The sequence below is a fragment of the Meriones unguiculatus genome, chromosome 6 (genome assembly GCF_030254825.1).
Source record: "Meriones unguiculatus strain TT.TT164.6M chromosome 6, Bangor_MerUng_6.1, whole genome shotgun sequence".
In the NCBI taxonomy this organism is placed as follows: Eukaryota; Metazoa; Chordata; class Mammalia; order Rodentia; family Muridae; genus Meriones; species Meriones unguiculatus.
The window spans coordinates 27,475,090-27,547,178 of NC_083354.1; the positions used below are offsets into that span (position 1 = coordinate 27,475,090).

At 41.1% G+C, this 72,089-nt stretch overlaps 1 pseudogene; it reads right to left on the minus strand.

Moving 5' to 3' along the window:
- Window positions 1–2,189: 2,189 nt before the first annotated feature.
- On the minus strand, window positions 2,190–53,814 carry LOC110543462 (baculoviral IAP repeat-containing protein 1a-like; annotated as a pseudogene).
- Window positions 53,815–72,089: the final 18,275 nt, after the last annotated feature.

Consider the following 72,089-nt stretch of genomic DNA (forward strand, 5'->3'; position numbering starts at 1 on the left):
TAGCTTTGGAGATGTGATATTTCAATGCCTATTGAAGATGTATCTATAGTCTCAGGCTAGAGCTGATGGAGGAGGCGGTGTAGACCTGGAACTCAAAGCCATTGAGCTGGATGAGGTGGCCCAGGAAGTGCACTTAAGAAAGACAAAGTCAGGAGAACTCAGACCCCCACTTCCCCTGCCACACATGTGGTCATAGAGGAGAAACAGCAGTGGGCTGAGCTGCAGCTCTCTGAGGAGGAAACAGGAGTGATGCCTCAGGGAAGGTGGAGCAGGTGCTTCCTGAGGCCAGTGATGGGCCCCACTGGAGTTACCAGTAATGAAGTAAAATAAGGTACAAAAGGCCAATTAGTAATTACAGATTTATTGATTCCTTTAGTGAAAGCACTGCCAGTCCACCTTATTGTCAAGCATAACTACACCTTGCTACCTGGAACAGAGTGACCTGTCATTTCTGTCTACACACTGGATTCTGTTATAACATTTAAACATTTCTGACAATAAAGTATTACATGTCAAATCAGATAATAAACAAGATAATGTCTGATCCTATAGAGACAAGGTGTCTCTGAGTTTGAGAGACAGGTCTCTCAAACTTGGTCTACAGAGTGACTCTAAAAACAGCCATGACTACAAAGAGAAACCTTGTCTCAAAAGAAAGAGAGAGAAAACAGAAAGAGAAATAGAGATAGACTGTCTTGGAACCAAACATGGGTTCTCTGTAAAAGTAACAAGTGTTCTTAACATCTCTCAAAGTCCTGAATCTTTATTTTACACATAAAAAAAAAAAAAAAAAAAAAAAAAAAACACAGAGAACTGTAAGATAAAGAATAATACAGAAAGGGATAGAATGGAAAGTAAGAATACTTTCTGACTCAACTTTACAGATATAAGAAAAGATTTAATAAAATTTTAGAGCTGTTTGGAAATATATTTCCTCCAGATTTATTGAGGTATAAATTGACCAATTAAAAGTATATGTTTATGTTAAGCAAATACAAGTATCAAGGTAAGATTTTTATATACATATGGAATACAAAATGACTGTCAAAGCCAAGTTAATATATCCATGAGTCCTTAATGTTTCTGCAAATATGATTTTAACAATCCTAGCCCTAGGAGGCAGAGGCAGACAAATCTCTGTGAGTTGCAGGTAGGCCTGGTCCACATATTCTGTTCCAGGCTATCAAAGGCTACCTAGTGAAAACCTGTCTCTAAACAACAAAATGGAAAAACAAAAGAAACCTTAAGGGCATTACAGCACATGCAAACTGTTCAAAAGCCTCTGGAACGAAAGCAGTTTTCTCTAAGCCCATTTCCCCCTCACATTGGCAATGAATGAGAGATGACAGCAAGCATGGCCACACCAAGGCTGGCGAACATACAAAAGCCCTGCAAAGACTAAGCATCTCCTGGAAAGCCAGCTGCATCCTGTGGTGAAGTTGACTCTTGCTTCATCATGTGTGGGACTGATGCAATACTAAAACCATCTGTTTCTTACCTCCATCAAATACTCCTTCCATGTTCTGGCTTTTATACACTGATGTTCTTTTCCCCAGCCCATTCCTGTTGACCTTGCAATGGAGTGGTCTCTGCATGAACTTGACAAAAGCTGTAATCTTTAGACAGGAGGACCATACAAGGACTGCCAAGGCACTGTTCATCATTGCTGCTAAGTTTAGTGAGGAACAGGCAGGCTTCTAGAAAAGTATCAGCAGGCTACACCTTTAATAAATATGATTTCATATGATGTTTAGTTATGCCTTTATTTTTTTTAACTTTTATTAATTATACTTTATTCACTTTGTATCCCCCATAAATCCTCTCCCTCCTCCCCTCTAATCCCACCTCCCCCTTTTTCACACATGCCTCTCCCCAAGTCCACTGATAGGGGAGGTCCCACTCTCCTCTCTTCTGATCCTAGTCTATTAAGTCTCATCAGGAGTGGCTACACTATCATCTTCTGTGGCCTGGTAAGGCTGCTCCCCCCTCAGGGGGAGGTGATCAAAGAGCAGGATGATCAGTTAAGACAAGATCTTGCTATATAACACAGACTGGTCTGAACTTCTTGATTCTCCCACTTGAGTCTCCTAAATGCTGAAAGTACAGAGGAATACCACCTTGCTTAGCTACAGTAAAATGTTTTAGGAAATTAGATATTTAAAACTGTTAGTAGCCTTCAGCTGCATCCTTCACTTCTGAATGACAGGAGAGAATGGCAGTACCCATTTCCAGAAGATAGTCAAGCATTTGCACTGAGGGTGTCTTTCCTTCATAGCATTCATCACTTTCATGTCCTCTTCATCCAGGAGCCAGCTGAGCATCCCAAGCCAGATGAGGCTGGGCAGTCTCATCACACACTGGCTCAGAGCCTTGACAGTGGTGGCCTGAACTTGGATGCATGCTGAGAGATGCCTGCAGATGTTCAGCTCTTCCAAGTTAGGCAGGTTGTCAAGAGCTTGAAAGAAATGTCTGTATCCTTCCTCTGTAATTTTGTGATTCACTGAAAGATCTAAGTTCTCAAGTTTCTGGAAGCCTCCACTGGTTGCTACCTTGGCTAGAAAACAAAACATTTAAAAAAGAGAATCATGAGGCTGTCAGTAATGGTGACAAGTTATTGGAACTACTCCCAACCCGGACAATGAAAGTAGGAAATGGTCAACATGATGTTTCAGAGGTCATTCTTTGAAAGCACTAAATGACTGCTTTGCAGATAGGGAACGACCTTGCCAAACTGCAAACGGGAAACAGAAACCAGGAGAAAGTACCTAGACAGGTAAGAAACAAACAAACAAAAACACTGATCTACCTGAAAGATCTTACAACTCTACATTTGCTTTGCACTTAGCTTGAAGTTATAAAAGAAAACTAGAGCCATAAGGAAGGTAGACAAAGTGGTGGAGAGATCAATAGATTGAATGACTGACTGATTGATGGAATGACTGATTGACTTTTGTGGTGCTTGGGCATGACCTCAGGGCTTCACACAATCTAAATGAGCACTGCTGAGTACATCTCCAGTTTCACACCTGGAGATTTAAACACACCCTCTGGAAGTAATTATGGTGTAAATAATGGAATCTATCTCACATGGAATCATGCCCTTAGCTCCTCTTTTAAGGGTTAATCATGTGTGGCAGGTCAGGTACCTGGCTAGGAGACCACCTTTAGGAAGATGGGTTCACTTTAAGATAATCTGTTTTTCTTCTTAGATTTTTTGAGCCCTAGTGCAGTATCCATGAGCCAAGTGGGATCTGTCTGGCTTCTGAGGTACATCTCAGAAAGGTAAACCATTTCTTTTTCCTCTCATGTTTTTCTTTCAGATGCTGGTCAATCTGAAAGATGTTCCTCAACTCCTCAATTACAGTGGTGCAGGATATTTGATTCCATTATGAACCCCATAATTGTGAACTGTAAAACCCTGTTTCTTATCTCATTTGGTTGAGCTGAGAGTAGCAGGCCTGACCCACACCCCCGAAAAGTTACCATTGGGCATAACAAGCCCTATCACACACCTTTAGTCCAAGAATTTTTTATTGTGAACAGGTGATTATGGTGTGGTTCACCCAGCCCTAACACACACCCTTAATTCAAGAGCTTTCTGTACACCAAATTTAATAAAGTTAACCTTAGATCAAAAGGCAGAGCAATAAACAAGCTCATAGTGATTAAAGAATAGGAGCAACTTTGCATTGAGGGGTATTAAAGACAGTGTGGAGACATAGAAAAGAGCTATTACCTCAAGCTCTGGCTTTAGCTTGGGCTTCAGCTCCTCAGCTCCATGACTTTGGGGCTTTGAACTAGCAAACCCTCAGCTGTGGGATTTTTGGCCTTTGCTTCCTGAGCTACCACTTGAGCTAGTAAACCTTTTGGGTTTTTTTCCATCCATACCTGAGCTGAGAAGAAATGTCAGCTGGGTCCTTTCTCTGCCTCTCTGAGCTAGTAGGTTTTCATCCTGGCATCTGGCTCCTGAGTCTTTATTGGTAAAATTTATTGGTAAAAAATTGTTTATAACAACAGTTGTGAGGGACCACATGTGGAAACTCACCAACTTGCCTGTTCCCTTACCTGTGGTAAACATACTGCTTGGCAGCAGCAGAGATGTGCTCACAGAACTGTGGCTTATCACAAAATGTTTCAGTACCCTGGCCGAGAAGAATCTGTAACTTTTCACCCACCCTACTTCCTCATCCTAAACCCTTTATAAAAGCTTATTTTGCTCAGTAAAGTTAGTCCTTGACAATCACCTGTTTGCTTGGACTCGTTCTTTTCTCTCGTCCATTTTTTCATAGGATCATATCCTCTTCTATCCCCTGTATAACAAGCTCCACTGGCCAGGGCAAACAGTAAAGCTTTGGATTTTATTACCCATGAGAATCATCAGAGTACCCAATCTACAAGGGATTGACAATATTTACTAGGGACAGAATGTCAACCAACTTCTGTCGAAGGTAAAAGCTACCACAACACCATGGAGACTTTTGCTCCTGTTTCTTTGTTTGTGATCAGTCTCCTGTGACCCAACCTGGCCTTGAACTTGCTATTTAGACAAGGAACCCTTGAACCTCCTCAAGTGTAGACTTACAAGCATGTACCACATCTAAGCAAAAAACATGGTTTAATCAATATTTGTAAGGTATCTCAGAAATTCCATCCCCAGAAATACCCAAACATGTATATTTTATAAGAATGCTCTTAGAAGCACTTCACAGTAACCAGCTACTAGAAACAACTCAAGTGTCCATTGAATAGACACACAGACGGCACATGTGTTCAAATAATGAGCAGACACGCAGCAGTGAAATCAATGCAGTATGGTCATATGTATTATTCTGAAATAAGGTACAAACACAATTTTTGGTGAAAAAAGACAAAGCATTGCCTATCGTATGGAATTCCCTTATATGAAAAGTCTAGCTGTAAATAAAGCTACGGTGAGAGAGAGCAGTACAGTGGTCATTTGTGTATGGAAGTGGAGGGCGCTATTGGAAAATGGATACAACTTGGGCTTTCAGGCACTGGGGAAGCTCTGTGCCCTAACCTGGTTCATTGCCACACTGACTTAGATGGCAAATGTTTCAGTAACATGTGCAGGAAAATGGATGCAGCTCTATATTTCAACTTTCTACAACTTGTTTACATATTGCCAGTATCCAGTTGACTAAAAGGGGATACAGCCAGGTATCTGAAGCAACAAGTGTGGAGACATAGATTTTACCAGGGTGTGGTACAGTAGTGGAACACTGCTCTGGTGTATGTGAAGTACTGAGTTCAATCCCCAGAACTGGGAAAATAAACCACAGCCTGAATACTTCTCTACCTCCCCTCCCTTACCCCACTACCTTGACCACCTCTAAAGAAAAAAAAAGGAGAGCATTGACCAAGATAAATCTAAATTTTCAAAAGGGCATGAGAAGCAGCAGCATGATAGTGCAAATGAGGAATGCTTTGGAAGCCTTTCTCAGGTCTAGACATTTGCAGCAGGTAGCTCCAGGGACACCACTGCTTACACACGGGGGAAACCTTTTCTCTGAGGGAAGCTCACCAATTTCCATCATACTGGCATCATCCAAGGTGTGGTGAAAGGCAAGAACTCAGAGACGCTGAAGCTGCAGACACTGCTGGAAAATCAGTCTGTCCCCAGTGTGAAGAAGCAGTTCCTCCAGGTTCCTGAGAGAACCCAGAGCCAGTGCTGTGGGAGACACAGCAAGCCATCCTCTGTAGTTGTTCCATTACGAGCAGCTGTGACCTAGTCATTCTGCACTCTAGGAGGCCCCACCTAACAGAGGCCCTCCGCATCACTGCCCTCTCAAAGAAGAAGAGAAAAGGGGTCAGTGTTCCAAGATATTTGATCACACTGTGAACCCTGAGCTTGTGTTGTTTATCAAAATATCCTGTTTCTAGTTGTGGTGGGGCTCATCCTTAGTAAACACCTTTAAGCCAAGAATTTGCCTGAACAGGATTAAATAAAGTCAACAAAAGTTCAAGAGGTGGAGCAAGCAACCAGTTGATAGGGAGTGAATGTTGAAAAAAATAGTAAGAAAAGGCAGAAGGATGGATAAAGAAACACATGGGAAGTAGAAGAGTAAGACACTGAGTTCTGAGGGCTTTTGGAGATGGTATTGGGAAAGAGAGTTTCCCTTTGTCACATAGGTTGAGGAGGAAGGTCAGCTGGATGCTTTCTCTGCCTCTCTCAAACAACAGCCTTTTTAAATTTTTTACCCAAGCATCTTGCTCTTGCATCTTTATTGGTGAAATTGAGTGATTGAAATTTGTGTGTGTGTGTATATATATATATATATATATATATATATATATATATATATATAGTGCTTCAACACATGGCACAACCACATGGACAGGGAAATTATGCCAGTGCAGACAAACTGAGAAGCTATAAGATTTGTTAAGTCACCTCGAAGTTCTCCAAGAAAGAGTTAAGTTGGGAAATACCATAATACAAGGTGCTAGAACCCTGCATAATCCTGCTTTAGATAGCTTTAAAACAGAAGCAGTAAATGAAAAGGTAAATGACTTAACTGAGATTGACATAATTCAGATTATAATTACTACCAGCTAGCAATTAATATTTTATCCTTAATAGCCATAGTAGATTTTTGTACCCTCTCAAAGGAAAAAAAGAAAACTTATAGGGAAAATAAAAATATCAAAAGTGGACTGAAAGGATACAAGCCTTAGAAGAAAAATTAGAAATATTTATAAATAAAAATGAGAACAGCACTCAGACAAAGACAGAGACATTTAGATAAGAACTTACTGTGCCACTGCATGATGAAACTGAAGAGGGGCAGCTTAAGGTTATTAGAAAACCAACCTTAGATTATACAGTAACTATACAAAAGATGATAGACACACCCAATGTTGTGAGGAAGTTAAATGGAATCTTATAGGCACATTGACTTTGAGATTTAAAGAAGTAATCATTTTACTTGGTATGCATTCACCCTATGTGAAGTAAATATTAAAGTTATTGGAAACTTAGAACAGAATTATCCTTTGTCTGGAAAGATTTGGCAACAGCAATATTGGAAGCCAGTTCTCAGTTACAATGGCAAACAGGGTAGAAAGAGGAAGCAAGGACTATAGAACAATGATATAAGACTAGAAGTATTAATATTTCCCAGGATCCATTGCTAGGTAAAGGTCAATATGAAGAGTTACAAAGGTAGTTGGAATATGATAATCACACCATGACACTATGTTGCTTAGCAGATTTAAATGTTTGGTACAAAGTTGAAGAATCAGGAAAGAGGTTGGAGTCATTTACTAAAATCTACAAAGACCAAAATATGCCTATACTGACCCTTTTGCAAAGACTGACTTCAGCTATGAATAAAATAGTATCAGATTCACAAGTCAGACGAATTTTGATTGAATTTTTGGCTTTTGAAATGCTAATTCAGAGACAGGTGGTGTTGGTACATGTCTCTAATCCTAGCAGTCAGGAGGCTGAGGCAGGTGGATCTGTGAGTTTGAAGCCAGCCTGATCTGCAGAATGAGTTCCAGATAGCCATGGCTACACAGAGAAATCCTTTCTCAAAAAAACCACAACAGAAAAAATGCTAATTCAGAATGCAAAAGTGTGAGCAGTCCTTTTAAGCAGGATTGGCACCAATAGATGAATGGACCAGAAACATGGCTGATATTGGATCTCATGTTTATAATGCTGCTCTGATAGCAGAAGTAATTTATAACAGTCTTAAAAACAATCAAAATGTGAGATGTTTTAATTGTGGTAAGCCAGGTCATTTTTAAAGGGATCATAGACAAAGCATTCTTAGAAACTATGGGGGTGTTTTTCCCCTGGAAATTATTGATAAGGAAGGCCTCTCAGCTTTGTGGAGTATGCAAAAGGTGTGGCAAAGGATGGCACCGGACTAATGAATGAAGATCAACAAGTGACAAGCAATGAAGAGGGGGAATGCGAGAGGTGAGACTGAATATCACTATGGTGTCCTCCAAAGGAACATTATGGTTGATGCATGACCCATACTTTGGTGGATCATGCACAGCCACCCAACACAGACTTGAAATAAGTCAATGAATGTAAACAAAAAAGGCCCAGGGAAAGGCCACTCCTCAGGCCTCATAAGACCCAGTCAGGAGGAGGCAAGTGTTCAGATTTCTGTGCTGAGTCTGAGATCTAGTCTCATCAAACAATGAGCATTTATGGGAAACACTCTTAAAAAAAGCAATATAATGCCAATATAGGATAGAGAGCTTTATCTTCACAGTTCTTCTCAGATTCATTGTGCATAAGTGAGAGCCTGAGTTTCTCCTTGATCCCTTTTCTTTCTTTGAGGTAGAGATAACAACTCTCTGTGTGTGAATGTGCGTGCACGTGTGTGTGTTTGTGTGTGTGTGAATGTATGTATGTGTACGCATGTATGTACATGTGTGCTTTCTGGGGAGACTGGATAGATGAGTCATTGTGCTAAAGTATGGGCACATTCCACAACCACAGGCTGAATTTTTAAACATTGTGTCTGTACCAAACACATACAGACTCTTCTCCCTCTTCAATATTCCCAGAAGAACACAGCATAACATTTGTTTGCAGGGTGATAGGTGTTGTAGGCAATGGAGAGATGGGTTACAGTACATGGAGGATATATGGAGTCATGAGCAAACATAATACCATTTTATATCATAGAGGATCTTCTAGTGTTTACAGCAGCAGCAGGCTTTAGACCCAACTGCCATGGGTGTCAAGGAACAACTATACACAACTTGCTTGGTTATGGGTTCACTCTAGGAGGAGGGAGAGGAGAAGAAGATGAAAAAAAATTAAGAAATGTTGTTTTACGAACTTACCAAACTTTCTTGATGTTTCCTTATCTGGAAAGTGTTGGTCGTTAAGATTCAGTATCTTCAGAGAAACAAAATTTGGCAAGACGGTGACTAGGAAAGAAAAAATAAATTTTAGTTAGGTCAGACATGTTTCCTATGAAAAAGAAGAGTACTGTTGAAAGAAAGAGTATTTCAAATGTGATGAAAGGTGATATAATATTCAGGTTGAATTACTATGACTAAGTGGAAGACACTGCTCTGAAAATGAAAGATTTAAATTGTAGACAGATGTACTTCACTTTTGTGAAAGCCTCACTGAAGATCAGGTGTTGTCACAGTTCCCACAACAACAGTTGCATTTTAATCCTAGAGTACTGAATGACTGTGCACAGGAGCATCTGTAGTCAACGTTGTACAGTTCATACCAAATGACGTGGTTTCAAAGCATTGTCCAGAAAACTCAATCTCTCTCAGTTTCTTGCAGCAAGCAAGCACAGCCATGAGAGACTCACAATTCAACAGGAAATTACATTTCAGATGGAAGACATGAAGATTTGGAGAGTTCTGAATCAATTTAACTGCAAAAGATGAAAGAATTTCAGAAATTAGAGAAGGCCACGAATTTCTATCAGAATTGGACCCTCAACATGAGTTCCAGCCACACTGATTTAACAGGCTGTGACTCGGGGGCCCAGTGCCTCTGTGACCCACTGGCACAGTATCTAGAAGTCAGACTACATTCATTGGGGTTATGCTCAGTTTCTGCAACTGACTAGTGAGCAGATGACCCAGGGCAAGTTCTTGACCCTCTGGAAACAGAGAACTGAAAAAGAAAACTATTTCTGTTCACTATATTTCACCCCCAGTGTCAGCATCCTGATGTCTCTATGTTTGCACCCTTTACTGACACAATAGGAATTCTGTGCAAAGTAACATAAAAAAAGAGAACAACTCTGAAAGACAACTTTAAAAACATGTAAACCTATTTATTTTGTCTATGTGTATGTGGTGTGTGGAGATCATCCATGTGCCAAGCACATGTTGGGAGGTCAGGGGAAAACTGGGAGAACTCGATGTTTCCTTTCACCACACAGATCTATGGGACTGAAGCCAACAGGAGTGACTTAAGCACATTTACCTTCAACTTGGAAAATGTTTTGTTTGCTTGCTCTTGTTTCTTTTCAGAAAGGGTCTCATATTATATCTCCAACTAGCATGGAAATAACTACATTTACAGAGAGAGGCTGTCTTTGATGTGATAGGCTTCCTGTCTAACCCTTCCAAATGCTGGGACTATAGGCAGGAGCCTCTATACTCTAGTGACTTTTTGACATGCAAATCTGCCATGTCAGTTCCTAGCTTACATCTCCTTAGTGTTCAGTGCCTTAAAAATTAAGGATCTCCACAGTAGAGGACAATGCAGGCACTTTTGATGTGAACTGATAGACTAAAATCAGAAAGAAGAGATGAACCTTCCCTATCAGTGGACTTGGGGAGTGGCATGCATGCAGAAAGGGGAGGGTGGGTTGGATCGGGAGGGGAGTAGGGAGGGGCTTATGGGGGGATACAAAATGAATAAAGTGTAATTAATTAAAAAAAAGTCAACTGAAAAAAAAATTAAGGATCTGATGTTGCTTTGGTCATTTTGCTAAATGGCACGTTCTAGAAAGATGGCTGCACAGTTTTCTGTCAACAGGAGGCTGGGATGAAAGAAATGGAGAAAAGGTTCTAACTGCTTCTTGGCTATTCAAGCCAACTCAAAAGCCATGTACTCCCTTTGTAAACTTTGTGTACATTGTAAACCTACAAGGCCTCAGGCCTACAAGCAATAAAATTGTCTCAATCCCTGATCTCGTCCCAACAATCAGGCCACAGAATCCCTCCACTCCTAGACCTCCCTGGAAAACTGTCCCTCCAACTGCACACCATGCAACCCTTTATAAACTCTGTGTTCCACCCAGTTCTCTGCTGCTTCTTGCTTGAGAAGAAGCAACCACCCTCCCAGGTTTTCCCTCCCAATAAATCTCTTGTGCGAGGTTTGTTATGTGGTGTGGCTTGGTGGTATTCCTTGGCTCTGGACTGCCAGGATATCTTCTGGAGCACACCGAAACCCTTTTGCCTGAGCAGAACTTTTGCTGGGGAAAACTCCCCCGCAGAAGCAGAGCTATTACACTTTCACTGGGGAAACTCTCCAGGCAGCTGGAGCAGAACTCCTGTAGGGGAAGCCTTTCCCTTCAGAGCTGCAACACCTACACTACTCCCAGTCAGATTCCTTCGCCCTCAGTAGATAGATCTGCACTTGCCACTCAGACAGCAAAAGAAGAGGACTCCAGACATTGCTTTGCAGAGGAAGCTTTAGGAGTGTAAAGCTCAGGCTGTGCAGTCAAACCTTCTGGTTGGAGACACATTTCCTTAGCCCTGAGCCTTCTCTGACCTCATTTCCCAAGCTGACAATCAGCAGTAATCATCATACCTTCTCTCACACAGGGGCTGTGAAGACTGAGACAGCAGTTGTGAAGGGCTGTGAATAGTTCCCCACATGTTAAAGACTCGGGTAACAAATAAATCTCTGCTCTCTTAAGGAGGAAGAGCACTGTTCCCACACCTTCCCATGTGGGAACAATTCACACTGTGAAGCCCAGGGAAGTTTTAACTAATGATGGTTCTACCATTTATTAGCCAAGTAGCTTTTGCAGCTGAGACATGAGCTTGAGATCCAATCACCATCCTTACCTAGTCTGGAGAGGTCAGACTCCATGGAAGTTTGGATGGATAACTTCTTCATGTGGTGGAGGTTTGGATACTCTCCAGGAAGGATTGAAAACACATCTGCTTTGCCGTCTAGTCTCACAGACAGTTCTTTCAGTCCCAGGAACTTGTCCAAGTCAGCAAAGAGTTGATCTGGAAAGCAGCACATAGTTCCCATCACTCAAGGTCCCCAGTGGAAGTTCTAAACTATGCTGTCATCTTTAGCCATTTTCATGCTTTCAGAATGAAATTTCTCAGACTTCCTAACATCTCTGTAGGAAGCACAGCCATGAAGATACTGCCATCTGATGATTATAGACTATAGGAGAAGCCCTGTGCTGGTCTCTAGACTCACAAGTATATATAAAATTTCCCCCAACCAACAAACAGCATGGGAAACAACTGGTTTTGCACATGCAAAAGATTATAGTTTAATTTTTAACTCCAACTTACATAAAAATGTAGCTCAGAACGTCTCCACCAACCTGATACTGTGCATCCTCTTCCAAAGTCTGTCCAGGTAACTCTCCAACCCTCCTCTCTCATCCATCCCCAAACCTCATAGATCTAGCTTGGATCCCACATCCAGTACCTAGGCCTAGTCCAGCCACCTCTGCCTGTGTCACTGCCAAACTGTAGAATTCTTTTACAATCCACCCTGCCTTCCTTTCCATCCCCAACCTTCAGCCACATCCTATACAATCTTCTCCAGGGTCTAGCTAGGTGAGTTTTCCTGATGCTCCCCACCTCCCACCCTCCCCAACCCCCATAAACTTGGACTAAAATGCACATCTTGCATATCAGCTCAGGCTCCAGTGTCCACCTGAGCCATATCCAACTTGTAGGCCCAATCCAACCCTCACAATCATAAAACTGATGGAATGACAAAGAAAATCCAGGATTTGAAAATAAAATTCAGTAAAGATAGAAACACTGAGGAGGACTCAAGATAAATATATATAAAATTGAAAAACCCAATAACTGAACTAAAAAACTCAAAGGACAGACTTACAAGTATAATGAATCAAACGGATGATTCAGTATGAGGACTGACTTGAAGATAAAGTACATAAAATTAGCAAAGAATATGGGGGGAAACACAGCAAAGAAACATACAGGAAATGTGGGACACCAAGAAAAGACCAAACTTTCAAATTTGAGAAATAGATGAGAGAGAAAAAGCCCGGGTCAATGACATAGACCAGCTCTCCAACAACATCATAGAAGAAAATTTGCCCAAATTAAAAAAAGACATACCCATACAGAAGATACGGGAAACAGAGAGCGCCAAATAAAAAAGCCTGAAAAGAAACTCTTCCTGGCATATTTTGTTTTAATTTCAATAATTTAATTACTAACTACACAATAATGCTGATGTCTTTTTTAACCTTTCAACTATTGTTGTTTCTTTTCTTTTTATTTATTAAAATTTATTTAATTTACATCCCAGCTATAGCCCCTCCTTTATCCCCTCCCAATCTAACCATCCCTCCCTCTTCTTCCAAGCCCATCTCCCAGCCCACTGATAGGGGAGGTCCTCCTTCCCTTCCATCTGACCCTAGCCTATCAGGTCTCATCAGGACTGGCTGCATTGTCTTCTTCTGTTGCCTGGCAAGGCTGCACCCTCTCAGGAGAAGGTGATCAGAGAGCCAGCCACTGAGTTCATGTCAGAGACAGGCCCTTTTCTCTTTACTAGGGACCCTACTTGGAGATTGAGCTGCCATAGGCTACATCTGTGCAGAGGTTCTAGATTATCTCCATGAATGGTCCTTGGATGGAGTATCAGTCTCAGAAAAGACCCCTGTGTTCAGAATTTATGGTTCTGTTGCTCTCTTGTGGAGCTCCTGACTTCTCCAGGTCTTCCTCACCCTTCTTTAATAAGATTCCCTGCACTCTGCTTCATGGCATATTTTAATGAAAACATTAAGTATACAAAAAATTTGAAAACATCAGGAGAAGAAACACAAGTCACACTTACAGGAACACCCATCCGAATAACAGCTGATTTCTCATTGGGAACACTGAATGCCAGAAAATACTGTGTCACTGCATATCAAATCCTAAAAAAACCAAAACAGACAATCTAGGTTAATACTGATAGTAAAACTATCTAACATACATGATTGGGGGGAAATTCTATGATATAAATAGCCTATGAAAACTATATCCAAAAAACCAGCCTAAAGAAATTAAGGGAGACATTATTTCAGATTGAAGAGAGGGGTGAACTGAGCTAAGAGGTGAAGGAATTTGAAGGTATGATTACTAAAGTACAAAGTACCACTGAGAGCACAAACAACACCAGAAATCAACAACACATCACTACAACCAACATATGCACTTCAATAATACCTTCAAATATTAATGGTCCCAATTCTCCAATCAAATGATTCAGGCTGGCTGAATGAATCAAGAAGTAAAATCATGTCAGGCAGTAGTAGCACAACCCTTTAATTCCAGCACTGAGGAAGTAGAGGCAGATGGATCTCTGTGAATGAGACCAGCCTGTTCTACAGAGCATGTTCCAAGATAACCAAGGCCAAACAAAGAAATGCTGTCTCTAAAATCATCATCATCATCATCATAATTATAATAATAAATTCATCTATCTATTGTTTATGAGCAACATATCTTAGATTTAAAGATAGGCACTTACTAACTTCCCCTTCTTTCATACGATTCCCTGCACTCTGCCCAAGGTCTTAGCATCTGCTTTGATACACTGCTAGATAAAGTCTTTCAGAGCCCCTCTGTCATAGTTTCCTGTCCTGTTTCTTGTTTTCTCCTACATCCAATGTCCACCCCATTTGTCTTTCTAAGTAAGGATTCATCAACTTACCCTGGTTCCCCTTTTAAGTTTATCTCCTTTAGGTGTATAGATTTCAGTATGTTTATCATATCTTATAGGTCTATATAAGTGAATATATACCATGTGTGTCTTTCTACTTTTGCCATAGCTCACTCAGGATACCTTACTCATTTCTAGGTCCCACTATTTGCCTGCAAATTTCATGATTTCCTCATTTTTACTTGCTGAGTAGTACTCCATTGTGTAAAAGTCCCACAATTTCTCTATCCATTCCTCAACTGAGGGACATCAAGGTTGTTTCTAGGTTCTGGCTGTTACAAATAAAGCTGCTACAAACATGGTTGAGCAAATGTCCTTGTTTTGTACTTGAGCATCTTTTGGATATATGCCTAGGAGTGGTATAGCTGGATCTTGAGGAATCACTATTCCTAATTGTCTGAGAGGACAGGAGCTCCACAAGGACCAAATACATCAGGGGACAGGGGTCTTTTATGAGACTATTTCTCCAGCCAAGAACCATGTATGTAAATAGCCTAGAACCCCTCCTCAGATATAGCCCAAGGTAGCTCAGTATCCAAATGTGTACCCTAGTAAGGGGAAGAGGAACTATTTCTGACATGAACTCAATGGCTGGCTTTTCATCCCCCTGCCCCCCCAAAAGGGAGGAGCAGACTTGCTAGGTCACAGAAAAGAACATTGCAGCCATTCCTGAAGAGACCTAATAAGCTAGGGGCAGATGGAAGGGGAGGAGTTCCTCCCCTATCAGTGCCCTATCAGTGGACTTGGAAAGGGACAGGGAGGAGATGAGGAAGGGATGGCAGGATTAGCAGGGAATGAGGGATGGGGCTACAGCTGGGATACAAAGTAAATAACCTGTGATTAATATAAAAAAATAAAAATTATTATTAAAAAAGAAAAAAGCTTCTATAAATATTAAAAAATAAAGATAGGCACTTATATAGAGTAAAGGATACACAAAATGCTCCAATTAAATGACACTAGGAGTCAAGAAGCATTGTTATGCTAATATCTGACAAAATAAACTTTAAACAAAAATGATGTAGAGGAAATGAGGAAAAATACTTCACTCTAATCAGAAAACAGCTAACCAAAACACATTATTATTGTAAACATATATGCACCAAGTTCTGATGCATCCAATTGTATAAAAAGTATACTACTGGAATTAGAGACACATACTAACACCAACGCATTGGTATTAGCTGATTTCAATAACCTTGTTTCGCCAATAGAATAAAAAATAAGCATAGAAAAATCAACTTTAAATGACATCATCTATGAAATGAACTTAACAGATGCCTATTGAATATTTCACCCAAACGCCAAAGAACATACAGTCTACTAAGCTACGCACAAAAGCTTCTCTAAAATAGATCATATTCTGGGAAACAAAACAAATTTGTACAAATTCTGAAAGATTTAAATAACTCAGTATATCCAGTATGGTCATAATATAATATATAAAACTTAAAATCAACACATCTCTATTAAATACACATAGTATGGAGATTAAACACATTACTGAATGATGAATGGGTCAAAGAGAAAATCAAGACAGAAATGAAAGAGATTAACTATAACTAAATAAATACAACACAACACAAAAACCTGGAGATACATTAAATATAATCCTACATGACAATTTTATAGCTCTAAGTACTACATTAAAAAAAAAAGCAGATAAAGTACAGATCAATGACTTAATGGTACAACTCAAACATTTGGAAAAATGAAAAGAAACCAAACCCAGATCCAGTTAATGGCAAAAAACAATAAAACTCAAAGTGGAAATTAATGAACTAAAATAAAACAACACCAGGAATCAACAAATAAGAATTGTGGCTTTTTTGAGAAGATAAACAAGATTGACAGGCCCTTGGCCCAACTAAACAAGTGAGTCAATCCAAACCTAGAAAGACAACTGTCACCTGAGGTTCCTGGCTCAAAATCTCAGATATGAGTATATAATCTGGAGTAGCAGCATAAAACAGGGGGGAAAGGCCATTGTGAGGAGAGCACTAGAGAAAGAAATAGCAACAGAGGGGAAATCGCAGGGTTCAAGCGATGTAAAACAGTAAATACGAAAAACAGGGCACTTTAAAAACAGAGGAGAGGAAGGAGACAAATAGAGAAGGAGGATGGAGGGACTATTAGCTATCTACTTAAATATACCTATGATACATTTAAGTAATATATAAATCTATACATACATATATAAATACCATACAAATATACATAATTTAAATGAAAATTTCCCATCTGTGCTGACAATGCTCCACCCAAAATCCCTAGGTTATCTAACAAAAATCCTGACACCAGGCATGAGAAGCCCTTTTTTTGTGTTGTCAGTCAGGATTGTCTAAGAAGCTCCCCAAACATTATAGACTATTTCTGATGGCATTGTTTGCCTTCCAGAGGTGGACGATATATCTCTATTGCTGAAGAGACCATGCACTTCAGACACAGGACCTTAAGATGTGAGCTGGAACTGACCTGAGAGCCTCCTCCCTGAGGACTAGCTTTTGTTGTACGAGAAGGCAGCATGCAAGCATCCAAGGGAGGGAAGCAACCAATTCTTCACAGCTATGATATCTATGAACCACAGCAATGACAAGCATGACACAATACCTCTAACGGTGTAATGGTGGCGTTTATACCTTAATGGTAACCAACCATCTCTAATTGGACGTAAGGTCCACTCAACAAGAGGGAAGACATGACTGGTACCGGAAACCTAGCCAAGTTCTCAGGACTTGCAAAGCTTGCATGTTGAAGAACAACCTCCAAATACCACTGTACTAAACCAGCATAATCCTTAACTACATTCTCCATATCTGTCCTTGTGCCCCACAGACTATCCCTACCCTCATCAAAGACACTTCTCTTTGCAACAGAGGAAGACTATTACAGAAAACCGAAACTGATCAAAATTAGGAATTGTGATGTCTAGACCCAACTGACACATCTACAACATGACTGGTTGGCCTAAGGCTCAGAGATCACTGTGGGGAAAAGGATGGGAAAGATTCTAAGAGCCAGAGGAATACCAAGTTTTACTGAGGTTCTGTCTTCTGGAAATGTCAAAGAATCTACACCCATGAAGTCTCACTAAGAAGGTTTCCTAAACATGACCTGAACAAGATTCACACCAATGGACATGCTAACGTGGAGAGGCTGAAGCTCATGAAGCCGCAGACATAAGGAAGAATGTCAGGCAACTAAGGATGCTAAGACAGGGATTAATTCTCTTCCTAGGGAAGAGCACACCAAATGGTTATACAATGACAAATGGTCATCACTCTGTGTGTGTGACATCATATGGACTGATATGGATGCAAATATATATATATATGTGTGTGTGTGTGTGTGTGTGTGTGCAACATTGTATGGACTGAGCATGTTGTATATATGTGTATGTGTGTGTGAGAGTATGTGTGTGTGTGTGTGTGTGTGTATGTATGTGTGTATAAAACTTGTAAAGAAAAAGGTCATAAATTCGATTGAGAGCAAGGGGATTTTATCAAAGAGGTTGAAGCAAAGAAGAGGAATGAAGGAAAATATAATTGTTTTACACACACATATGTGTGTGTATACATATATTCCCAAAAATATAAATACATCTGATTGGTTTCTCCAATGTTACTTGTGTCTTTGTGTGTGTGTGTGTGTGGGGGGGTTCTGCCTTCTGTTCAATAAAAAAGCATTTAGTTACTACCAAAGTATTCATTCCACTACTGTAAACTTAGGGTAATAGTAACCTGATGGTTGTTTTCTTAGTTCAAAAGCATAATTTTTCTTTTGTGTTCTATGTTATAGTTAAGGATCCATTTTCAAATCTAACGTCTAAAAGATTACCTATTATGGTTTCATTCTTGAACTGTCATTGATCTACTTTGAGCTATATTTTTTATCCTATATCTCTTATCTTTAATTTTTAAATTGTTTCGAGATTAAAATAAAATTACATTATTTCTCACTTTCCATTTTCTTTTACACTCCCTTCCATCTATCCCTCCATCTACATTTTTCTCATTTCTCTTATTTTAAGACAGGATCTTAAGTTCCCAATCTGACCTTAAATTTAGTATGTAGCCAATGCTGTCCATGAATTTCTTCTGCCACCACTTAACATGTATTGAGAATACAAACATGAACAACCTTGCTCAGTTTGCACAGTGCTGGGAATTCAACCCAAGATCTTATGAATGTTTATGTTATACAATGCATGTTTATGGCATATCAACATTCTACTAGCTGAGCTACATTCTTACCCTGCTTTGTCTACCTGTTGCATGAGAGTCAACCAGCTCTTCTGGAATCTGTGAGTGGATATTTTTCATCACATTAATTTTTTTTCACGGGTGAGATATGTAGAAGCAGAACTGTCCAGCACACAGTGAGTTTAAATCTAACCTGGGCAAGCAAAGACGCTATCTAAACACCAAAACCAAACAGGAGGCACATTTTTAAAAACCAGGAAAAAGTCGTATTTACTGTTTACCTAAAAATGCACATATAATATATGTAAGTATAGTTGTACAAATAAACATAACTGAAATGAAGTTATGCTGCTGGAGGTGAAAATGCCATGAAAAAATTAAAGTGCAAAGTATAAAAATTTTCTTCACATTGTGGTCAGGAGCCCCCCCCCCCCAATATAACATAGGCTTTTGCTTTTTCCCTTGGTTGCCTCACAGAATTTGATGACAGGATCCTATTACTCAACACACCACATACTTCAAGCTCAAGACGTGAAAGAATGTAGAACTGACCTTGGAAGCCTCTTCCCTAAAGACTAACTCTCTCTTTCTCTCTTTTTTCATTAAACTTGTTTGAATGGGTCTCAAAATTCTGTGACAGATTTTTGGTCAAGTTGTGTCCATTAAAAAGTGCTGATTTTGAAAACTAATAACTTAAAACTGCCACACACAGACACAAAGGTCCAGGAAACATTCTTCTTTTCTTCTGAAGGTTTTACAATGCATTGTTATCATTAACCAGTATTTTACTATTAAACTTAAATGGCCAATTGAGACAAACAGTTCTGAGACCATTCTTTCACCACTGATTAAGACAAAGAAAACAAACAAATAAACAAGATTAACGCTCACAATACCCAAAGGTGCTATGAAAGCTGTCAAGGGAGAAAAGCAATTCACCGTCCTACCCAGCCACAAGGCCTATGAACCATAACAATGACCAGTATGGATGGTATATCCTATGGTATATTAATGGATTTTTGTATCTTGGAGGTAACCAACACCTACCCAATAAAATGTAAAGGCTGCTCATGAATAGGAAATTCATGCCTGCTACCATAAACCTAGCTATCTTCCTGTGGCTGGTAAAGTCATGGCCCCTAGAAGATAGTCTACTCTTGCCATTTGCTAAACAGGTGTAATTTCTACCTGCATTTTGAATACTTGTGCTTATATCCACAGAGAACTTTAGCTGTTGATCTGCATCAAAGAAATCAAAGAAGCTTCTTCTTTCTTTTGCTTTTTCTTTTCCTTTTGTGTGTGTGTGTGTGTGTGTGTGTGTGTGTGTGTGTGTGTGGTTTTTGGAGACAGGGTTTCAATGCATAACCCTGTCTGTCCTGCAACTCACTCTGTGGACCAGACTGTCTCAGATTCACAGAACTCTGTCTACCTCTATCCCCCAAGTGTTGGGATTAAAGGTGTATGCCACCATCACCTGTCAAAGAAGCTTCTTTTTCATAGAAGACAGAGACTATAACAGAAGTCCACAACTGGACAAAATCTAGAGAACAAGCTACCATGTGGAGCCCACCACAATTGATATATATAAGACTGCTCTTATACCCAAGGCTCAGAGAACATGGTAGGAGAGGGGACAGGATGCTTGTAAGAGCCAGAGGATCAAAATATCTGCTATGAGATATTCTTCTATACATATAAGATATTCTTCTATACATATAATATCTTCTATACATAAGACCAGAAAGCTACACCATAAAATCTCAACAATGTGGTTGCCCAAGCAAGGCCTATACAATGACAACACCAGTTAAAAACAATATGGGTAGTTCCACCCCTAGATGAAGAGCTATGTGTGATTAGTGGACTCTGAGAGGGGACTCAGCTTCTCCACAGACAATGCTCAGCAGGTTATCCAATCCCAAGCGGTCAGCCCTGAACACATACGTATACAAGCAACACTAATAGACTCAGCAGTTTGTATTTATATATGTGTTTATATATACAGATATGTAGACTAGGTTGACAGAGAACTGGGGAACAACAGTAGGTTTTGGAGGGAAGAGAGCATGGCATAGAAAGTATGTAAATACAGCACTCATGTATGACATTGTCAAAAATATAATGAAATAAATGTCAGTAAAAACAATAAAACAGGCAAACAAAATAAACAGAGAGAGAAAAAGAAGGAAGGAAAAAAGAAATAAAAAGGAAAAGAAAGATTGAAAGCTCATGAGGCCTCAACCCTACACAAAGAACTATAAAAACCTAAGGGATGCTAATGATGGGAAAAACAGTCTTCCCAGGGAAGAGCATGCCAGTTGGTTATGTAGTAACAAATGGTCAGCCCTTAAATCATATATACAAGTAGTAGTATTCAGACTGAGCCGGTATTGAAGTATTGAGAAATGTATACACATAATTAGTATACAAGTGTATTAGAAATATATATACACACATGTATGTATATATGTCAATATCAATATCAACAACTAGTTTTTAAAAACATGCCATGAATTTGAAAGAGAGCAAGAATGGGTATATGGAAAGGCTTGGATGGAAGATAGGAAAAAAGGACATGATATATTTTATGGTTTCAAAAATAATTCTTAAAAAGAAAAAGGACGGGGCTGGAGAGATAGCTCAGTGGTTAAGATTGCAGTCTGCTCTTCCAAAGGACCAGGGTTCAATTCCAAACACCCACATGGCAGTTCACAACTGTTTGTGATGCCAATTTCAATGGATCTGAAATCCGCACACCAAATGCACAGAAAATAAAAATTAAATAAATTATTAAAAAAACAAAAAAAATCATTAAAAAAGTTTTTAAAAAAAGAAAGGACAATACAGACAGAACAAAGAATACTTGAGCATATAGCAGGATGCTAAAAAAAATCAAAGTTCTGCTACTAACAATAACAAAATTTAAAAATTAAATATTTGCCATGGTATAAAAACTGAGAAATGAACTGAATAAAAGATACTAAAGTCTAGGAGCTGAAAAGATGGCTTAGCACCTAAGAGCTCCTGTTGTACTACAGAGGACCACAGTTAGGTTGCCAACACCCACATTAGGCAGCTGAAACAACCTGTAACCACAGCTCCAAAAGATCTGACACTCTCTTCTTACCTCTGGGGGCAACTACACATACAAGCACGGGAACACACACACACACACACACACACACACACATAGTGAAATAAATATATTTTAAAAGACATCATTATAAAGTGTATCCTGAAAACTATCGAAAAGTGCTTAGAAGAAGACATAATTATTATTTATGCAGATTAAATGTCTTCTGTGGAGAAACCATTTCCTCCTCTGGGCAGCGAGAGTGCAGAAGGTTCTCCAGCATCATCTGACACACAATGCCCCATTTACCAACAACAAGCTACTTAAGCACCCTTCTGAGGACCTTGAGAGATGAAACTATGGTGGCAATATTTTCCTACTGTTCTCTCAGTTACTTGAAACCCATTCTAGGATCCAGGGCCTTATACACTGCCTCAAACAGTGAGAGTATTCAGATCTCTCCTATCAAGGCACATTCATGGCTTGTGCCCGAGAAGTTTACATATCTAACACTAAGGATGAGAAACCACAGACTCAGCCAGACTGCTTGTGTAAGCACACTTGGGGATACCTGGTAACTGATTAGTCCCTGAGACCTCAAGAGACTGCAGGGCAGGCAGGGTGAGAAGCAGCTCCTGTTCTGCTGTGCTGAGCTCCAGCCTGCACACGGAGCACTTGGTGACAGAGGTCTTATTCAACTCCAGAGCTGGGCGGATGCTTTAAAGAAAGCCACTGCTGTTGGACAAGCAGAGCTCAATATTCTGTGAAGCTGAGAAGACTTCCATTAGGACCCAGAACAGTGCTTGGTCTGCTGGGCCCATGTTGGCCACTACAACTTCCAACCTTGGGATCTTGTGTGGCTTGGGTGACAGTTTCCAATACCCAGATTTTATTTTGGGTAGATGGCTGTATTGGTTATTCAAAAAACTGTATAAATTCTGTTCATTTTTAGGTAAAATTTCCGCCCATTCCTTCATATGTTCAAAGGCAGATGCATAGTCCTCATGTAGAGTTGGTGGCTGTAATGTTTCATAACACTTTTTCATGACTGAGTAACCTACATTACGTGACATTTTATTTCCATTCATGGAGACTTTTATACTTGCCAACAGTAACAGGCTTTCTGGGTGGTCCCAAAAGTTATGGAAATTCAATACATTTAAGCCAGTGTTCTACCTCGAAGGAATTGCAAAAAAAAAAAAAAAAAAAAAAAAATGGAGAACATGCAGAAACTGTGTTGCTTTCATAAGCAAAGTTTAGAGCAATGCCCAACAAATTTTATGAAAAAATCGAGGAAAAAGCTACAGGAGAAAACTGCCACAATTTTTTTAATTGACTGTGTTATCAAGGAAGGTTCTGGTTGGTGCTGTACACTATCCTCTTCTTCAGACATGTTCTTCAGCGACTCTTTCTCATCCACCAACTGAAGCAAATGAGACACAGCTTCTGGCCCTGCCTTTGATGAAGGATACCTGAAGACATACTTCAAAAAGTTGTTGTAGGTGGTCAGAGCCTTCAAGGGCAAGTTAATTTGTCTCAAATAATGAATTCCCAGGTCTTGGTCTTCCTGCCTGTCTGAACCCAGAAGTTCAGTCAGCATCATGGCAGCAAGAAATTCTTGGAAGAGAGGACTTAAAAACCAGTAGAATGGTCTTAGCCTCTGGGCGGTGAATTTGCTCATCAAGCAGGTGGTCAGGTCTTCATCTTCATCCACTGTGGCCTCTGTGAGGTCATCATTGTTGAACTCAAAGCAAGAAGAAAAACACCCTCTCAAGTCCAGCTGCCCACATGCGGACACAGTGGCCTTGAGGGCCTCAGCTGCAGCTTTGTACTTTAAGAACAGGTACTTCATATAGGACTTGAAAACTGCCACATCATGAAAGGGCTGGTCAGAAGGATTTTGAAACCAGTCAGTACAGACTGCTGCCATGAACAGAGGAGTTTTGTGAATTCCCTGTAAATCCACATTCTGTCCAAAGTAAACCATAAACTCTTGCAGAAGTGTTATATTCTATGAGAAGACCTACCGTAATACAGAGAATGAATTATAGAAAGGAAACTCTTTGATCTCTGTATCCAGGTATGGACAGTTGGACCTGGTCATGTTTGTATGGACAGTGATCAATAAGCAAGTTCGTGACAAGTAGTTTTTTGTAATCAGTGTCTCTAGGGCTTGGGGGAGTGAGTCCACCCCATTATAGTCATCCAACAAGAACAGCACCTGGTGTTTTAACTGCTGGATGATCCTGCTCAGGCATGCTTCACTTATGCAGACTCATGCCTCTAAGAGTTGGGCACAGATGATGCTGGCCAGACCCTGGTCTGGTCTGGTGGAACTAAGGGAGAGGTAGAAGACTAGCTGGAATCTGTTCAACAGGGGACAGCACCCTGATGCCCAGAGAAAAGCTATTTTCTTCAGAACGGTTGTCTTCCCACTGCCAGCTTCCCCCTCCACACACATGACTGAGCTGAGATTGGCAAAGATCTTGGGGATTGTCAGGGTCCCTTGCACTGGCCTGCTGATGTGCTTTGCAACGATGGACACATCACAGCCAAGCAAGTGGTCAGTGCCTTGGCTGGAGCACAACTCTGGCAAATTCATTTGGCAGAAATTGCCTTTGTTGTAGGCACCTCACAGCTGCTCACTCAGACTCTTTGCCTCTTGAAACCACTGGGCTTCCCTCAGAGCCAAGCCTGTGGAGAGAAGGGAGGCAGAGGAAGATGTACCTTCACACCTCTTTGATTGCATTGCTTGTCTGCTAAGGGTGAATTAGGACTCTCCTCTCCTTCCCATGACCCCCCTCCATACCCTAAGACCCTCTCATCTTTCCATAGCATCAGAATGTGGGGTACTATGTCTAAGGCCTCTCATTTGACAGGGACTTGGATATCCTGGCACCCTAATTTCCCTTTAGGATCTCAGGAGACCAGCTTTCTGCATGATGCCTTTAACACTTGCTGCTTTGGATCTGGCATGAGGACTGCTGTTGGTAGTCCTGCATTCACTCTCAAGATGCCACAGGAGCACTCTCTCACCCACCTTCAGTGCTCTCCTCTAGGAGCTCCTCAGACAATTAGAAATACACTTTCCTGTCCAAAGACCACATATAAATACACAGAATCCCTTGTGCTTTCAAGTTCTTACTGGCCTTGGTGGGATGAACTGGGCCCTCCTGATTGCTTTCACTTGTGATTTCCTTTGAAAGAGAAATCCTTTATTAAATTAAAATTTGCATGATAGTGAGACATTACGTTATCATTGAGAACCCAAAGTCTTCTAGACTTCACTCTGTTTGTGGCATGTATTCTACCAACTGAACAATGTCTCCAGCCCTTGCAATGTCATTTGGACATTTTGAAATTTGCAAATACTGTACACATATCACTTCAACCCAGAGTTATCTTTTCAGTTTTCACCCTTTTTTCTTCATTTTTTCCAGTTTTGTTTGCTGTTGGTTTTTTGTTTTATTTTTAGAGATGGGGTTTTATAGTATAATCCAGGCTGATCTTGAACTCACAACCATCTTCTTGCCTCAGCTTCCAGAATGCTATATTGTAGACATGAGCCATGATTCCCAAATTTGCTTTTGCTTTGTGGGAAGGCAATCATAGCACACCTACCAAACAACTGCAGCATGCAGCAATTGGTATGCCGATTGAATTCATAGTTGTGTCTTCTGTTTCAAAAATAGGTTTCCTGATTTACTACTTGACATTTGGTTTTGTTCTCCAAGCACATTCATAGGCCAGAAATATATCTCACTTCAGAGTGCTTGTGTAGCACAAAGGGGGTCTTGGTTTCAATACAAGAAAAAACATCAAAAGTCAAATCAGCTGGATATGGGTGCAGACAGTTGGAACCATAGCATTTTTAAGGCCGAGGCAGAGATCATAAGTTCCAGGTCAGGTTTGGCTACACAGAAAATTCAAGATCCACCTTAGCTGAAAATCAGAAAATCTGTCTCAAGGAAAAGTCCAACCAAGGAAAACGACACGTGACTTTAAGTTTCAAAAGTTCTAGCAGAAAGTCAAGCCTACTGCCCTGCAGGAAAAGGGCAGATGGAATGTGTTTAGTCTACATTTTAATCAAGCCGAGGTCTAAAAGGCTCTCAAGGGTCTGCTTCTTCTGAGAGAAGGGCTCACTGTTCACTATGATGCCCCATCTATAGCTATCATGTGACAGTTGCTTCTTAGATTCTCGTGAACTCTATCTAATTATGATACATTTACAGTTGACAATCACAGCTCAACCAAGCAATGATGTGTTGCTGAGTCAGAGAAGGGGTGGGGCTCATTACCATGGCTTCCAGAAGTGCATGGTGGCTCTCAAGGGCTGGAATCACTTCTGCAGAGGACTGCAAGTTTTGAAGAAATACACAACTATGCAGAGAAGATAAAGTTGTGAAGTGGTTCCATGCAGTTAAGTGTTTGCATTAGCTTTATGGAGAATATGAAGATTCAGGACCAGGAATGAAGCAGAAAGTGAACATTTTCAGTGACTCTGTCAGTCTTGCATCCTGTATAACCTTCAGTGTCTGGGTTCATATAACAATGCATGTGGTTTGTAAAGTAATGGTGAAGATATTCGGGAAATGTTCTGGGGTGAGAACAGAGTTAGTGTCTGTCCATGAAACCAGCTAAAATAATCTTAAAGAATATAAAATAGTGACACAGCACTGTGGGAGCAGAGGCAAGAGGATAACTTGGGCTCGCTGGATGCTAGTAGGTTCAGAGAGAGACCCTGCTTCAAGGGAACAAGACGGTGACATAAAGGAGAGGATACTCCCTGTCTCCATTTGACCCTATGTAGACAATACAATGCACACACAAACACACATTAACTAAGTGAACAAGGTAAAAAATAAATAAAATTTCACAGATTAAAATATGAGAAAACTATAGAGTCATGGAAAAAGAACAACAAAGGACATTAAAAATACTAAACAAAGTGTACAATTAAAAATTTAGTTAACAATAATTTTTAAATATTTCAACTCTTGTCAAACTGTCAGAAACAAACCCACAAAATGTGAGTGTGCCAACTACATGAAATTCACATTAAGAATAAAAACATAGATATCACACAGTTAAATAAAAATTTGATGCTTGCTGCACAAACATGGAGACTGGGCTCAGATCTCGAGCACCTGTGTAACATGGAGGCAATAGGGACAGTGTAATCTTAGAGAAGGAGAGACAGGAAAACTGTAGGAGCTCACCAACAGCCAGTGAGTCTCATTGGCCAGCTCCAGGCTTAATGAGAGACTTGTCTCACCAAATAAGTTTGACAGAACTACAGACCTATTTCTGAATACACAGAGCATGTTGCTTTCAGGATAGAGAGGAATCAAGCTAGAACTGACTCAGAATTTTCTCCCTGCTATCTCCCTGTCACAATACTGGAAGAGGCTTTGCAGTCTGCTGGGGGAGGAAGGCCACCTGCATTCTACAACATCACCATCATGCCAGACAAGATGAGGCCAATGGTGAAAAGTGGCCTAAATCTTTAGGGATGACCAACTGCTTTTGTATTGGAATTGAGGCTGCTTCACAGATGCTCCAAACGTGGTCAAGCTGGGTGTGGTGGGGCAGGCCTGTAAATCTCAGCACTTCGGTGTCAAAGACAGGTGGATCTCTGGGTCAAAGCCCAGACTGATCTACATAGCAAACTCAGAACAGAAAGGGCACCACAGTGAGACCCTATTTCAAAAAGGCAAAATGAAAGGAAAAAAAACCTAAATTAAGCCTGGTAAAAAGCACATGGCCCAGAAACTCTCTAAAGGTCTTAGCAGGGAAGGGTCTAGGAATGCTATCTGGCTTAATGGACATCCTGTCAAAATTCCTTCTAAATATTTATGTTCCTATGCAACTAATGGTGCTGCTTTGATTCTTGGGTAGGTAAGCTTCTCACTGTAGTACAGAGAATAATTGATTGTTGAGTGTCAGCAATAAATGAGATGTCTATGTCAACCTCACACTATGGCTCTGGGAGCATGTGATGGCACAGCCATATCCATTGGAAACAGCAAAAGTGATGAAGCCTGCACAGCTGTTTGACAGGGCTCTAGCAAAGAAGAGCCAAATGCTGCAATCATTTTCATTCTTTCCCTCTTTTGTAGGTTTTTAGGATCTATGTGTTTTATTGGGGGGGGGGTGCTTTTAGCATTATGATTTTTTTCTGTCTTTTCCCAAGAAAATTATGTCTGAGTTATTTCCTTTTAGAAAAAATAACATTATCTGGCCACTGTTGTGAAGGTTTCTTATGCATTGGAGATCACTGAGCACAGATTAGGATGTAAGCTAGAAACTATTTCATGAAGCCGTTACTACAGGAATCTTTTGTGGATATCTGCCCTTAAGCAAACTCAAACAGTGTAATTGGTACAGGGAAAACAAAGACAAGGACAAGCTCTGACTGGCAAGAAAACCAGGTAAGAGATTCAAGGCCTCCCTTTATAATACTCTTAGAACTCTCTAAAAATGTAATTTACACATAGGGGGTCATACAGGGTACACCCCTGGAGGAAGAGAACTCAGTAAATAAGACAGATTGACTAAAATAACTTGTTCCTACTTTATAGTGTAGATGATGACACAAGTAGTAAATGGAGTTAGGTATTAATATTTGCTCTTCATTAAAAAAAAAAAGTTCAGGTGTTTTCTGTTTGTCTGGAGTGCCTTAAAACTACAAATACTGCCTGCCTAAAAGCAGGCTGTTATATAAGAAATGTGGTTGCTTTGGATAAGACAATCTTTAGATTCTATAACTTGTAGTTATAAGGCTTATAATAAGCATGAATCTGTTCTGTTTGTATTTTCTAATCATGACTGAAGTTGTAACAACTCGTAATGAAAAATCAAACAAATCATCTGCACTTCTTGGACAGGTTAGTCTGTCATTAGTCTGTCTTTGTTCTGTGAAACCTTTGTAATAAAGAAGCAATCTCATTACTAGTCAATCAGAACTGCAAAATTCCCCTGAGCACCTCTCCCTACTCACTCCTCTCTCCCTCGCCAATTATCTCCTCTGTACACCACTCTCTGTTGCTCTCATTCATCCATAATCACTGATCAATGTGGCAGAGCTTTCTGAGCCACGGTTTGGAAGCCTGTTCTTTTTTTAAAAGTATTTTATTCTTTGGAAATCACAGAAATATGTACAATGTATGTGGATTATATCAACCCCCATTGCCTTTCTTCAGTTTCCCCAGACTCCTCCTAAAGTGAGGTCGCCTCCCAGCTTCGTATCCTCTTTTAACTGAATTCAATTAGTGCTGCTCATGTGTGAGTGGACACAGGGCCATCCAGCAGAGCTCGGGAAACCTCAAGGCCCACGGGCTGAACAAGTGTCAACAGCTCCCCTCCTACGGGGGGGGGGGGCTTGGCTTGGCTGTATTTGGCACAGGCTTGTATAGATAGGCAACCACAGCAACTGAATTCCTGAGGGAAGGACCCTGCTGTGTACAAAACAAGACAAACCCAAGACAAAGTCCTCTACAACCTCTGGCTCTTATGACCTCTTGGACTCCACTTCTGCAATGGCCCCTGAGTTTGGGAGAAGGAAGTGTCCTCCTTAGGAATGAGCAATCAATGTCACTTATTGTCTGCACTTTGACCTTGTTGTAAGTCTCTGGAATTCTGTTCTTGTTAAGGTCTGAATTTATGTACATTCCAGACTCCCATTAGCAACTGAGAGCCCTGGGGTGACCTAGAGATAGACTTGGAAGAAAGGATATGGTCATTGTTGCCAATTGTAAGTTTTCATCTTGCTGTTGTCTATCTAAACAAAAGCTGGGGCTAAAGAGATGGCTCAGTGGTCAAGAGCATTGGCTGCTCTTCCAGAAGGCCAGAGCTCAATTCTCAGTACCCACATGACAGCTCACAACTGTCTATAGCTCTTGCTCCATGAGATCTGACTTCCTCACACATGCAGATGAAACACCAATGTATAAAATAAAAATGAATAAGCTAAAAAACAAAAAAATGTTGTGTGTGGTGGAGCATGCCTGTTATCCAGCACTTGGGATATGGAGGCAGTTGGATAAGTTTAAGGCCATCCTCCCTAAACACTGAGTTGGAGGTCTTGCCGGGTTATCTGGCACTCTGTCTCAAACACCCCTCTACCAGCTGACCGGCCCCCCAACAAACATAGCAGGCAAGCCAGTCAATTATGGTAGCGCATGGCTATGCATCTAGTATTCATGAGAGTAAGGCAAGAAGATGTGAGTTTAAGGGAAATCTGAGCTATACTGCAAATCAAGATCAGCTACACAGCAAATTTATTATTTTTTTTTCTGAAACAGGGTTTCTCTGTGTAGCCCTGGCTTCCTGGGACTCACTCTGTAGACATACTAGAATTCTGTCTTAAACAATGTGAGGGCTGGAGCAGTAGTTCAGTGGCTATGTGCTGCTTCTCAGTCATGACACTCTGGATTCAACCTCCTGTCCCCTTTCACACACACACAATAGACATAGAACTAAAATAAAAAGAAACAACAAACAACTGAAGAAGAACAGGCAAAGTTGAAGGTTCATGTAGATGTGTGTGTGCGTGTGTTTGGTAAAAGGACAGTGAACTGAAATTCAGGACTGTGTTTGCCCCTGGATGAGGATGGCATCATCCTCAGGACAAGGGAGTGGCAAGGTGGCCTCTGAGGCATTGAGAGACCTTGACTTCTTGACTTTAGCACTCAGCTCCTAGGCTTTATTGTTATTGTCCTTTAAACTAGATCTGTAACTACAGTAGATACACATTACGTATGCTAGTTTTAATTAAAATAAAACAAAGTTTGTTGATAGATTCTAGAACAAGTTTTAAGTACAACCAAATTCTCTTCTAATTTGCCACACAGGAATTGAGAAGAAGGCCCTGGCATTCTCAACTATTTTCTACATACAACTAAAAAAAAAAAAAAGAAAAAAAGTGGGGCCTGAAAATGTTTCTGTGGGAGAACAGTCACTACTCCTGCAGAGGACTCAGGCTTGCTTCCCAACACCCAATCAGGCAGTTCACAGCCTGCTGTAACTCAGTTCTAGGATATTTGATGCCCTCATTCTGACCTCTGTGGGCACCAGGCATGCAAGCAGTGCACAGATATACATGCAGACAAAACACCCAAAAGTCAAATACTTTGAAAAGTAAAAGAAAAAAGTGACCACTGCTGTCACTCATCTTCTAACTTAAAATGAGATGGAAATGTTCTATGTATTTATTTATTTATTTAAAACCAGGAGAAATCATGCTATAAAGCCCTGGGCTAGCACAAAACATGTGATTTTAGAAGGAAGAGAACTGAGAAGAGCTAGAGAGAGATAAGAGAAGGTAATGGGAGGATGGTGGTGAGCATGATTGTAGTAAACTGTAATACATATAACATATATGTAAAACATAATGTATATATATGGAATGTTATTGTATGTATTAATGTACACTAAGAAAACATTTTTAAGGAATATTTTAAGTGATTCAGATACTATTAGCATCCTATCTCAAGCAAGATGGTTATTTAAGACTTTACATTTAAATGTTAATAATTAAACTTAAATCAATTTAGAGCACTTTTAGGTATGTTTTGGATGGAAAGAAAACACACTGGTGGACCTGAACACAAACTGCTGAGGTACCAACACAGTTGCAGATTTTCCTGCCTTCCAAGGGAAACCAGATCAAAAGACTCTTGTTTCTTAATTACAAGTGCTGGATTTCAAAACAGATCAACTTTAGGGTAATTCATATCAAAGTATTTAATATAAAACAAAACTACGTTTTTCTTCATGCAGCTTCCTGAGAGCTAGGACTTCATGTGTCAACCACCTTGCCCAGAAATACTCACTTTTCAATCTGCGCATATTGATATTTAGCTTTGAAAATTCTAATTACTACATAATAACAAATTTCATTGTGCAAGTGGACATTTCTAGGGTTTTCTTATGTAGAAGATGAATAAAAATACATTTGAGGACTGACAGAAAAGGGGTGAGAGTAGCTCTATAGTAAAGTGATTGCCTGGTGTGCTCAAATCAGTTCTTCTACCACCAACACTGGAAAAAGAAAACCACTGAGGAAATCTTAGACAATAGAAATAGAAACCCATAAAGCATTCTAAAACGAGGTGAAAAGAAAAACTAGTTTGTACTCAAAAAAATCAGAAAGGCCTAGAACTGGCAGACATGATGTGGCCTCTGCAGTGGGCTTAGGTGGCTGAGGCAGGAGGATCATGAGATCAAGTCCTACTAGAATTGTTATGACAGTCTGTGCTACACAGATCCTGTTTTTAAAAGTGTGTACATAGAAACAACAAAAACTATGATCTTACTATGATGAGTAAAAAAGCTAGACAGGGAGAGTATCAAGAGGGAAAAGAAATAAAGATACATGGATACATTTTTCACAGTGGGAACCAGAGAGTGAGCAGACACTACCCACAGATAACAAACCTGGACAGTGAGGGAATAACAGATGAAGTGAGTTCAAAGTCAACAGAATTCACTTTGCCTTCTATTAAGCCCCAATGTCATAGCAAATAGATTCTACTGTTTTTGGTGTGGTCTGCTAATGGGTCGTCACCTTCCTCCCACTTCTCCATTCATCCTCCACAGGAAAAAAACCGGACAATGTCCTTTATGCCTAGCAAAAGGAGATGGGGTCAGCTCAACAGCACATACACCTGTTAACTCACAAGAATTCGACACCAGATTTCACTAGTGAAATCCTGCTTGCTCCTCCAGTTGGATTGTGTGGCAATACCACACACAGGAGGCAAGAGTTCACACAGGACTCTTGGTCCTTCCGTGGGGTGGTCAGCAACAGTCACCAACAGTCGCTGAAGGTTCCTGTGCACCGTGTGCTTTGATGAAACCTCTCCCAAACCATCATCCTGAAAGATTTGCCATCAGGATCTGGAGTAGGAGCTCCGTGAGAGCAGAGATTTCTGTCTGTTCTGGACAATGATGACATAAACAGACATAGGCAACCAACAAGATTGATTACTGAGTAAATTGGAAGAATATACTTGTAGCTGGGGCAGGATGGAAGAGCAAACTTAGGAGCCTCTATGAAAGGCAGATTATGGAGAACCCCTGTCTCTGCTCACATTATTGCCAGCTCTCCTCCCCTAGAAATAGGAGCACTTCATCAGTGAAACTCAGGCAAGGCTGGCAAGAGAAGACAATGCGTTAAGACCAGGTGGTGAGTTTTGTGACAGTGGAATAGGCCTGTCAGATGAAGTGACCTCAGGTTCCCCAAGCTCAGAGGCTGAGTACCGAGGGAACTATGGAATGCTGAAGGTCTTATGAGGCCCCAAAGAGATCTATGACAAATGAAAATAAAGAAAAGTGCAAGTCCGGGAGTAGACTACTTGTCAGACACAAAATACTGACTATTTCAGGTGCTAAAGAGATGCTCAGCATAAAGAGCACTAGCTGCTCTTGCAAAGGAGTCAGGTTTGTTTCCAGCACCACATGCTGGCTCACGGCAACTATATCTCCAGTTCCAGGATCCAACACCCTGGCTAGCCTCTGAGGGCACCAGGCAGGCATGTAGCAAACATGCTTACATGCAGGCAACCTCACACATAGAAATGTGAAATTAAAGGGGAAAACCCCGACTGACCTGTGTAGAAAAGGCCTGCTTTGACGAGAGCTTCTACAGCCTCAGGTGACTTGTGGGGCCAGTCCTTAAAAGTGTCCTTCCTCACTTCTTCATTAGCAAAGACACTGTCATTGCAGTAAGCTTGGGTAAAAAGACGTGGGTGAGAGGAGCAGGCTTTGATAACAAAGTTCAAGTTAGTTGTGTGTATAGGTGGGAATGATGTCATGATCTGTGCTTGTGTCAGAATGACTGAGGGTGGTTAGAAGAGCAGGAAGAAATAAGAGGTACAAGAAAGACCATGTTAGAACTGCTGGAGCAGAGTGGAAAACACTTGGGTATTCCATCCATTCGATTCATTTCTGTGCATGGTCATTGTGTTAACATGTAACTTAATACTATCCCCTGGTCATCTAGCATCAGGATAGAAGAATAATGAGAGGAGATTCCTATTTCTAGAGTCAGTGTGAAGATTTGAGAAAGGTCATTTCTCCTGTGGCTTTCTTAAAAACAGTCATTTTGATGGCTTGCTCTTTGAGATCACCACACTGGGAAGAACACTCATCCTGGCCCTGGGCCACTGGTCTTCTCCACACTGTGAGGACTTGAAAATTAAGGTGTCCCAACCTTGGTCTGACAAGATTCTCAAGATGAAAGCTTGCTGTGTTCACACATAATCCTAGATTCCCCCTTTTTTTCCTTTTGCTTTATTTCTTTGGAATTTAAAATAGTACACTTTAATTTAACCAGAAAAATATTTTTAGTGTCTAGAACCTTTTATTGACTTTTGCCTTCTATTAAGCCCCAATGTCATAGCAAATAGATTCTATTGTTTTTCTTTTTTTTCAACAATGTATCCTATATATATATTATTTTTTTTAATTTTTATTAATTACATTTTATTCACTTTGTATCCCCCCCCATAAACCCCACTTTCCTCCCTTCCCAATCCCACCTTCCCTCCCTCTTTTCCACACATGCCCCTCTCCAAGTCCTCTGATAGGGGAGGTCCTCCTCTCCTTCCTTCTAATTCTAGTCTATCAGATTTCATCAGCAGTGGCTGCATTGTCTTCCTCTGTGGCCTGGTAAGGCCGCTTCCCTCTTAGAGGGAGGTGATCAAAGAGCACCTACTAGAATCTGTACACCTAAAGAAACTAATCAAGAGGGAGGACTCTAGCTATAATGCTCAATCTCCATCCACGAAAGGCAAAGAGGATGGATATCAGAAGAAAAAGAAAACAGGAAACAAGTTAGGAGCCAACCACAGAGGGCCGCTGAAAGGCTCTGCCCTACAGATTATCAAAGCAGATGCTGAGACTTATGGCCAACTGTTGGGCAGAGTGCATGCAATCTTATGAAAGAAGTGGGAAATAGAGAGATCTGGAGATCACAGGAACTCAATGAGGAGAGCAACAGAACCAAAAAATCTGAGCACAGGGGTCTTTCCTGTGACTCATACTCCAACCAAGGACCATGCATCGAGATAACCTAGAACCCCTGCACAGATGTAGCTCATGGCAGTTCAGTGTTGAAGTGGGTTCCATAGTAATGGGAACAGGGATTGCCTCTGACATGAAATGATTGGCCTGCTCTACTGTTTTTCTTAGTTCTCACAAGTATGTTTCTCTGTTAGGAGCAGGTTGGCACTTGTGTCTTTCTTTGGCTTCCTTCTTTATCTGATCATTTCCTTCACCTGTATTAGGATACTGTCTCGGGACTATGTTGTCCTCTGGCTTCCAACCTTTACACATGAACCCATGCATACACATATACATTAGGGAAATAACTGAGTATAAATTGGGTTTTGTTTTTCTTTGTTTTAGAGACAGATTTTCTTTGTGTAGACTTGTTTGTCCTGGACTAGTTTTGTAGACCAGGCAGGTTTCAAATTCAAAGATCCCACCAGCCTCTGCCTCCCTGAGTGCTGGGATTACAGGCATGTGCCACAGTGCCTGACTGGGTGTCAATTTTATAAAGATTTACTTTTAAGGATTCAGTTATTTTTATTTTTGATGTAGGTGTTCTGTCTGCGTGTTTGACTTTATCACATGTGTGCAGTGGCCAAGGAAGTCAGAGGACTGTATTGGATCCTCTGGAAAAAGACTTGAAGAGTTGTCAGCTACTACAAGGTGCTGTGAACCTAACCTGAGTCCTTCTCAGGAGCGTGAAGTACATTAACTTCTCAGCCATAAAGTAAAAAAACAAAAAACAAACCAAAGTCATACCATGATGAGAAATCACTTATAAAAATATTTTTTGAAGAAAGATGAAGAGGGCTGAAGAGATGGCTCAGTGGTTAAAAGCACTTTCTACTCTTTTAGGGGACCTGAGTTCGGTTCCCAGCACCCACATCAGACAGCTCACAAATGCCTGTTACTCCACCTCGAAGGGATCTGATGCCCTTGTCTGGCTTCCAAAAGAACCTGTATATGTGCAGCGTGTGCACACACACAGAGAGAGAGAGAGACAGAGAGACAGAGAGAAAGAGAGACAGAGACTGAGATACAGACAGAGAAAGAGAGAGAGAGAAACATAAAAAGAAAGAACCAAACAAAGCCTTTGGAATGTGCCTGAGGTTTTACCTGATACCATAGGTAATTCTCTTCTGACCCAGGAATTCACAATATGTTCTCCCTGGGGAAAGAAATTCAGGTTACTGCCTGATTGGCTGACTTACAAGATATACATCTATCTGTGGCCTGCAACATAAGGTCTTCCCAAACTGAAGTGAATTTTCATTCGAGCAGCAGAATTTGAGCAAAGCAGCCCTTTAATTTTGGTTTGATTTCCATTGATCTTGTAAACTTTTATGCAGTGCCAAACATCAGTGAAATGGAAGCTTCTCAGGGTCACTCTTACCATACACCCTGCTCAGCCACAGAACTGCAGTTACATACAGAGGTGTATTTTGACTCATGAGGAACTGAGATATGGGAAGGGAGCCTCACTCAAAAGAACCTCTCCAAACAAGCAGCTCTCCCTCTAAGAAAACTGCACCCCAACTGTCAGCCCATGCCCAGTCACACAATTCAGTCTCCTTTGGCTTCAGTTTGAGGTAGGTTCCCACTGTTTGCCACTAGGATGCCCTTACTAGTTTAAGGGTGTAAATAACAAGGTTCAGGAGCCAGCTTCGAGTACCCTGCCTCTGCCATGTACTAGACAGAAGATTGAGTCAGACATCCAGATGGAGTTGGCAGCAGATAGCTAGAGTAGTGAGTGGACTCACTCAGAGGGAAGACGAAGGAGCGAGCAGAAGCAACTCAAAGTCAGCCTGGAAACTGTTTTAAGTGTTTCCAGCTTCACAAGACAAGAGTTTTGTTTCCTCTCTGCAGAGAAGAGGCAGGACAATGACAAGAGAAAGAAAGAAAATTACAGAGTATTTGGGAAAACAAACAAACAAACAAAAATGAACATCACCCTGATGAATCACATATCATTAGGTAACAAACATATGCTAGTAGAAAGAGTTGGCCCTTGTAAATTACTGTCACATGAACAAATCACTCATAGCTTTGAATATACTGGGAAATTTCCACTGACGATTTCTTGCTTTGAAGAAATTCATATCTATAATTAAAAATATAATTAAAATATACTCCAAGTTCCTGGGGCTGTACCATTTCCCAGGACCCACATCAATCTGCAGCCCTAGAGACCAGCACAGATCAGGGACCAACAGGTGAAACCTCCCCCACACTTCCCCATCTAGTGGCCTGCCAGTAATAGTGATTTGGTCTACCCAGAGTGCTTGAGCTCCACTTCCCTATGAGCCCTAAACCTCAGTTTCCCCAGCCTGTGCCATTTACCGGGACCTGCTCCAATATGTGGCCTTGGAGATCAGCATTGATCAGAGAGCAGCATCAAGGATCAGGGAGTAGCAGACCAGCATGGATCAGGGAGCAGCAGGAAAACCAGAAGACTGAGGCCATCTGGGACCAAGATCTCCACCTATAACTTCAGAGACCTGCTACCATCAGAGACCACCAGGCCTGCTAATACCAATGTCAACCAAATGACTAAGAATCCATGCAAGAACACAGGTAACAAATCCCAGGGCCACGTGACATCACCAAAACACAACTATCCTACCACAGCAAGCCCTGATGATACTATCATACCAGAAGCACAAGAAAACGATCTTAAATCTGATGTTGTGAAAACAAATGATTAAGGCCTTAAAAGAAGTAAATAAATCCCTCAAAGATATTCAGGAAAATACAATCAAACAGGTAAAGGAATTGAGAAACACAGAAAAAAAAAAAAAAAAAAAACAGCCAAATGGGAGAAGGAAAAGAATAAAACTGTCCAAGACCTAAAAATGGAAATAGAAGCCATAATGAAAACACAATCTGAGGCAATCCTGAAGATGGAAAACCTAGGGAAGAGAACAGAAACTACAGACAAAAGCATCACCAACAGAATATAAGAGATGGAAGAGAGAATCTCAGCTGTAGAAGATACTATTGAAGAAATAGATTCATTAGCCAAAGAAAATGTTAAATATAAAACATTCCTGACACAAAACATCCATGAAATCTGAGACAATAGCAAAAGTCCAACCTTAAGAATTATAGTAATCGAGGGAGAAGACTTGAAGCTCCCAGGCCCAGAAAATATTTTCAACAAAATAATAGAAGAAAACTTCCCCAACCTATAGAAAGAGGTGCCTATAAATATACAAGCCTATAGAACACCAAATAGACTGGACCAGAAAAAAAAAATTCTCCCATAACATAATAATCAAAACAGTAAATGTACAGAACAAAATAGAATATTGAAAGCTGAAAGGGAAAAATGCCAAGTCACATAAAAAGGCAGACCTATCAGAATTCAATCTGAATTCTCGCCAGATACATTAAAAGCAAGAAGGGCTTGAGCAGCTATCTTACAGACACTAAGACACCACATATGTCAGCCGTGACTAATATGTCCAGCAAAACATTAATCAACATAGAGGGAGAAAGCAAGATATTCTATGATAAAAACAAATTTAAACAATACCTAACCACAAACCCAGCCCTACAGAAGGAAAACGACAGAGGGAAAACTGCAACCCCAGCAGGCTAATCACACCCAGAAAAACACAGGAAACAAATAACCTCACAACAATAAACCAAAACAGGGAAGGGGCACATACACACACACACACACACACACACACACACACACACAGCACCACAACCACCACCACCACCAAAACCACCACCACCATCAAAATAATGGGAATCAACAACCAGTGGTCATCAATCTCTCTCAACATCAATGGCCTCAACTCCCTGTTAAACACACACACACACACACACACACACACACACACACACTCACACACAAGCTAACAGAATGGATATGTAAAAAGAACTTCTCATTCAGTTGCTAACAAGAAACACACCTCAGCAACAATGATAGATATTACCTCAAAATAAAGTGCTGGAAAAAGGTTTTCCAAGTAAATGGTCACAGAAACAAGCTGGAGTGGCTATTCTAATATCTAGTAAAATAGACTTTCATCCAAAATTAATTAAAAGAGATGAGGAAGGGCACTTCATACTCATCCAAGAAAAAATCAACCAAGATTATATTTCATTTCTGAACATATATGGCCAAAATGCAAGAGCACCCACAGTCATAAAAGAAACATTACTAAAGCTTAAATCACACGTTGAACCCCACACGTTAACAGTGGGAGGACTTCAACACATCTCTCTCACCAAAGACAGATTATCGAGACAGCAACTAAACAGAAATAATGAAACTAATAGACGTTATGAGTCAATTGGACCTAACAGAGATCCACAGAACATTTCACTCAAACACAAAAGAATATGCCTTCTTCTCAGGACCTCTTGGAATCTTCTCCAATACTGACCACATACTCAGATACAAAGCAAGCCTCAACAAATATAAGAAAATTGAAATGACAACTTGTATTCTATCAGACTACCATGGATTAAAGCTAGACTTCAACAATAACAGATAAAAATACAATGCCTACAAACTCACAGAAATTGAACAACTCTCTAGCTAATGACTACTGGGTCAAGGAGGAAATAAAGAAATTAAACGCTTTCCAGAATTCAATGAAATTGAAAGCACAACATACCTAAACTTATGGGACACAGAGAAAGAAGTACTAAGAGGAAAGTTCATAGCACTATGTGCCTTCATAAAGAAATGTAGAGAGCTTATACGAACAACTTAATAGCACAATTGAAGGCTCTAGAAAAATGGAAGCAAACACACCCAAGAGGAGTAAGCATCAGGATATAATTCAACTCAGGGATGAAATCAATAACCTAGAAACAAAGAGAACAATACAGAAAATCGACAAAACCAAGATCTAATTTTTTGAGAAAATCAACAAGATAGACAAACCCTTAGCCAAACTAACTAAAAGACAGAGGGAGAGTATCCAAATTAATAAAATCAGAAATGAAAAAGGGGCTATAACAACAGATACCAAGGAAATCCAAAGTATCATTAGATCATACTTCCAAACCTGTATGCCACAAAATTGGAAAATCTAAATGAAATGGATGATACTTACCAAAGTAAAATCAAGATCAGGTTAACAATTTAAATAGACCTATAACCACTAAGGAAATAGAAGCAATCATCAAAAGCCTCCCAACCAAAAAGAGCCCTGGCCCAGATGGTTTTAGCACAAAATTCTACCAGACTTCCAAAGAAGAACTAATACCAATACTCCTCAAACTACTTCACAAAATAAAAACAGAAGGAACATTGCCAAACCCATTCTATGAGGCCACAGTTACCCTGACACAGAAACCACACAAAGACCCAACAGAGAATTTCAGATCAATCTCCTTTATGAACATTGATTCAAAAATACTTAATAAAATACTTAAACTGAATCAAAAAACACATCAAAAATATCATCCACCATGATCAAGCAGACTTCATACCAGAAATTCAGGGATGGTTCAACATATGAAAATCCATCAACATAATCCACCATATAAACAAACTGAAGGAAAAAAAAAAACTCATGATCATCTCATTAGATGGTGAAAATGCCTTTGACAAAACCCAAAACCCCAAGGGGGATCCAAGATGGCAGTGACCAGCAGCATAGTATCTGAGACATAGTAGCTGAGGACCTGAAACTCCAAAATTGGTGAGTGGAGGGGCAGCTAAATCCTGAAAATCGCCATTGAGGCTTCCTGAACAAGAGGGGGCATCACATGAGTTGAGACCTTTAGATTCAGGTCACCCAAGGACTTCTATGGGGACTGAGAGAATTGAACTTTTAAACCCCTTGCACTTCCATTTTTCGGGCCTCCCTCCCCTCAGAGTTGGCCCACAGTGCCATAGACTCTCAGCACAGAACTCTTCCTGGGGACTGAGACAGCAGAGGCAGAGTTCCGAGCTCCTCAGCCACCCAGCTGCCAGCCATACCCACCTTCCAAGTCCCAGATCCAAGGTACCATCCTTCCCGGTCCCAGGTCCTGGGTCTGCAAGCAGCTGTACAGACTCTGCAGGGCCAGCTAGCCAGTGACTATATGGGCCCCCCAACCCCTCAGTGGCGGATAACCGGCCATAGAGCCACCAAAAGAACCAGGTACACCAGGCGCCAGGCAAACCTAGGTCTGTGGACCACTGTTGTGGTCCCCCAGGACTTCCCAGCAGGCACCTGGACCAGCCTCCCATTCTGAGGCTGCAGCTGGACTCTCTAGTTCAATGGTTCCAGCACCACTGAGCTGACGGAGCTCATCCTCCCATGTTTGACTCAGCAGGTTCAAACATGGGAGTAGAGAGCAGGGGTACTAAGGTGCTTGCCGAATTGACCTGCTAGAGAGAGAGAGTGTGACCTAAAGTCCCTGCAGAGTCCCAGATCCAGGGTCCTTCTAAGATAGCAGCTGGTCATCAGATCCCTCCCACCCATCCATCCAGTATGGGAAACAGAGGGATTCTTGGGACATTGAAGCCCCTGCTCTGTGGGGTCCACCAGTGGAGTTCAGGCAAATAACATCTGGAGCTCAGACAGAGCCAGATACCAGTAGCCTGTAGGCCACTGAGGTACTCAGGGAATTTACATATGCAATTATCACCAGCGTGTGTGACATTTTCAGTGTCTGCAACCCCTTTGGTGCCTGCAAGGCAGCACCCCTCCCACACACTCAAGGCTTCTACATTATCTACCACCCTGTCCCTCAAGGTACACTTCCACCCACGTGCAAACGCACATGCTTGCCCAAACTTGTCCTGCTGCACCCTCGGATTTTCCTCCCACAGGTACAGCTGAAACACCAATGCACATGCTGAAACCACTGGACCTCTCTCATCTTCCTGAAGAATTCTCCAGACTCCAGAGAAAGTCCATACAGTCTGAACTGCAGAATCCAGGAACAAACAGTGACAGTTACAGATAAGCAAATGGCCAGAGGTCGGAGAAAGAACACATCCAACAAAAATCAGGACATTAGGGCTTCACCAGCAACCCCCCAAATCAATGGCTATCCAATCCATCTAAAACACAGGAAAATGACTGTAAAGCTATGCTTATCCAGTTATTAGAGGCACATAAAGAGGAAACAAACATCTCTCAGAGAAATACCATACAAATAGAGACAGTTAAAGAGGAAATGAACACGTTTCTTAAAGAATTGGCCACACAAATGGAGGCAAATAAAGAGGAAATGAACAAAGCTCTCAAAGAAACACAGTCAAATAGAGCCAAACAAAAAGAGGCACAATTACTGGAATATAGAGAGGAAACGAACAAAAAATAGAAGCCATCATACAGAGACAGGAATCTACATCCAAAAAGATGAAGGAAATGGTGCAAGGCATAAAAACAGAATTAGAATCAATAACACACACACACACACACCCCCACACACACAGAAAACTTCTAACACAGTCAAATATAGCCAAACAAAAAAAGGCACAAATAGTGGCACAGTTACTGGAATATAGAGAGGAAACAAACCAAAATAATTGAGGCCATCATACAGAGACAGGAATCTACCTTCAAAAAGATGAAGGTAATGGTGCAAGGCATAAAAACAGAATTAGAATCAATAAAACACACACACACACAGAAAACTTCTAACATGGACTCTATTGCCTGGTTTGGATCAGCTCCCCGTGGCAGGACTGCGTTTCCTGGCCTCAGTGGATGAGGATATGCTCAGTCCTGATGTGACTTGATGTCTTGGGGAGGGCTGATAAAAGGGAAGAGGACTCTCATTTTCTGGAAGAAAAGGGAGAGTGCCAATGCCCATGCAGAAAACAATCAGCGGCAATGGACCTTTGATTTGCTAACAGGGCAAGGCCAGTTTGTTCATAATCAGACAAATTATGATTGGGGGGCATATGGTCAGATCTCTGCTGCCGCTATTAAAGCATGGAAAGCCCTTTCAAAGAAGGGTGAGGCCGGAAGACACCTGACAAAGATTATACAAGGCCCTCAGGAGTCATTCACAGATTTTGTGGCCAGAATGACAAAAGCAGCAGGTAGAATATTTGGAGATCCGGAGCGAGTTAGGCCAATGATAGAACAGCTGGTATATGAAAATGCTTCCCCAGAATGTAAGACAGTCATTACTCCTAAAAGGAACAAAGGGCTAACAGATTGGATAAAAGTTTGCCGAGGACTAGGAGGCCTGCTTACCAACGCCGGCCTGGTGGCAGCCATAACACAGAGCAAGAACCTCCCAAGTTCTGGAAACAATAAAGTTTGTTTTAATTGTGGCAAAATGGGTCATTTAAAAAGAGACTGTCGGGTGTCTGTGCAAAAGAAAGTTCCTGGACTTTGCCCTAAGTGTAGGAAAGACAATCACTGGGCTAATGAATGCCGTTCAGTTAGAGATATTCAGGAAAAACTTATCCAGCATGAACCCCCCCCCCTAATGAGAGGAATGAGAATATTCCAAAAAACGGGTCTCAGGGCCCCAAGTCTCAGGGCCCCAACAAATATGGGACACAGGCAGACAACAGGAGGGTTTATCCAGCTGTAGAGCAACAAGAGGATCAGCAGGGTTGGACCTTCATTCCACCTCCCAATTCTTATTACTGCCACACATGGGGGTGCGACCTGTCCCAGTGGAGTTTGAAGGGCCCCTGCCTGAAGGAAGTGTTGGTCTTATTTTGGGTCACTCCTCTCTCACTTTAAAAGGACTTATGGTCCATCCTGGAATATTAGATCAGGATTTTACGGGACAGCTCCTGGTGCTTTGTTCCTGCCCCCAAGGCGTATTTTCTATTTCTCCTGGAGATAGGATTGCTCAATTAGTCCTCCTCCCAAGCCTTCATGACTGTTTTCCATCTACCAAAACACCAAGGGGCACAAAAGGACTCGGTTCCACAGAAACAGATTTTGCTCATTTGGTAGTTGATCTTAAGATTAGACCTACCCTACAAAAACAAATAGAAAAAAAAGTTTTACTGGTATTTTGGACACAGGGGCTGATAAAAGCATTATCTCTTCCACCTGGTGGCCTAAGGCGTGGCCTGTTACACAATCATCCCACTCCTTACAAGGGTTGGGATATGAGGCCAGCCCTGCGGTTAGTTCACGTTCTTTAATGTGGCAAGCACCGAAAGGTCAAACAGGAAGTTTCATACCATATGTTCTTCCTCTCCCTGTCAATCTCTGGGGAAGAGATATTTTGCAGGATTTAAGATTAGCATTGACCAATGAGTACTCTCAACAAGCGGTTGATATAATAAAAAGGATGGGTTATAAGGAAGGAAAAGGCAAACAGGAACAAGGGAGATTACACCCGATTTCACAGGAAAGTAATACAGGGAAACAAGGCCTGGGTTTTCATTAGCTGCCATTGAGGGTTCCATGCCCATATCTTAGCTCACAGAAGAAGCCGTATGGGTTCCTCAATGGCCCCTTTCCTCTGAAAAGCTGGAAGCCGCTACAAGGCTGGTTGAAGAACAGGTACAGCTTGGTCATTTGGAACCATCTACTTCCCCCTGGAATACACCCATTTTTGTTATAAAAACGAAATCAGAAAAATGGAGGCTTCTCCATGATTTGAGGGCTATTAATGCACAGATGCGATTATTTGGAACAGTACAATGAGGCTTGCCTCTGCTTTCAGCCCTGCCTAAGCAATGGAAAATTATAATAATAGACATCAAGGATTGTTTTTTTCTCCATTCCATGTGCCCATGAGACAGACAGAGATTTGCCTTTACCCTACCTGCTGTTAATCATCATGAGCCAGACAAAAGATATCAATGGATAGTTTTACCTCAAGGCATGGCTAATAGCCCCACCATGTGTCAATTGTATGTGCAGATGGCTCTTGAACCAGTTAGACAGCAATTTCCTTCCTCGTTACTGATTCACTATATGGATGATATTCTCTTGTGCCATGAGGAGTTAGCCATCTTGCAAGATGCGTATCCTTTGTTGCAAAAAACCCTGCAACAATGGGGATTGCATATTGCCACTGAAAAGGTCCAAATTTCAGAAGTAGGTTCCTTTCTGGGGACTGTTATTTATCTGGAACAAATAGTTCCTCAGAAAATAAAAATTTGCAGGGATCATTTGCATACCTTAAATGATTTTCAAAAATTATTAGGTGATATAAATTGGCTTAGGCCGTTTTTAAAGATTCCTTCTGCTGAATTAAAACCCCTATTTGATATTTTGGAAGGGGATGCTCATATTTCTTCACCCAGAGCCTTAACACCGGCTGCAAGCCGCGCCCTACAAGTGGTAGAAGATGCTTTACAAGATGCCCAATTAAAACGTGTAGATGAAACTAAGACCTTTGACCTGTGTGTCATTAAAACTAAACATTTACCAACTGCTGTATTATGGCAAGATGGACCCTTATTGTGGGTTCATTCCAATGCTTCTCCTGCAAAAATTATTGAATGGTATCCAGATGCAGTTGCTCAACTTGCACTTCGTGGGTTAAAAGCAGCCATTACATACTTTGGGAAGGAGCCAAAGTTCTTAATAGTGCCTTATACAGCTCATCAAGTTCAGTTATTGACTGTTACCTCTGATACTTGGGCGGTGCTAGTTACCTCCTTTAGTGGTTTGATTGATAATCATTATCCTTGACACCCTGTTTTGCAATTTGCTTTAACTCAAGAGGTAGTCTTCCCGCATGTAACATCCCAGGAACCACTTCGGGATGGACTGGTAGTTTATACAGATGGGTCAAAAACAGGAGTGGGAGCTTATGTGGTTAATAATAAAGTTGTTTCTAAGCAATATCATGAGACCTCGCCTCAAATTGTAAAATGTTTTGTAGTGCTAAAGGTTTTGGAAAAATTTTCAGGTCCATTAAATATTGTTTCTGATTCTAGTTATGTGGTAAATGCAACCAAAATCTTAGAGGCTGCTGGATTGATTAAAGCATCTAGCAAGCTTACAAAAATTTTTCAAAGGATTCAGTTTGCCTTAATTACCAGAAGATCCCCTGTTTTTATTACACATATTAGGGCTCATTCCGGTCTACCAGGGCCCATGTCCCATGGAAATGACCTGGCAGATCGAGCCACAAAGATGATTGCATTTGCCCTCCTTTCAAATTTAGAATTGGCTAAAGAGTTTCATAAAAAATTTCATGTTACAGCTGAGACATTGCGTCATCGATTTGACATAACTAGAAAGGAAGCTAGAGATATTGTTACTCAATGTCAAAATTGCTGTCAGTTTTTACTTGTGCCTCATGTTGGGATTAATCCCAGAGGAATCCATCCACTACAGATGTGGCAAATGGATGTTACTCACATTTCATCTTTTGGCAAACTACAATATTTACATGTTTCCATTGATACTTGCTCTAGAGTTGTTTGCTTCTCCCCTGACTGGAAAAAAGGCAGCCCATGTTATTCAACATTGCTTGGAGACATGGAGTGCCTGGGGAAAGCCCAAAATTCTAAAACTGATAATGGGCCAGCCTATACTTCTCAAAAATTTGGACAGTTTTGTCATCAAATGGCAGTGACCCACCTAATGGGTCTCCCATATAACCCTCAGGGACAGGGTATTATTGAACGTGCTCATCGCACTCTAAAATCCTACTTAATAAAACAAAAAGGGGGAGTCGAGGAGGCTCTGCCCTCAGTGCCACGAGTGACTGTTTCCTTGGCACTCTTTACTCTCAATTTTTTTAAATTTGGACAGTCAGGGGCACTTGGCGGCTGATCGCCACTGCTTAGAGCCTGATAGGCCTAAGGAAATGGTCAAATGGAAGGATGTCTTGACTGGTCAGTGGAAAGGCCCAGATCCTATTTTAATAAGATCCAGGGGAGCTGTCTGTGTTTTCCCACAGGAAGAAAACAATCCATTCTGGGTACCGGAGCGCCTCACGCGAAAGCTCGCGGCAGCTGAAGATGATCCTCCAATGAATATACCTGCAACTAATTCCAGTTCTTGCTTGGATCATTCTAAATTGGGTTCCTAGTATTGTGGGGGTACAACGTTGGGCCATTTTGTCTGCATTCCCAAAGCCTATGCCGGTCAGACATAATTCATTGACTTTCCCAAAATTCTTCTCGTCCAATAAAGATTTAGGCCTGCCTTATTTGCCTTATGATGAGACTGAGGCATCATTAGGGGAAAGCCATGACTTTCCAGAAGCTGGCTCCCTTTGCTTTCAAATCGAGGATTCCATAGGAGATTGTGTTCGGCTTACCAAAAGGATTCTTGGGTCATTTGGCTATAAGGATTGGAATTGGGAAGTTATGTCCCAAAAGGAAAGGGATAGTAACGACGCCATCGATATCTATTATACCTTTCGGCATAAGGTCACCTTTTTAGGATAAACGGTTCCTTTTTAGGACCAAATTTTTTAGATAAAGATAGACCTCTTCAACCTAGGGTGGCCCCTTCATGTGTATGGGAGGATGATGAGTCCATCCCTCCATGGTCTGACTGCCAGTCGCGCTTTACTTGATGGACTGACAAAAATAAAACCTTTTCCTTTTCCCCAAATATGTTGATGGATCCTATAAAAAGTTTGGTAATGAAAAAGGGGCTCTTTATACAACATCAAGATATGGCCCCTTTTTATAAGTGGGTACTTTGTGGGATAAATGGTAGTTGTACGGACCTCAATCCTCTGGGATTCATTAGTGGTGGTACTGTAGGGAAATCGATCGTCACGGACGCCCTAAATGGTACTGTGTTAAAAGAGGTTATGGAAATGGTAAATGTGACAAGGCAAATTGCCCATTGAAATAGAACCATTACAAATCAGACGGCTTTTCTACCTATTCCTTTCTGTGTTTATCCCCCTTTTTTACTCTTTTTGTCCAATAATTCTTTTAAAAATTGTACCAATGAGACATGCTGGATGTCGCAATGTTGGAATGCCAGGCGTTACACTCGTGCCCTGGTTGTTAGAGAACCGCAGTGGATCCCAATCCCTGTGGAGACTCCATCCATCCTCTCCCTGTTTAGACAGAAGAGAGATTTTGGCATCACCGCAGCCATTGTTATTGCCATCGCTGTCAGTACAGCTGCTGCCACTGCAGCTGGCTTGGCAATGGCAAATTCAGTCCAAACAAGCACAACAATAAATCAATTGTCAGCAGGTGTGGCTGAAGCCATGAACCTTCATGTATCTGCTAGCACACAATTAAAAGGTGGATTGATGATTCTTAACCAGCGTCTAGATCTTATGGAAGAAAGAATAGATATTTTATTTCAATTGGCTCAATTAGGATGTGAGAGAAAAATAGGAGCACTCTGTATTACCAGTGTACAATATGAAAATCTTACCCGAGCCGCTAATTTGTCCAGGAAATTGTCCCTATATCTTGCAGGAAACTGGTCAGAAGGATTTGAAGAAACGCTTGAAGAGCTAAGGGTGGCGGTGGTGACCATTAATTCTACCGAGTGGATTGATCGTTCACAGATGGCTTATTATCCTGGGCTTCTTCCGCCTTTTCTTATTTTAAGGAATGGGTGGGCATTGGAATGTTTGGTGCAGCCCTATGTTGTGGCTTAGTGTTCTTACTTTGGTTGGTCTGCAAGCTCAAAGCCCAACAATAACATGACAAGGTCGTGATCGTGCAAGCACTTGTGGCCTTGGAACAAGGATCATCTCTCAAAATTTGGTTATCCATGTTAAAAAATTAAAACAGACTGTGACACTCAGTCGATGCACCTCAGGGGTTTTACCCATTGCACTGAGTTGATGAGTGATCCAAGTCACAATGTTGCCTTTGCCTAAGCGGTTATGGTACCTAGATAGGAGGATGACAGCCCTTGCACTCCCTGGAATTTTATTCCATTGCACGGGAATGGGTGTCACCTCCATTTTTAATCTTCTCCCTTAGCCCCTGCACCCAGAGGACTTGTCTCCATTGCACCTGGTGGGGAAAGGGAGTAATCTAAAGCTCTTGATCGCTTACTCCCCAAAGAAGGAGTTTGCTTGATCGAGCTTAGGGCCCTCTTGTGCCGCTCTTATAAGGCTTTAAGGCAGTTTTCATTTATTAAAACAAAAAGGGGGAAATGTGGAGAGCCGAGAGAATGCAATCGCCATTACGAGATGGCGCCGACATCCGGCCCTGGCCCTAATGAACAAATAATAGAGCACGTGTGCAAGTTGCAAAAGCACGCCAAGCCAATGTCCAGCCCGGGGGCGTCACTGCCCAGTCCGGGGCGTCATACGGGGCAATGGGCAAGCAGCCAACCAGCGGAGTACACGCCACCATAGGGTGTATTTAAGCAGCACCATTCTGGCGGTTAGTGTCTTCCTCTATTCATTGTAATAAACACTTGCTGCAGAAGGATCCTTGTGTCCGCGTGCATTCTTGCTGGTGAGACAATTACAGGGGTCACACTGAAGAAACCCAAACAATCATTAGGTCTGACTACAAAAGCCTATATGCAACAAAATTTGAAAATCTAAATGAAATGCACAATTTTCTTGATAGATTACACTTACCAAAGTTAAATAGAGATCAGGCAGAAAGATTGAAAAGTCCTCTATGCCCCAAGGAAACAGAAGCAGTCATCAACAGTCTCCCTTCCAAAAAAAAAGCCAGGGCCAGATGGTTTCAGTGCAGAATTCTACCAGACCTTCAGTGATGAGCTAACTCCAATTCTGTTCAAACTATTTGACAAAATAGAAACAGAAGGAACATTACCAAACTCATTCTATGAAGCCACAGTCACCTTGATACCTAAACCACACAAAGACCCAACAAAAAAAGAGAACTTCAGACCTATCTCTCTTGTGAACATTGATGTAAAACTACTCAATAAATTACTTGCAAACTGAATCCAAGAACACAAAAAAATATCATCCACCATGACCAAGTAGGCTTCATCCCAGGCATGCAAGGGTGGTTCAATATACCAAAATCCATCAATGTAATCCACAATATAAACAAACTGAATGAGAAAAACCACATGATAATGTCCTTAGATGTTGAAAAAGCATTTGACAAAATCCAAAACCCATTCATGATTAAAGTCTTGGAGAGACCAGGGATACAAGGTACATACTTAAACATAATAAAGGCAATATAGAGCAAGCCTACAGCCAACATCAAACTAAACAGAGAGAAACTAAATCAATCCCACTGAAATCAGGGCCAAGGCAAGGCTGCCCACTCTCTCCATATCGCTTCAACATTATACTTGAAGTCCTAGCTAGAGCAATGAGACAAATAAAGGAGATCAAGGGGATCCAAATCAGAAAGGAAGAAGTCAAAGTATTTACTATTCACAGATGATATGATAGTATACATGAGTGACCCTAAAAATTCAACCAGAGAACTCCTTCAACTGACAAACACCTTCTTCAAAGTGACTGGATACAAAATTAACTCAAAAACTCAGAAGCGCTCCTGTATAACAAAGATAAAAGGGCCAAGAAAGAAACTAGGGAAACAACACCCTTCACAATAGCCACTAAAAACATAAAAGTACCTCAGTGCGATTCTAACCAAGCAAGTGAAAGACCTGTTTGAAAAAAACTTCAAATCTTTGAGAAAGAAATTGAAGAGGATATCAGAAGATGGAAAGATCTTGCATGTTCATGGATCGGTAGGATTAACATAGTGAAAATGGCCAACCTGCCAAAAGCAATATACAGATTCAATGCAATTCCTATCCAAATAACAACATAATTCTTTACAGACATTGAAAGAAAAATTCTCCACTTCCTATGAAAAACAAAAAACCCTGAATCTCCAAAATAATCCTGTACAACAATAGATCATCTAGAGGTATGTCCATCCCTGATCTCAAGCTGTACTACAAACAGCATCTTCAACAAATGGTGCTGGTCCAACTGGATGTCTACATGCAGAAAAATGAAAATAGATCCATGTTTATCACCCTGCACAACACTAAAGTCCAAGTGGATCAAAGACCTCAATATAAAACCAGACACACTAAATCAGTGAGAAGAAAAAGTGGGGAAGAGCCTAGAACTCATTGTCAGAGAACACAGATGTCTTGAACAGAACATCAACAGCACAGGCTCTAAGAGCAACAATCAATAAATGGGATCTCATCAAACTGAAAATCTACTGTAGAACAAAGGACACTGTCATCAGAAACAAAACGACAGCCTACAGACTGGGAAAGGATCTTCACCATCCCTATATCTGACAGAGGACCAATATCCAGAATATATAAAGAAATAAAGAAGTTAAAAAAGCAACAAATCAAGTAAACAAAAAGGAGCTAAAGAGAGAATTCTGTGTAGAAGACTATAGAATGGCAGAGAAACACCTAAAGTAACATTCAACTTCCTTGGCCATCAGGGAGATGCAAATCAAAACGACCCTGAGATTTCACCTAACACCCATCAGAATGGCTAAGATAAAAATCTCAAGTGACAACACATGGTAGAGAGGATGTGGAGAAAGAGGAACCCTCTTCCATTGCTGGTGGGAATATAACTTGTACAACCACTTCAGAAATCAATCTGGTGCTTTCTCAGACAATTAGGAATAGCGCTTCCTCAAGATCCAGCTATACCACTCCTAGGCATATATCCAAAGATGCTCAAATACACAACAAGGACATTTGCTCAACCATGTTTGTAGCAGCTTTATTCATAATAGCCAGAACCTGGAAACAACCCAGATGTCCCTCAACAGAGGAATGGATACAGAAATTGTGGTACATTTACACAATGGAATACTACTCAGCAATTAAAAACAAGGAAATCATGAAATTTGTAGACAAATAGTGGGATCTAGAAAAGATCATCCTGAGTTAGGTATCCCAGAAGCAGAAAGACACAAACGGTATATACTCACTTATAAGTGGATACTAAGCCTATAAGATAGGACAAACCTACTAAAATCTGTACACCTAAAGAAGTTAAACAAGAAGGATGTTCCGGGGTAAGATGATCAAACCTCACTTAGAAAGACAAATGGGATGGACGTTGGAAGTAGGAGAAAACAAGAAACAGGACAGGAGCATACCATAGAGGACCTCTGAAAGACTCTACCTAGCAGTATATCAAAGCAGATGGTGAGACTCATAACCAAACCTTGGGCAGAGTCCAGGGAATCATATTTAAGAAGAGGGAGTAAGTATGATCTGGAGAGGATGGAAGCGCCATAAGGACCAAATATATGTGGACACAGTCATCTTGTCTGAGACTGATTCTCCAACCAAGGACCATTCACGGATATAACCTAGGACCCCTGCTCAGACGTAGCCCATGGCAGCTTAGCATCCAAGTGGGTTTCCCTAGTAAGGAGAACAGGGACTGTCTCTGACATGAACTCAATGGCTGACTCTTTGACAACCCCCACCCACCCACCCAGGGAGGAGCAGCTTTGTTAGGCCACAGAGGAGGACATTGTAGCCAGTCCTGATGAGACCTGATAAGCTAGGGTCAGATGGAAGGGGAGGAGGATCTCCTTTACCATGGACTTAGAGAGGGGCAGGGAGAAAAGGAGGGAGGGAGGGTGGCCTTGGGAGGGAATGAGGAAGAGGGCTATGGCGGGGATACAAAGTAAATAAACTGTAATTAATATAAAAATATAAATTAGACAAAGAAAGGCAAAAAAAGTAGTGGTTATAAGAATGATAAAAAAAAACTAAGAATGTATTAAAAATATCCTTTATGGATCAAGCCAATAAAATCACTCAATAATCCAAAAAAAAAAAAAAAAACAAAAAACAAAACAAAACAAACAAACAAAAAACCCTTTAAAAATAGAAGAAAAAGCTAAGTTCATGTGATTCAAACTTATCACTATGTGACCACTTAAAAAGTTCTGGGGTGACCCCGTATAGGATAGGAGGAAGATCAGAACTCAAGGGAATACCCCAACAATGTGGCTCTTTTATCTCTAGGTTTATTTTGCTCTGTAAAACATTAAAAAGTTTAATCATGAAATACGATCCACTTTCTTGGGGAACCACTTGGCAAGATCCTTCCAGGGATTGTCTCCTTCTTCCCAGTTTCCCAGGCATCCACCGCAGGAGAAGCACTGTACAGTGTCCCTTTCACCTACAGATGCAGGGAAGTGATGGCACCAGGTGTGTCTTGGAGCTGATCATACTGAACCAGAGCAACACAGACCCCAGCATGCTTGCTCTTCCATGTCCCCTCTGGCTGAATCCCTGGCCACATCCCACTGCCCTAAATGACCCACTCCTGAGTCTCGACCTCCCATTCCAGCCATGGCCATCCTCCATAGACACAGTCCAGGGCTTTGGAAGTCCTACTAGGTGATCTAGCACTCAGATACACACTGAGCCCACTGCCGGTACTCTTAAGGTCTATATGTAAAGAAAAGCAACATTTTACTTTACACACATATGTGTGTGCATGTGTGTATGCTTATACATACATATCTATAGCAAACCAATAATGTTTCATTAAATGTGCACTAAAGCAGAAGCAAAGTTATTAAAGTTGAAATGAAATACACATTATGTCTAATGTAACACAGTTCATCAATAATTGTTGATTAGCAAAATACTGCCCACAAAATGGAACTTAACCCTTAACCACCACAGAAAACCTCACAAAATGGGACCCAGTTAGTTACCTGTAAATACAAAGCCGGCTGTGGAGAGTCCATGTGGCGAGGTCCCATGGGCATAAAATGGCCACTTCTCAAAGGACTCCAGCCTGGCCTCCTCTTCTTGGTACTGTGCTTTGCCACCTCTCAGCGTCTTCTCTGGACTCTTCACCCTTATGTCATACTTGCCAATGTGACCGACATCTTTGCCCAACAGGAACTCACATTCTGGACGAAATTTCTTGTGGATTTCTATGGGAAATTTCCTGAGGCTGGTGTGAAAGAGGATTAAGCTACAGCAAAAGCACTGCACCCCAGGTTTCACTTCAATAAGGTAAAACCCAGCAGCTGCCATGTCCTGAGGTGTCCATGAGCTATATGGGTCCTAGGTCACAAAAGTCTTTAATCTCCTGGCTTCACTGTGCATCTGTGAGTTAAAACCTTTCTTCATTTTCATTCGTGCTTTATGCTCTTCTTCATCTTGGCTCTTGGCCAGCTGCACTGCATCCACACCGAGAAGAGCAGAGAGCTCATGGAGATGATCATAATCAAACTCAGTAACTGGATCCTCAGAGGCCTCCCCGTGCTCAGCCATCTTCTAAAAGAGAAAGGAAAACAGATAATGGTGATAGCAATGCTTTGCTATAAAGAACATGAATTTAGGTCCCATGAGGTGGCTCAGAAAGTAAAAACACTTGCAGCTAAACCTGGGACATGGAAAGAAGAGAACTGACACCCACAAGTTGTCGTCTGACTTCCACATGGACATGGGGATATACACACTCATGCATCTGCCCCATATGTCAAAACAAAGGGACTAAGAAGAAATAATTGCTGTGTCAACTTGTGTCTCAAGCAAGTGGACTAGGCCATGAGGACCAGGTATGAACAAGACAAATAGGCCTGTTTCCATCCATAAATGCTCTGCCCACCTTTTGTTTCTTTCTTTGTTATTCTGAGATAGAGTTATGCTATGTATTCCATGCTGGTCTACAACTTGTGGCCCAGGCAGGCGCCACAGGAAGGTGTTTACCTTGGGACCCTCTTTGGTTTGGGTTGTGCACATCTCCCTCTTGTAATAACCTACATATACCACAGTCACCCTGCCACTTTCATTGGGCCACTTTCTGGGCTTTTGGATTTTTTTCTTTTCTCTTTTGGACAGTCAAGTGTAGACAGTCTCTAGTCAAGTGTGGCACCAATTCATTAGGAAGGGAGAATGGACAGGCTGATCTCACCTGCTCACTGGTTTGCGGTGCATATGCAGGAATGTAAAACTACTTTCTCATGTTTATGGAAAGTTCCCTATTGAGCATCTTATCTTTCACATAATTACTTATGCATATGAAGAAAGTCAGATGTGTTATGTGAAGGACATGCTCAGGGACTAAAGGCTTAAATTCAGCCTGTCAGACAAAACAAAGAACCCATCTCCATTCTTGTAACTTGATCCCTCCATTTCCTCAACCCCATGAGTGAAAGCCCAAGCAATAATCAGGGTGTGTCAGAACTCTCATTCACACAGCCATTTGTGTATCTTGACAGTGTATCCTGCTCTAATCTGTAGCTTCACTTTGCTCCACATAAACTAATTTTGCTTCTTTTGAAAATCTTAGAGCCTTTGTTCTCAGTTGTTTGAATTAAAGGCCAAGAGCTTGAAAACAAACAGACCACAACAGCCTACAGGATGCTACACAGTTTGTATCACCAAGACCTGTCCCACATGTGAATAATGGTCCCATTGTTGTAATGCGGGCGGGCACATATTTGCCATGCATGTTAGAGAAAAATGTACACGAAATCCCATAGCCTCGTAGAGAAAATGTGGTAAAATCACCCTGTTCTTTAAACCCTTCTCTTCTGTTCACTTTTCAGAGGTAGTGCTCTGCGTGTAAGCTGTGTTTGGTCCACAGTGGCCCCCACAGTGGTGGTGCCAATAACCATGTCCTATCTCAGGCAGGACTCTGGCCAGGGAAACAGAAGTTTATTGAGTAAACCAGAGGGTAAATTAAGCATCCCTCAGGAACCTCAAAGGCACCTTTCTGTTTACCAGGAAAATCACCACTTCCTTTATCCAGCTGTCCCTAACAGTCACCTACCTGGGGCATAGACATCTAGTTCCTGTTAACCCTCACAGCGAAAGCCTGCACTAACTCCCAGGCTGTTTTGAGCCACACCTCTCCTCCCTATTCCCTTAAGATTGACAAGGCTTTTTCTGTGCCACTGTTCCCTGGCCTCCAAGTGAACACCTGGCACTTTAATTTCCTAAACAAACTTTTTTTTTTTTTTTTTTTTTTTTACCCATGGGTGGTCCAGTTCAGTGGTTTTACTCACCCTTGCTTACAAACTCTAGATGCAGGGGAGGATTTGAGTCTGGCAGGCAGCCACTGAGCTTCCCAAGATCATATACCTCTTTACAGTGGGTTGTATGAAGCACATGGATGCTTATAGGCAAGGAGATAGTTTATTAAAGGAGAGATTCTAATCAGCTAAGAATGCTGCCTGGACTGTGACCCAGACCCAAGAGAGGAAAGGGGCAGCTCTGCATGACACTTCACACAACATTTGCCTCTCCCAGTGTTCTCACAAAGCTAGCTCTTCTTCAGCATTCTCCTTTGGTTATAATGAAGCCCAGGTCAGGAAGGGCTTCCAGTCTCCACTGCTGCTATCTTTCGTGTTAATCTGTGGAACCTCCTCTACGCTATTCCCTATTCTATTATTATATTAGTAGAACATAATTATTATTATAGTTGCTACAGACTTTATCTTATCAATTATTTTTCTCTAAGTTAAAATGTTGCATTGTCCTATTAGCATATATATATATATATATATATATATATATAGAGAGAGAGAGAGAGAGAGAGAGAGAGAGAGAGAGAGATAGACAAGGACAGGAACAGACATAGATATAGACATAGAGACAGAGACATAGACATAGATATAGACATAGACATAAGCATAGTCATAGGCATACACATACACATAAATACATACCTGCAATGTGCTGGGGTGGCTGATAGGGATCGAGCCCGGGTCCTCTATTTTGCCTAACAGGCTTGGACTAACCAAGCCCTTAGTCCCTTCAGTAGTCCAGGGTGGGTGTTAAGCACTGAGCCCAGGACCTTTTGTATACCAGGAAAGTCCCAACCTCTGAGCTACCTCAGTCAGCACAGCCATGGGCAATACAAGGACATAGCAGGGTAATAGTAGAAAGAAACACAAGTCTCTGGGTTTCCTGCAAGAGTAAACGGTTCTCATTTTCCCACTGCGTATTTATTGGTTTGCTAGCTACTAGAGACAGCCCTGCAGTCAGGGCTTGAGCAAACAGGATTCTTATCCTCTTATCTGAGTTCTTCCTTTTGCACTTCTTGCCCTTGTGACTTTCTGATCTGCTCCAAGGATTAGAACATTACAGATAATGTCCCTTGCCAGTCACCCAGCCAAGAGACCATTCCACAGGGAATCTGACTTACCAGAAGATACGCTAAGTTGGGAGGGAAAATTATTTCCTCAGAGGATAACATTTGTATTTACAGAGCTTTCACCACTCAGCACTACTAAGCCTGCCTGCCCAGTTTTCTCCGTTCTAACAGGGAAACTGTAGCTTAGGGGGTCGAGGGTTAAAAACACTGGATGCTCTTCCAGAGGACCTGGGTTCCATTCCCAGTAAACCCAAGTCCCAGCTCAGCATGGTCTCTACTCTAGTTTGAGGGAGATCTAGCGCCCTCTTCAGGCATGCACCTGGTTGCACAGACATGCATGCAAACAAAACACACCTACACCCAAAATAAATGATGAATAAATAAAATGCTTTAAGCCTGAAACTTTTCCTTTTCTCAGTTTTTCTTTTTTTTTTTTTTAGATACTGACCAAAAGCCTAAGCGTGGGCTCCTGACACACTAGACTCCATTTCTCTGAAGACCTCCACTCCCAACCCACACATTGCTTGTTGAACTCCACTGCTGAATTTTCCTGTGTCCTTGGGTCCTAACTCAAAGGCACAACTTTCTCTCCTCTTCTCCATCTCTCTCCTTCTGGAAGCTGCTGTGATTTATACCTCGCCTGCTTCATCGTTTTTCTCTGAAACTCTAATAAAATGATCTCTGAGCTTCCTCTGATTCTCTACTTTTTTTTTTTTAATTAACAACACAAAGAACCCAAGAAGGGAACCTTGATTTCCCCCTAATAGGTAGTGTGTGAGTGTTTGTGATCTGTGAGTGTGAGCGACCCAGACCACAGTGTGTCTGTGAGGCTGGTTTTTCCCTCCACAGTGGAACCCATGGATTGATCTCAGGCTTGCAAGGCAATGTCTTTTTACCTGCGCTGCTTTGGGCTTTCGTTGCTTGTTTGCTTGTTTGTTGTTTAGTTCATTGACTTCTGAATGGCTAATCACTCCCCTACAATGGAGCATTTATGCCATTGCCATTTTTCTCTTCATAAACAAAGATCGGTTCAAACTGCTGAAAAAAAAAAAAAACTTTCCTCAAGTTTAAACATTTTGTCAGAGTAAATTCCTGAAATAAGAATTGCTGAGTCAAACACATGCATCCTCTTAAGGGTTTGGGTGTCTGTCAGGCACTGGCTTTGATAATGGTCATCTGGGCTCCTTTTACCTTCAGTAAGGTCACGGTCCTGCTTCTTCTCAGGTGGTTTCCTGCAATGAGGTTTCACATATCAGAATTCCATGTCTCTCTGTAACAGAAATTAAAGTCTGCTTACAAACCAAAAACTGATTTCCCAAGGGAAAAGCCTGGTCAGGAGTCTCAGTGACGTCCAAGTCCAGCACCCCAGTGGTCATCCTGGGGGACAGGCAGGGCCTCGACTCGTGGCCATAAGTAAGTGAAACTGAGCTTGTGTGGTTCCATCATAATCTATTGGTCAGTGGCTACTTCAAGTTCCCAAAGAACCTCCTGTCCTTCAAAGCCACATATAAAGTTAACTCCAAACACCCACCCAAGCCAACCCCAGTAACTTTGAAAATAGAGGTTTGCAAAAAATTTCAAACATGGTATTTGATTTCTCCAGCAATCAAGAAACAAAGCCAATTTTTAGTCTATATTATCTCCATCTTGTATCTAGTAAAATAATTCTGAAAATTGGGTTTTTGTTTTGTTTTGTTTTTAGAGTAACCCAAATAAAAATATTTCCCATTTGTTAAGTCCTGTTTATCTCAGCTAACCAGTCCCCCCCGCCACTGGTTAGCTGATGAACTGGAACTTTAAACCTGATTCCTTCCTGCAATGAGGCTGTGCTTCCCAGCTGAATCAAATGGACACTTTTCATCAACAGTTTGTAGCAGTAAGCAAGAGGATTTCCACTGCCTCTTGAATAGCACCCCAAGTGCCATCACTCAGGAGCAGAAGCCTGGATTCAGGCTATTCTGGTCTATAGAGCGAGTTCCAGGACAGCCCGAGCTAAACTCTGTCTTAAAACTCACTTCTCCAAAAAGAAAATAATAAACAAATAAATAAATATCCTCTGAGAGCATCTTAAATCCTCTCCTCTTGCATGGCTTAATTTTTACTTTTTTTGCTAAAATAGGGGTAATAATACTGAAAGCAGGTGCCAGCTGCTTAGAGCTTATAGCCCTCTTACTATATAGTCTTGACTAGCCTTAAACTTGTGGTAATCCTCATGCCTTGCTCTCCCAAATCCTAGATAACTTAATAAATTCTTTTTATTACATTTGGAAAGTATGTGTGTATGAGTGCATATCAGGTCTCTCTTTCTGCCAGGTGTATCCCAGAGAGCAAACTCATGTTATCAGGCTTCCACACAGGTACCTTTACTTGCTGAGCTATCTAGCCAATACGTACTTAAAACCCTATCAATTCAGAATGAAGCAAGTAGAAGGTTACACTTTAGTACATCCATTATCTTCTACAATTCATTTTCTGTATCATCAACTTTTTATCATACCTCATAAGAGATTTTTAAATAATTCATAACGGTTATCAAATATACTGTGTCTTCAATGAAGGCTGAATCTCTTGACATTCCCCAGAGAGCCTATAGATCCATGGTTTTCAACCTGTGGGCCTTGAACCCTTGTGGTCAAAGGCCCCTTTCACAGGGGTTGCCTAAGACCATCAGAAAACACAGATATTTACATTAAGATTCATACAGTAGCAAAGTTGGACTTGTGAAGTAGCAACGAAGATAATTTTATGTCTGGGTCACCACAGGAGGAGCTGTATTAAAGGGTCTCAGCATTAAGAAAGTTGAGCACCACTACAATAGAGTGTTTCAAAGTAGATATGTAAGTAGGCCTCAGTGATTCAAATGTTTCTATCCAGCACCTGCAAACAGCCAACAAGTAGATTTTCAAGAACTTTCTTTCCTCAGAGTTGGGGTCAGGGATGGGTTCTCCATTCCGATACCTTATCATCCTTTCTAGTAGTTCAGGTAAGACACAATCATGCAGTTGATCACATAAATTCCTACTTTCAAGCAGTTCACTATTAATATTACAATGTTATTGGGACACAATGCACACATTATACGTTCTCCTCTTTCCAATGCAGTTAATAGATTTTAGGACATTCACAGACTGGTACAATCAGTGATTTTCAAACAACTTACCACTCCCAAAAGAAAGAACTGTATCTATTAGTACTCGTTGGCTTTCCATTTCTCCTCAATCTCCTTAGCCCTACCAAACTTCTAATTCACTCTATTTTCAGTTTTACAGGAAAAGGTAATGCAGTCATTCAATTATTTGAAAACAGCAACATGAGAAGAATGCCATGTTTCTCCTTGCACAAGCCACAGTCCTTGGGCAGAAACAAAGATCTGACATTCACCTCAGTGGATATCAGTGCTCATGATGGCTGCACACTGAGCCTCCATATGGCATATGTGAGCAACTAATTTTGTATCCACACAGTTCTGTTGATGAACTGATGGCCTGAAATGCTGGGGTGTGACTGATTTCTGGGAAGCATTCAGCAGCTGTCTGGAGTAAGGAGTACCCATGCTTTAGCATCACTTGCTTGGGACGGTTTGGGCTGGCAATAGCATCAGGAAGATGCTGAGTCGTTTCCTTTTCTTATCCCACACAGAGAAGCTGCCATAACTGCCACTCTCTGTAACAGGCAGCTGCTTAACACTCTCACTGCTAAATGGCATAGAAAGGTGCTCACCTAAAGCAACCCTTCCAGTAGTTGGTGGTATAAAAGTTAGTGGCACAAAACTTATAGAAGAAAGTATTTAAGTGACTTCATGGCTCTAGAAGGTTAGAGTTCTTGATGGTGGAGTGAAAGCAGAATGGCAGGAACAGCCTAGAGTTCACATCTCAAACCACAGGCAGGAGAGCAAGAAACAGAGAGTGCACTGAGAATGGTTAGGCTTTTGAAGTCTCAAAGCCCATCCCTGTGTCACACGAAGTCAGCTTCTAGCCCTTCACAAACAGTTCCACCAACTGGGGACCAAGTATTCAAACACACAAACCTATGAGTCATTCTCACCCAAATCACCCCATCCACAGCTCCCTTCAATCCATTTTTGCTACCTAAGAGTCCTACTATTGTTTCTACAGTTCCAGGACTCCTGGGTTATGTCACTGAGCACTGAAAAAAAGAAATATTTTCATGAGCACAAAAGCAAAAACAAAGTTAGGCTGTGTAAATGGCTCAGGAGGTGAAAGTGCTTGCCTTCAGAACATGATGCTCTGAGTTCAACCCCTGAAACCCACCTAAAAGAAGTGGCCATGGTGATGCATGCTTCTTATCCCAGCAGTACAGAAAGACAATCAGGTGGATTTCTAGGTCTATCTGGACAGACAGCCACGCTAAAGAACTGGTACCCTTAGGCCAGTGAAAGGACCTGCCTGAACAAACAAGGTGGATATCCCTGAGAAATAGCACCAAGGCTCACCTCTAGCCTCTGTATGCTCATAGTGTACACACATGCACCACACACCACACAGAGAAGGAAAAAACTAAAAGAAAAGCAAAGTTATTGATGCGTGAAGAATACCTATTGAGTGTTTGTAATTGCGAGGAAAAAAGCCAAAGATATTATGTAAGAATGGTGTTTCAGCTAAGATGTGTATGAGACAGATAAAGAGACAGTGAACCCCATTGGTTCACAGACACGGGGGAAGGCCAGTTTGTCATGTACCTCCTCAGTGTCTCTAGGTCAAAATAAGTCACAGAATTAACTGTTCTCATGAACCCCTGTCTCAGGCCATTTGTGAATCTGGACATCCTCCCCTCTGTCCACCTGTACAGTGGAGCATCTTAACTCTCCTTTATTACATGTCAACCCATTCCATTGCTCTCTATATATGTTGCTCTTAGGGTTTTTTTTTTGTCCTTAACAGGTGGTAGTTACTTTACTCTGCGTTCTCATGTAGCCACCAATAGCTTTATATTTCTCCAAAGAATCTCTGGTGAGAGAGGCACAGTGGTGACATAGTGGCATGACTGTTACAGGGGTAGTGAATGGCTTTCTCATTAGATTTGAGGCCTGATCCACCTGGGAGAAATTCACACCTGGTACTGTGAACCAAGCTAAAAGCCTTTGGTTAAACTGTGTGTGGCATCACCTGTCTTTAACACAGAAGGCAGAGGCAGGAAGATTTCTATGAATTTGAGGTAAGCCTAGTCTACGTAGCAAGTTCCAAGCCAGCTAAAGCTGCAGAGTGACAGCCTTTGTAAAAATAAATCTTTTTAAAATGCCTGGAGCTGGGAGGTCGTAGACCCTAGGGAGAAACTTCTCTAATTGCTTTTCTTCTATGACAGTGTGATAAATACCATGACCAAAAGCCAAAAGCCACTTAGAAAAATTCTAGACTGTGTCAAGCTGACATCCAAAGCCAACTAGGGCAGCAATCCGTTACTGATGTTTTACTTTAGGTAACACCAAACTGCTGTCTGAGTATTAATATTTACTCCCATGGATTAACTCTGCTCTCAGTCTTGGTCAAAGAAGTTCCTCCTGCAGTGAACAGAAGATTATAGAGTCATATAATATACATATACCTATCAATGTATAGATTCATATCTGGTCAAAGTGCTCAGAATATGTAACTCTTGAATGTTTAGCCCTAAATGAGATGTCCATATCAACCTCACCCCATGAGGCTTAGAGAACATCATAAATGAACGGGCAGAAAGAATGTAAGAGCTAGAGAATGAGGAAGAAGCTGAAAATGTTGTTTTTAATGACATGGACATTGAACTCATGAACTCAACAGCACCTGTAGTAAATTGCATAAGACCTTAAAGGATTAAGCCAGTCAACATTGTAGCACAGACAAGGGAGGGCCTCAGAAGGTCCCGCCCCAACTGAATAGCATATTGGCAGTTTATGGGTGCTTTGGACAGAGTCTTTTTGTTTTTCTTCTCCCTGAGATGTGGACAGTTGTAGGTTCTCTGTGATACAGAGGATGGCCCCAAACACATACAGACAGCACTAATTGAATTCAGTTGATTATATTAAAAAAAAAAGAAGCAGGGAAGGGAAAAAAGAAAGAAAAAAGAGAGAGAGAAAGAAAAAAGAGAGAGAGATGGAGGAAAATGAGGATGAAAAGGAACCCGTGTGGGATGTGTGAACAAGCTTCAGGGTGTGTATGATCCAGACACATTACATGCATGTATGAAATCTCAAAGAATAAATTTTAAAAGCTTTAAAGAAAATAGCCAAAGAATTTTAACTGACAAACTCACAGAATATGTAGTCAATAAATTTTGGAAAAATTAAATATATATGTATTTATCATATATAAAAATATATGGCATATCTTTAATCAAATGTATATATACTTGACACTCTTAAACAATAAGTTAAAAAAAGGCACATACTTAAACATAGTAAAGACAATATACAGCAAGCCTATAGCCAACATCAAAATAAATGAAGAAAAACTTAAATCAATCTACTGAATTCAGGGACAAGGCAAGGTTTCCCAGTCTTTCCATATCTGTTCACCATTGTATTTGAAGTCCTAGCTAGAGCAATAAGACAACTAAAGGAGATCAAGGGAATACAAATTAAAAAGGAAGAATCAAAGTATCACTATTCACAGATGATATGATAGTATACATGAGTGACCCCAAAAATTCAACCAGAGAACTCCTACAGCTGATAAACACGTTCAGCAAAGGGCTGGATAGAAAATTAACTCAAAAAACTAAAAAGGTCTCCTGTATACCAAAGATAAAAGGACTGAGAAAGAAATTAGGGAAACAACACCCTTCACAATAGCCACAAAGGACATAAAGTGCCTCGGTGTGACTCTAACTAAGCAAGTGAAAGACCTGTCTGAAAATAAAACTTCAAGCCTCTGAAGAAAGAAATTGAAGAGGATATCAGAAAATGGGAAGCTCTCCCATGCTCATAGATCAATAGGATTAACATAGTGAAAATGGCCATTTTGCCAAAAGCAATATACAGATTCAATGCAATTCCCATCAAAATACCAACACAATTCTATACAGACCTTGAAAGAAAAATTCTCAATTTCATATGGAAAAACAAAAACCCAAAATCTCCAAAATGATCCTGTACAACAACAGATCATCTGGAGGTACCTCTATCCCTGATCTCAAGCTGTACTACAGAGCAATAGTAATAAAAACTGCATGGTATTCTCATAGAAACAGAATGGTGGATCAATGGAACCAAATAGAAGACCCAGAAGTAAATCTACACACCTATGGATACTTGATTTTTGACAAAGAAGCCAGAACATAATGGAAAAAAAGGCAGCATCTTCAACAAATGGTGCTGGTCCAACTGGATGTCTACATGCAGAAAAATGAAAATAGATCCATGTTTATCACCCTGCACAACACTAAAGTCCAAGTGGACCAAAGACCTCAGCATAAAACCAGACACACTAAATTGGTGAGAAGAAAAAGTGGGGAAGAGCCTAGAACTCATTGCTGGTGGGAATGTAAACTTGTACAAACACTTCAGAAATCAATCTGTCACTTTCTCTGACAATTAGGAATAGTGCTACCTCAAGATCTAGCTATACCACTCCTAGGTATATATCCAAAGATGCTCAAGTATACAACAATAACATTTGCTCAACCATGTTCATAGCAGCTTTATTTGTAATAGCCAGAATCTGGAAACAACCCAGATGTCCCTCAGTTGAGGAATGGATACAGAAATTGTGTACTTTTACACAATGGAATTAAAAACAAAGAATTAAACAACAATTAAAAACAAGGAAATCATGAAATTTGCAGGTGGGATCTGGAAAGGATCATCCTGAGTGAGCATTCCCAGAAGCAGAAAGACACACATGGTATATACACACTCATATAGACATATAACATAGGATAAATCTACTAAAATCTGTACACCTAAAGGCACTAATCAAGAGGCAGGACTCTTGCTAAAATGCTCAGTTCCTATCCAGAAAGGCAAAGAGGATGGACATCAGAAGAAGAAAACAGGAAACAAGTTAGGAGCCTCCCACAGAGGACTCTGAAAGGCTCTGCCCTGCAGACTACTAATGCAGATACTGAGACTTATGGGCAACTTTTGGGCAGAGTGCAGGGCATTTTCATTTTATATTCTTTGTTGTTTTATTTCATTTTAGAAAGAAAAGAACTTTTTTGTACACTCCAAAGACAGCAGCAGGCATGGCATTAACAGAAGAACTGCCTACTGGGATCTTTGTTGGTATAATGTTCTTTTGGAATGTACACAATTTACCTTCATTCATTCAAATGTTGATTTCTCTACCCCACTATCTGGGTTCAATTAGGACATTGCATTGTGATGCTTATTCTAAGCATCACCTGTCTCAAGTTTGTGTAAACATGCCACCATTTGTTCTCTGTATTGTCAATTAAACAACCAGCCCCAATGCTGTGCAATGGAGAGGATAGGGTGGGACCTCCTGGTCCGGATGGGAAGGAAAGGAAGCCAGGGAGTAGGAGCTGAGAGGTCTGCAGGATAGGTCTCAAAACTACGTGGAGAGATGAACTGCACCTAAGATATGACTAAAAGCAAGTATAGTGGGTGAAATCTGACTGGTAGGAAATGATGTCAGCTTGGAGGTTTAGGATGGAATAATTATTGCCCAGCATTGTGCTCTAGGTTAATTAAATAAATCCCAGTCTCTGTGTGGTGATTTGGGTATACAGCTGGTCTAGGACTAACTGCTGCTTAACTAAAAGATATATCAATAATAAATATTAAATACCCACAACAGATCTTTGATTGTTTCTTTCATATATACATTTGAGACAGGTAAGACTATAATAAATTAGAAATTCACCCTGGTGCTTTGACAGTTGGAGGAGTTGGTGGAACAGACCCTGTAGCCAGTCATTGGCATAAATTATCACATCATTTGAAATTTCAGAAGTAACCCCACTTTTTTTCTCCTTTCTGGATGTCATGTCTAAGGATTCACCTGCACATTACCATCTGGCTTACTAGACCTGAGATCTTTTCATTCTCATTGATCATCATACAACACAATTTGTAACAAATGACTAATTTAGCCTACAACAGCCTATCTCATCTTCCCCCAACATTGGACCCATATGTAGAGTTCATCTGCTTAGAGAATTTCTGAAAAATGAATCGTTACATAAACCAAAGGCTTAAGCCAAAATACACAATTGTGCAACTGCAACTTCCTCTTCCACCCATTATCCACATAGAGCAATCCTCAGACCTTGTCTGCATTCTCAGCATTTCAGTATCCCACAGGAGTATCCAGCTTAACACTTGAGCTACAGTTGGACAGACCTTCCTTATCACATGTTTTACACACTCTACCTTGATCTATCTCATCCAGTTTGAAATTCTTCTACTACCCATATTTCTGCAAAAAACTGCAGCAAACTGAAGGCTTTAATTTCTTCCATCTGTTTTTATTTTGCTTTGGGGACAGGGCCCTGCTAGAAGCCCAAGTTGGCCTCACCATTGACATCATCCTGCCTCAGTCTCCTGAGTGTTGGGATTCTCTGCATGTGCCACCATGCTAAATTGCAGACCTTGAAGGTAATGAAGAGTGCACCTTTTCATATAAGGGTACATATGGCAACCAACCACGGAGAAATTATCACATTTAACAATAACTAGTAAGATTTTTTAAAGACTCCTTATCACTAATGTATAAAATCCTCCAGGAATCATGCCTCTGAGGCCCCGCACAGCTACTCACCTCTTTAGTTCTTTTTAGTTGTCCCCTGATGCCCTCTCCTTAAAGTACCCTTAATGACGATGAGACAAAGACACACTTGCCTAACCCTGGCTTCCTGTTCCACGCCTCTGCAGGAGGAACTGGCCATGACTTGGCAGCTCTGCTTGGTTACTTCGTTTGCCCACACAAGCTGCAGCGTTCCTTTTGCTTGGACAAGCTACCCTGACAAAAGCAACTAATGAAGACAGTTGAAGTTCTAAATTCCATCGTGGCAGGGAAAGGGTGGGAGAAAGAGCAGAGGTTACTGGTCACATTTCATCCTCAGTGAAGAAGGAGAAAAAGAAAATAAGAAGTTGGGCCAGGCTATAAACCCTTCAGGCTGTAACCAAGTACTCATTTCCTCCAGGGAGGCATCACCTGTTAAAGGTTCCACAATGTGCTCAAAGGGCAAGAAATATCCAAACACAGGAGCTGCCTATAAGGACTAATTTACAATCATGTCATAATAATCAAGAACAAGTACACTCTACTAACTTTCCATATATATGAATAGCTTCCTTTCCCACCCCATCCTTATGATGCTCTTCCTTTTATAAAAAAGTTTTATTGCATTTTATTTGTTTTGCATATGCTCATGAGGTATATACGTGCCTCATGTTGTAGGCATGTGGTGAAGGTCAGATCTCTCCTTCAGCTAGGCAAATCCTAGGTATAGGTCTTTGACAGCTATTGTATTGGATAGTCACTGTCCTTTTCAATTACAGCACTTGGCTCTACCATCAAGCATGGGAAATCATTGTCTATTATTTGATTATTTTTCATGTCATTCTTTTTCTACTCTTTTCTCTCTAGTAACCCAATTTGGGGGAAATAAAATAGTTAATTTATATTGTTACCTTTTTTTCCTCGTATTTTCTCAGTATTGTGCTGATTTCTGGGTTTCTTTACCTGGTGAGACAGGATCTGTCACTGACATGGGGCCATTCAGCAGAGCATGGGAAACCTCAAGGCCCACAGGCTGAAGAAGACTGACTGCAGGAGAAACAATTGTCAAGAGCTCCCCTCCTACAGGTGGGGCTTGGCTTGGCTGGATTTGGCACAGGCTTGTATGGATAAGCAACCACAGCAACTGTGAGTTCCTGAGGGAAGGACCCGGCTGTGCACAAAACAAGACAAACCCAAGCTGTCCTCTACAGCCCCTGGTTCTTCTGACTGCTTGGGCCCCTCTTCTGCAATGGCCCCTGAGTTTGAGAGGAGGAAGTGTTCCCTCAGGAATGAGCACACCCTGTCAGTTACTATCTGCACTTTGACCTTGTTGTAACTCTCTGGAATTCTGTTCTTGTTAAGGTCTGAATTTATGTTCATTCCAGACTCCCATTAGCAACTGAGAGCCCTGGGGTGTCCTAGAGAGACACTTGGAAGAAAGGATGTAGTCATTGTTGCCAATTGTCAGTTTACATCTTGCTGTTGTCTATCTAAACAAAAGCTTGGGCTAAAGAGATGGCTCAGTGGTCAAGAGCATTGGCTGCTCTTCCAAAAGGCCAGGGTTCAATTCTCAGCACCCACATGGCTATCTGACTTCCTCACACATGCAGACAAAACACCAATGTACAAAATAAAAATAAACAAGCTAAAAAACAAAACAAAACAAGATCTGGCTGTGGTGGAGCATGTCTGTCAGCCAGCACTTGGGAGGTAGAGGCAGGTGGATGAGTTTAAGGCTATCCTCCCTAAACACTGACTTTGAGGCCATCCCGGGTTATCTGGTGCTCTGTCTCAAAGACCCCTCTACCAGCTGACCGCCCCCCAACAAAAATAGTAAGTAAGTCATGTATTATGGTAGCACATGGCTGTGCTTTGAGAACTCATGAGAGCAAGGGAAAAAAATGTGAGTTCAAGAGAAATTGAACTATATTACAAATCAAGATCAGCTACATAGTAATATCTTTTCCTAAATTGGCTTTTTTGAAACAGGGGTTCTCTGTCACCCTGACTATTTTGGAACTCTCTTTGTAGACACAGTAAATTCTTGTCTCAAACAATTTGAGGGCTATAGCTATAGCTCAATAACAAAGTGCTTCTCACTCTTGGGCAAGGCCTTCAATTCCAGGTCAAACATCTTACAGAGGAAATATAGGAAAACCAAGAATTTTGGGAGTAGGTCAGGGGTTTAGTGTGTGCTTAGCAATCATGGCACCTAAATTCAGTCTCTCTCTCTCTCTCTCTCTCTCTCTCTCTCTCTTTCCCAAACACAGGACATAGAACTAAAACAAAAAGAAACAACAAACAACTGAAGAAGAACAGGCAAAGTTGAAGGTTCATGTAGATGTGTGTGTGTGTGTGTGTGTGTGTGTGTGTGTGTGTGTGTGTTTGGTAAAAGGACAGAGAACTGCATGAAGAGGACAGCATCAACAAGGACAAGGGAGTGGCACAGTGGCCTCTAAGGCTTTGAGAGACATTGACTTCTTGACTTTAGCGCTCAGCTCCTAGGCTTTATTGTTGTTGTCCTTTCAAGCAGATATGTAATTACAGTAGATACGCATTATATATGCTAGTTTTAATTAAAATAAAACAATGTTTGTTGATAGATTCTAGAACAAGTTTTAAATACAGCTACATTGTTTCCCAACTTGCCACACAGGGATTAAGAAGAAGACCTCTATGTTTTTAACAATTCCACATACAAAGAATAAAAGTGGGGCCTGAAAATGTCTCAGTGGAAGAACAGTCACTACTCCAGCGGAGGACTCAGATTTGCTTCCCAACACCCATATCAGGCAGTTCACAGCCTCCTGTAACTCAGTTCTAGGGGTTTTGATGCCCTCTTTCTTACCTCTGTGGGCACCAGGCATGCAAGCAGTGCACAGATATACATGCAGACAAAACACCCAAAAGTCAAATACTTTAAAAAGTAAAAGGAAAAGAAAAAAGTGACACTCATCTTCTAACTTCAAAATGAGATGGAAATAACTATCTATGTGTCTATGTGTCTGTCTATCTATCTATCTATCTATCTATCATCTGTCTATCTATCTAAGTTGAGGATAACTCTTGCTATGTATTTCTGGGCTGATATGAAACATGTGATTTTAGAAGGAAGGGGAGCAAGGGGAACTAGAGGGAGATACGAAAAGGTAATGGGAAGTTGGTGGTGAGTATGACTGAAATAAACTGTAATATATATAATATACATGTAAAACAATGTATATATATGAACTGTTATTGTATATAATTAATGTACACTAATACAATGTTTTTAAAGAAATTATTAAGGATTTGGAATATTATTCCTGTACTATCTCAAGACCAGATGATTACTAAACCTTTACATTTTAAAGTTTAACAATTGTCCTTAGATGCTGAAATAGCATTTGACAAAATCCAACATCCATTCATATTTAAAATCCTGGGAAGATCAGGGATACAAGGCACTTATCTAAACATAGTAAAGGCAATATACAGCAAGCCTATAGCCAACAGCAAATTGAATGGAGAGAAACTTAAATCAATCCCACTGAAATCAGGAACAAGGCAAAGCTGCCCACTCTTTCCATATCTCATCAACATAGTTCTTGAAGTCCTTGCTAGAGCAATAAGACAAATAAAGGAGATCAAGGGAATACAAATCAGAAAGGAAGAAGACAATGTATCACTATTTGCAGGTGATATGGTAGTATACATGAGTAACCCCAAAACTTCTACCAAGGAACTCCTACAGCTGATAAACACCTTCAGCAAAGTGGCCAGATACAAAATTAACTAAAAAAAAAAATCAGTAGCCTTCCTGTATACAAAAGACAAAAGGACTGAGAAAGAAATTAGGGAAACAACACCCTTCACAATAGCCACAAAGGACATAAAGCACCTTGGTGTAACCCTAACCAAGCAAGTCAAAGACTTGTATGAAAAACATTTCAAGTCTCTGAAGAAAGAATTAGAAGAAGATATCATAAGATGGAAAGATCTCCCATGCTCATGGCTTGGCAGGATTAACATAGTAAAAATGGCCATCTTACCAAAAGCAATCTACAGATTCAATGCAATTCTCATCAAATTACCAACACACATCTTTACAGAGCTTGAAAGAAAAATTCTCAACTTCATATAGAATAACAAGAAACCCAGAATCGCTAAATCAATCTTCTACAATAAAAAATATTCTGTTTAGACAGATTTGCAGCACAGGAAAAATTCTCATGTTGTATGCTAGTGACACAAAGTCCAGCATACTTTCATTGACAGCCAGGTTGAGCGATTTGCCATAGGGTATCAATTTGCTCCTGCAAGAGGTCAATCCTCTGATTGAACACGATCAAGCTTCCTTTTAGTTGAGCATTAATTCCTTTATGTACAACTAAGGCATGAGCTACATAGGCTAAATGATTATTCAGGGTCTGAGCAGTCTGCCCAGTATGACTCATGGCTAATGCCCTGGTGGTAGCTCCAACAGCCGTCAATGAGATGGTAGTAACAATGGTGGCTGTAGTTCCAAGATCCCTTTTCTGTCTGAAGAGAGTCATAGCGTGAGGGGCATCAATGGGCACAGGCACCCAGTGAGGCATGCGAGTAACCAGGGCATACCTAACTTTACTAGCATTCCAGCATTGGGCAAAAAAGCAAGTATCATTACCACAATTACTTGGCTCTATCTGGCTAATAATGAATAAAAATGGGGGATATAGACAAACAGGTGTGGGCTTATAGGAAATATTATGAGAAGCCTTAACCCCTCGTTGGAACATCCTGCGTCAGTTCTAGAACTAGCAGTGGTGGTGTCCGAGGTCTGAGTAGGTTCAGGAGACCATTGCCCCCAGGGGCGAGACGTGCTCCATGCCAATTGACTAACTCCATGTTTTCCTCCAATTTTGAAAGTCATTTAAGGTTCTTAAATTATTTTTTTCCCTTTTTTCTTAACTTTTTCATCAATTACACTTTATTCATTCTGCATCCCCCCTTAAGCCCCTCCCTCCTCTCCTCCCAATCCCACCCTCCCTCCTCCCTCTGCTTGCATGCCACTCCCCAAGTCCACTAATAGGGGAGGTTCTCCTCTCCTTTCTGATCTTAGTCTGTCAGTTCACATCAAAAGTGGCTGTATTGTCCTCTACTGTGGCCTGGTAAGGCTGCTCCCCCCCCCCCAGAGGGAGGTGATCAAAGAGCAGGCCAATCAGATTATGTCAGAGGCAGTCCCTCTTCACATTACTATGTAACCCAATTGGACTCTGAACTGCCCTGGGCTACATCTGTGCAGGGGTTCTAGCTTATCTCCATGAATAGTCCTTGGTTGGAGTATTTTAGGTAATTGGACTGGAGAATTCGATACTACGATGGAGCAGCTGAGAGTGGCCATTGTCACAGTAAATTCTACTGGAGTGGACGCAGGACTAGCCACAGGATTATCAACATGGATTGCTGCAGCCATGAATCATCTGAAGGAATGGGCAGGCATGGGAGTGTTAGCAGGCCTTCTGGTGTTGGTCTCCTTGGTTTGCCTGTGGTATATATGCAAGATTAGAGTCTCACAACAGTGTGATGCAGCCATGATCATTCAGGCCTTTACAGCCATTGAAGCAGGACATTCTCCCCAAGCATGGTTGGATACCATAAAAAGCTAAAATGATACGCTCAGGATGCGAGGCTAAGCACTGCACTCAGGGTCAGCCGCTTTGGACCCAGAGAAGAGCATGTCTGATTGCATGCGGGTTGATGCCCCAGGTCCAGCCTCTGAGAAAAAGGTATCGGTCGGGTCTGAT